At 44.7% G+C, this 63,602-nt stretch overlaps 3 protein-coding genes and 1 pseudogene across 11 annotated transcripts; 3 read left to right on the plus strand and 1 right to left on the minus strand.

The window, feature by feature from the left end:
- The first annotated feature begins 638 nt into the window (after positions 1-638).
- Positions 639-1,583, plus strand: LOC103682004 (olfactory receptor 2B11-like). The gene has a single exon (XM_008711575.2). It carries the CDS (start codon positions 639-641, stop codon positions 1,581-1,583), a length of 945 nt encoding a protein of 314 aa, XP_008709797.2.
- A 7,499-nt stretch (positions 1,584-9,082) lies between these two features.
- Positions 9,083-58,929, plus strand: ZSCAN23 (zinc finger and SCAN domain containing 23). 9 transcript variants are annotated; one of them, XR_573348.2, is made up of 8 exons: positions 9,083-9,572; positions 15,444-15,474; positions 22,013-22,111; positions 24,656-25,161; positions 25,378-25,525; positions 25,866-26,491; positions 35,481-35,988; positions 41,622-42,168. XR_573348.2 is itself a non-coding variant. In XM_008711519.2 (8 exons), the coding sequence occupies exons 4-7, from the start codon at positions 24,733-24,735 to the stop codon at positions 35,508-35,510; spliced, it is 1,233 nt and encodes a 410-aa protein (XP_008709741.1). In that variant the 5' UTR covers positions 9,083-9,572; positions 15,444-15,474; positions 22,013-22,111; positions 24,656-24,732; the 3' UTR covers positions 35,511-35,529; positions 58,913-58,929. The 9 variants fall into 9 exon arrangements, 8 of the variants coding, with proteins under 8 accessions (XP_008709741.1, XP_008709740.1, XP_008709738.1 ...); XM_008711519.2 differs by lacking the exon at positions 41,622-42,168 and adding an exon at positions 58,913-58,929 and having other exon boundaries at positions 35,481-35,529; XM_008711518.2 differs by having other exon boundaries at positions 35,481-35,529.
- On the minus strand, positions 35,769-38,505 carry LOC103681954 (annotated as a pseudogene).
- Positions 45,564-56,016, plus strand: ZSCAN12 (zinc finger and SCAN domain containing 12). The gene is given in 4 exon segments (XM_008711511.2): positions 45,564-46,570; positions 50,001-50,148; positions 51,557-52,739; positions 52,741-56,016. Coding segments are annotated over 4 exon segments (1,833 nt in total). The 5' UTR covers positions 45,564-46,150; the 3' UTR covers positions 52,823-56,016.
- Positions 58,930-63,602: the final 4,673 nt, after the last annotated feature.

Genomic DNA, 63,602 nt, shown 5'->3' on the forward strand with positions numbered 1-63,602 from the left:
CCCCCTCCTCATTCTTTTGTCTCCTTTTACCAAGTTTCAAATCCTGTATAGAAGCATGTGATTGACCAAATCTATACCACATGTACCCTTAGCTGCAAAGTTGCTGGAAGAATACACGGCCCACCGCCCAAGGGCTTCTTTAATCATACAAAAGCACCGTAACCACTAATGTCCACTAACCTATCACACAGTGCTTTGATTTAGGAAAAAAATGTATATATTTGAAACTTGTCTGCTGAAAGGACTTTTTCTTTTTCTAAGATTTTATTTATTTGACACAGAGAGAGCACAAACAAGGGGAGCAGCAGAGGCAGAGGGAGACGCAGACTCCCCACTGAGCAGGGAGCCCGCTGTGGGGCTTGATTCCGGGACTCCAGGACCATGACCTGAGCTGAAGGCAGGTGCTTAACCGACTGAGCCACCCAGGTGCCCTGAAAGGACTTTTCAAATGTTACTTTATCATGTTAATTGTAATTATTATATTCATTAATCTTATGATTTCTATTGAGGGTGTAACTCATCTCTCTCCCAAAAAAGTATATATATTTTTCCTCATGTCTTCAAAATTCTGCTAACTTGGGGTTTTTAAATCACTCATATCTTCCTTGATTTTAGCAAGTGTCTCCCATCAAAATTCAATGAAGCACATGAATGAAAGTTTCCCAGAGGATCTCATTCTTATGGGCTTTACCAAATACCCTTGGTTGGATCTCCCTCTCTTCTTTGCCCTCCTGATCTCCTACACATTCACACTGTTGGGAAATGTTGCTATTATTCTGGTTTCTCAACTAGATTCCCAACTCCAAAGTCCTATGTATTTCTTCCTCACAAACCTCTCCTTTTTGGATCTGTGTTTCACCACCACCACTGTACCCCAAATGCTATTCAACTTGGGGGGCCCCAACAAGAACATCACTTACATAGGCTGTATGGCCCAGGCCTATATATTCCACTGGCTAGGCTGTACTGAATGTGTCCTGCTTGGCATCATGGCCTTAGACCGCTACGTGGCTGTGTGTGAGCCTCTGAGGTACTCCGTCATCATGGACCCTAAGCACTGCCGGCGGCTCTCCGGCACCGCGTGGCTCGTTGGTCTGGTGAATTCACTGCTGCAGTCCACGCTCACAGTCCAACTGCCTCTGTGTGGGAACCAGGAGCTAGACCACTTCTTTTGTGAGCTGCCCGGGGTTATTAAGATGGCTTGCGTGGACACCACAGTCAACGAGGTCACTTTAGCTGTGGTGGCCACCTTTCTGATAATGGGTCCCCTCTCCATGATTCTTGTCTCTTACAGTTGTATTGCCCAAGCTGTATTTCGAATCCCCTCCGCTGATAAGAGACTTAAGGCCTTCAACACTTGCTCTTCACACTTACTGGTGGTGTCTTTATTTTATGGCCCTGGCATCTACATCTATATGCAGCCCTCGGGGGATAGCCCTCAAGACCTTACCAAAGCTCTGACGCTGTTTTACTGTGTTATTACTCCGATGGCCAACCCATTCATCTACACCCTGAGAAACAAGGATGTTAAAGGAGCTTTGAGGAGACTTCTCAGGAGGGCCATTTTGTCCAAAAGAATATGAGAAAAAGATGCTTTATTCTGAATGGAAAAGCCCCAAATAATCTGCAATAGATCCTCCCTTAAATATATGTTTCACCAAAATCATACTCGAAAGTCAAGAAAGCCTTCGTGTGCTGTGTTTACCTGGCAAGTATGCCAACGTGGGTTTTCCCCACGCCAGCCAATTCTCTGACCTCAACTGGGTGGCCTGCAATTCAATTCAATTCAATTCTGACACTAACTACCCAGAATTAGCATAGACTCCACAATTTAAGGGCCCAGTCCCACAAAAATGGCCTCCCTGGACAAAAATACATATATTCTTCCATCCAGCAATCTTACTTGTGAGAACCTGTCCCCTAGAAATAAAATCATCTGTGCGTGCAGAAGAGATCGTGTATAAGAATAAATGTTGCAGGGGTGCCTGGGTGGCTCAGTCGTTAAGCGTCTGCCTTTGGCTTAGGGCGTGATCCCGGAGTCCTGGGATCGAGCCCCACATCGGGCTCCTCCGCTGGGAGCCTGCTTCTTCCTCTCCCACTCCCCCTGCTTGTGTTCCCTCTCTCGCTGGCTGTCTCTCTCTCTGTCAAATAAATAAATAAAATCTTTAAAAAAAAAGAATAAATGTTGCAAAAAAAAAAGAATATTGCAGACTTGTTCATAACAAAAAATAGAAATATATTTTAGTAGCCTGGAAATACCGGCTCAGGGAGTGCCCAACCCCATCCCCCCTCGCAGGGGACGCGGAGACTCTACCCAAACAGGGCTGCCTGAGTATCGGCGCGGCAGGCCCCTCCCCCAGAAGGCAGGCTGAAAAATCAAGAAGCCCACAACCCGGTGCCTGGGTGGCGCAGTCATTGAGCGCCTGCCTTCGGCTTAGGGCGTGATCCCGGCGTTCCGGAAAGGAGTCCCTCATCGGGCTCCTCCGCTGGGAGCCTGCTTCTTCCTCTCCCACTCCCCTGCTTCTGTTCCCTCTCTCGCTGGTTGGCTGCCACATAAATAAAATAAAATTTTAGAAGAAGCCCACATCCCTAAGATCCTATAAAACAAGGGCACGGCCTGGGACCCAGTCAATTTTGGGCTCTGGAAACCCCGCAACCTCTCTTCATCAGAATGACAAGGAGAAGCCCCCAGCAAAGAAAAGACAGTGATTCTGTGGCCTCTGCCACAGAAATAATGGATATGGATGTAACCAAATTATCAGAAATGGAATTCAGAGTAACGATGGTCAAAATGATGAGTAGAATTGAAAAAACTATTAACGAAAAGGTTACTGAATATAGAATCCCCTAAGAACAGAAATGAGAGCGAATCTGACAGAAATTAAAAATTCTATGAGCCAAATGCAGGCAAAACTAGAGGCTCTGACGGCCAGGGTCGCAGAAGCAGAGGAACGGGTTAGTGAATTGGAGGATGGGTTAATAGAGGAAAAATGAAAATAGAAGATGTCTTAAAAAATCCACGCACGAATGTAGGTTACGGGAGATTACTGACTCAATGAAACGCATCAATGTTAGATCATCGGATCCCGAGGGGTGGAGAAAACAGAGGTCTAGAAGAGATATTTGAACAAATTGAGAAAACTTCCCTAATCTAGCAAGGAAACAAACATTCGTCCAAGAGGCAGAGAGGACCCCTCCCAAGCTCAACCATGACAAACCTACGCCACGTCACGCCATATAGTACTCGCAAATATTAGATGCAAGGATACAGTATTGAAAGCGGCCAGGGCAAAGAAATTTCTCACGTTCAAGGCAAAAGCATCAGAATGCCAGACCTGTCTACACAGACCTGAATAGAGAAAGGGCTTGGGGAGCATATTTAAAGCTCTTTTCAGAGAAAACATGCAGCCAAGTATCCTTTACCCAGCAAGGCTGTCAGTTTAAATGATGGAGAAATAAAGACATTTCAGAATCGCCAGTCACTAACCAATTTTTGTAACCACCGAAACCAGCCCTACAGGAATAGTTGGGGGTTCTATAAAAGTAAAAAGGCCCCAAGAGTGATACAGAACAGAAAGTCACAGCCAATACAAACAAAGACTTTTACTGGCAACATGGCAACATTAAAATCATATCTCTCAGTAATCAGTCTTAATGTAAATGGTTTGAACCATCCCATAAACGCCACAGGGTTGCAGATTGGATAAAAGAAATGACCCATCCATTTGTCTGTCTACAAGAGACTCATTTCAAACCCAAAGATGCATTCAGACTGAGAGTAAGGGGATGGAGTACCATCTTTCATGCAAATGGACTCAAAAGAAAGCTGGGGTAGCAATTCTCATATCAGATAAATTGGATTTTAAACTACAGACTATAGTTAGAGATGCAGAAGGGCACTATATTATTCTTAAGGGAAGTATTCAACAAGTGGATATGACAATTATAAATATATATGCCCCCAACAGGGGAGCAGCAAGATACACAACCAACTCTAACCAGAATAAAGAGACATATAAATAAAAATACATTAATAGTAGGGGACCTCAACACTCCACTATCAGAAATAGACAGAACACCCTGGCAAAAACTAAGCAAAGAATCAAAGGCTTTGAATGCCATACTCGATAGTTGGACCTCATAGATATATATAGAACACTACACCCCAGAACCAAAGAATACTCATTCTATTCTAATGCCCATGGAACATTCTCAGAATAGACCATGTTCTTGGGACACAAAACAGGTCTCAACCGATACCAAAAGATTGAAATCCCCTCATATTCTCAGACCACAACGCTCTGAAATTGGAACTCAACCACAAGGAAAAATTTGGAAGAAACTCAAACACTTGGAGACTAAGAACCATCCTGCTTAGGAATGACTCGATAAACCAGAAATCAAAAATCAAATTAAACAATTTATGGAGACCAATGAGAATGAAAATACAACAGTCCAAAACCTATAGGATACTGCAAAGGCAGTCCTAAGGGGAAATACATAGCCATTCAAGCCTCACTAAAAGAATAGAAAAATCTAAAATGCAGTTTTTATATTCTCAATCCTCAAGAAGCTGGAACAGCAACAGAGGGACAGGCCTAATCACACGAGGAAGCAGTTGACCAAAATTAGAGCTGAAATCAATGCTAAGAGAAACCAGAAGTACAGTAGAGCAGATCAACAGGACTAGAAGCTGGTTCTTTGAGAGAGTCAATAAAATTGACAGACCACTGGCAAGACTTATCCAAAAGAAAAGAGAAAGGACCCAGATTATTAAAATTATGAATGAAAAGGAGAGGTCACAACGAGCACCATTGAAATTGGAAGGATTATTAGAAATTTTTATCAACAGCTATATGCCAATAAACTAAGCAATCTGGAAGAGATGGAATCCTTCCTGGAAACCTATAAACTACCAAGATTGAAACAGGAAGAAATTGATTCCTTAAACAGGCCAATTAATTATGAAGAAATTGAGTCAGTGATAAACAACCTTCAAATAACAAAACTCCAGGCCCGGACGTTTTCCTGGGGAATTCTACCAAACATTCAAAGAAAATAATACCTATTCTCCTAAAGCTATTTCAAAAATAGAAACAGAAGGAAAGCTACCAAACTCATTCTATGAGGCCAATATTACCTTGATCCCCAAACCAGGCAAAGACCCCATCAAAAGGAGAATTACAGACCGATTTCCCTAATGAATATGGACGCCAAAATCCTCAACAAGATACTTGCTAATAGAATCCAACAGTACATTAAAAGGATTATCCATCACGATCAAGTGGGATTCAATCTGGGATGCAAGCGCGGGTTCAATATTCGCAAATCAATCAGCGTGATACATCATATCAACAAGAAAAGACTCAGGAACCATATGATCCTCCCTAATCGATGCCGAAAAGCATTTGACAAAATACAGCATCCTTTCCTGATTAAACCCTTCAGAGTGTAGGAATAGAAGGTACATTTCTCAATCTCATAAAAGCCATCTATGAAAAGCCTACTGCAAATATTATTCTCAATGGGGAAAAGCTGGAAGCCTTTCCTTAAGATCAGGAACTCACAAGGATGCCCACTCGCCACTATTATTCAACACTAGTAATAGTCCTTGCAACAGCAATCGGACGACAAAAAGGGATCAAAGGTATTCAAATTGGCAAAGAAGAAGTCAAAATGTCTCTCTTTGCAGATGACATGATATCATATGGAAAACCCAAAGAAGCCACTCCCAAACTATTAGAAGTTATAGAGCAATTCAGTAACGTGGCGGGATACAAATAAATGCTCAGAAATCAGTTGCATTTCTATACACGAATAACGAGACCAAGAAAGAGAAATTAGGGAATCCATCCTATTACAATAGCACCAAACCATACGTTACCTTGGAATTAACTTAACCAGAGACGAAAGGACCCATATTCTAGAAACTATAAATCACTCTTAAAAGAACATTGAGGAAGACATAAAAGATGGAAAGATATTCCATGCTCATGGATCGGAAGAATTAACATAGAAATGTCCATGCTACCCAGAGCAATCTACACTTTCAATGCTATCCCGATCAAAATACCAAGGACATTTTTCAAAGAACTGGAACAAACAGTCCTTAAATTTGTGGGGAAACAGAAAAGGCCCCGAATCTCCAAAGAACTGTTGAAAAGGAAAAACAGCTGGGGGCATCACAATGCCGGATTTCGAGCTGTACTACAAAGCTGTGATCACAAAGACAGCATGGTACTGGAACAAAAACAGACACATAGACCAATGGAACAGAATAGAGAGCCCAGAAATGGACCCTCGGCTCTTGGGCAACTAATATTTGATAAAGCAGGAAAAACATCCAGTGGGAAAAGACAGTCTCTTCAATAAATGGTGCTGGGAAATTGGACAGCTACATGCAAGAGAATGAAACTTGACCACTATCTCACACCATACACAAAAATAAACTCCAAATGGATGAAAGACCTCGATGTGAGACAGGAATCCATCAAAATTCTAAGGGGAACATAGGCAACAACCTCTACGACATTGGCCAAAGCAACCTTTTTTCATGACACATCCCCAAAGGCAAGAGAAACAAAAGATAAAATGAATTTATGGGACTTCATCAAGATTAAAAGTTTCTGCACAGCCAAGGAAACAGTCAGAAAAACTAAGAGGCAGCCCACGGAATGGGAGAATATATTTGCAAATGACACTACAGATAAAGGACTGGTATCCAAGATCTACAAAGAACTTCTCAAACTCAATACACGAGAAACAAATAAACAAATCAAAAAATGGGCAGAAGATATGAACAGACACTTTTCCAATGAAGACATACAAATGGCTAAACAGAACATGAAAAAATGTTCAAAATCATTAGCCATCAAGGAAATTCAAATCAAAACCACACTGAGATACTCACCTTACGCCAAGTTAGAATGGCAAAATAGACAAGGCAAGAAACAACAATTGTTGGAGAGGATGTGGAGAAAGGGGATCCCTCCTACATTGTTGGTGGGAATGCAAGCTGGTACAGCCACTCTGGAAAACAGTGTGGGAGGTCCCTTAAAAAGTTAAAAATTGAGCTACCCTATGACCCAGCCATTGCACACTGGGTATTTACCCCAAAGATACAGACGTAGTGAAGAGAAGGGCCATATGCACCCCAATGTTCATAGCAGCAATGTCCACAATAGCTAAATTGTGGAAGGAGCCGAGATGCCCTGCAACAGATGACTGGATTGAAGTTGTGTCCATATATACAATGGAATATTACTCAGCTATCAGAAAGAACGAGTTCTCAACATTTGCAACATGGACAGCACTGGAGGAGATAATGCTAAGTGAAATAAGTCAAGCAGAGAAAGACAACTATCATATGATTTCTCTCATCTATGGAACATAAGAACTAGGATGATCAGTAGGGGAAGAAAGGGATAAAGAAAGGGGGGCTAATCAGAAGGGGGAATGAAACATGAGAGACTATGGACTATGAGAAACAAACTGAGGACTTCAGAGGGGAGGGGGGTGGGGGAATGGGATAGACCGGTGATGGGTAGTAAGGAGGGCACGTATTGCATGGTGCACTGGGTGTTATACACAACTAATGAATCATCGAGCCTTACATCGGAAACCGGGGATGTACTGTATGGTGACTAACATAATATAATAAAAAATCATTAAAAAAAAAAAAAAGAAATATATTTTAGTATGCCTACTGATAGTAAATTAACTATTAAATTAAGTGCCTTAAGACCATTAAAAATAATGCTTAAGAATTATTCCACATGACTTGGAAGGATCTACCCGGCTGCAGGAGCTCTTCACATGTTAACCATTCAATAGTCACGATAACTGTCTGATGTTTGTACTATTATTCTTATTTTACAGAAAAGGAAAATGAGGCAGAGAGATATTAAGTAACTGGATCCTGTAGGCACTGCCCCAAGATGGGCCTCCTAGGCATGAAGATTATTTTGAGTTAAGGTTGCTGGAGGGGAGGTGGCCATGGGGGGGATGGGGTAATGAGTGATGGGCATTAAGGAGGGCAGTGGATGTAATGAGCACAGGGTGTTATATGCAACTGATGAATCACTAAATTCTACTCCTGGAACTAATACTACAGCATATGTTAACTATTTAATATAATTTAAATTAAAAAATTTTTTAAAAAGCAACTGAAACCCAGCAGATTCTTGAAAAGCTCTTTACCTCCCCTACGACTACCCCAAAAGAATTTAGATAAGAGGTCCTGCTCCAGGAAGAGAGCTGTCACCATGGATAACTACATTATGGTATGAACTAGGGGTGGTGGACAGAGAGGAACCCAGCAAGACCTGTTGGGTCAAGGTCCTCTATGTCTTTGAGTGGCCATGAAAACATTTGTTCACCATTTACTTTTTTCCATCGTCCTGAGGATTGCATTCCTTCCCTTTGAAGTCCAAGACCCCTACTAGGTTCTCCTTAATCGAGGATGACATTTATACCTCATTTTGCTTGACTGTCTTGGAATTTCATGTTTGTGTGCCTTTCCCGCTTGTATGCTATCAAATTTGATTTTCCCTGATTAATGTGCCCCCCCCCCCGCGCAGCTGCAAGCCCCTCACATCCGTCCAAGGCCCAGCCTGACTCTTCTCCAGCTCTCTGCCCCCACCCCCACCCCCGAGAGTGAACCAACTCCGTCCTGCGTGTCGCTCAGCTCTCGGTGCAAATCTCTGCCACTCTCGTCACCGGCGTAACACTCTGTCAGTTTGATTCTTAGTCGGCCTAAAGGACCTCGAAGGGGACAGGGTACTCTTGCCCCCCGACAACCGCGGCACAACACCAACAGGACGTCCGAGTCAAGCCCCGAGGCACCACACTTCTACACTTGCACAGAAACTCGCACGACCGCGTGAAGACTCGCGGGGAAGGGAATGCGGAAGAACGCACGCCGGGAGGGCTACACATGCCGCAGGAACGGGAGGGGCTGACGTGGGGATGGCGGCAGTGCAGACAGGAAGATAAAACGGGGCGTCGACTCCGGAAGGGGTTGGCTCGACACCGAATTCCCGGGCAACACGTGCGCGCCCTGCGACCTTACGCCGGCGCGAACCATAGAGACGGGGACTCCTAGAGGGGCACGGCGCACTTCCGGGAGCGGGGTTTCCGGGCTTCCGGGAGCGTGCGTCTGGCTTGTGGCCGCGGTCCCCGGGGCTCAGGGGGCCGCTCCCGCACGCGGGGTCGGCTCCTGGCCTCCGTGCCGCAAGAGTGAGGCCCCTCGGGCTGTCCGGGCGGCCGCGAACCATAGAGAAGGGGACTCCTAGAGGGGCGCGGCGCAGTTCCGGGAGCGCGGTTTCCGGGCTTCCGGGAGCGTGCACCTGTCCTGTGGCCGCGGTCCCCGGGGCTCAGGGGCCGCTCCCGCACGCGGGGTCGGCTCCTGGGCCTACGTGCCGCAGCCGTGAGACCTCGCGGGCAGTCCGGGCGGCCGGGCTGGTCTCTGGTGGACTCCCCACCCCCGGGCCCGCCTTGGCGGCTAGGGTCTGCGGCGCCGTCGCGAAGCGGAGGACTCCGGAGTGTAAGGAGGGTGGCTGTCCTGCAATCCGGTGGGTCCCTAACCTTACAGAAAACGGCTTTTCTCCAACCCCTGGGGTCGGAAGTGTTTCGGAACCCGAGTTTGGGGGGTTTTATTTAAAAGCATGGTGCTTGTGTGGTGTTTTGAATGCCTAGCTCCCCAGGAGTCCAGGGCGGCCCGTGTACACGCGTATTAGTAGTTGTGTCACGAAACATGACTGTTCACACTAAGACTATAAGCTTCATGTCATTTCAGCACAGGTTTTGTTACTGAACAAATCTGTTACCCTGAGTATGGCCTTCCAATGACTTAAGGGAAATACTGTTGGTTTTCAGAGCATGGAGGGAGTTCACGATTGTGGAAAAGGGGTTGTGGACCTGTTGTAGTTACTGTTTTCACTGCTGTGTTTGTGTAATCAGATTTGTTTATCACACAGCATAAAGTAAACAATTCCCGAACGAGGTTTGAGAAAGTGTTACAGTTAATGCATTTCATTCGTCTTCTTTCCAGCGTAGTTATTGACGACTTATACGTATCAAGCAAGATTGGCACCGCCTAGAGTGCGGTGTAGAGAACAAATAACGCACTGCTCACATTATCGTGGGGGTAACAAGTAGCAAGTAAGTGTATGACGTCAGGTGGTGGTGGGTGTCACAAAGAGCAATGTAGTAAGGGTCAGAGGGTGGTAGTGGTTGGAGAGCTACTTTATATAGGGCGCTCTAGAAATGTCTCTTTCAGGAAAAGATTTTTGAGCATGCTGTCATGAAAAGAAGGAATGTCCCATGCTAATATCTGGATAAGAGCATTCTGAGCAGGTGGAATGCATTGACAAGTCTAAAATTGAAGAGGATTTCACTGGAGTAGAGTGAGCACAGGAAGCGTTGGTAGGAAAAAGGTTGCTCTTAATTTCTAAAATAGTCTCATAAATTTTCATTAGCAAGAATGTCAGATCCTCAAATCATCTATATCACTGTTAGCAAAATTTCAAAAACCTCTTCTGTTGTGTTTTTCTTTAAGTGTCCTGGGCAGCCTTTAATAGTACGTAAAGATTTTCTTTTTTAACTGGTGGCAATTTTTCATTTTGATGCTGGTCTCTATTTTGTGATGGGGACTCTCCTTGGGGTGTAAAGCCATCTACAGGTACCCTTGCCCTGAGAGAAAATGGCTGCAGGTCTCATCATCCAGGCTGGAGAACAAGAAAGAACCTGGGATAGTAAAGGTGGAGGAAGATAACTTTTTTGTGCAAGAAATTGACTTGCAGAAGAACAGCCAGTCCCCTTAGGAGGCCTTCTGCCAGCGCCTCAGGCAGTTCTACCAGGAGACACCTGGGCCCTGAGAGGCTCTTCGAAGACTGCGAGAGCTTTGCCGACGCTGGCTGCGGCCCGAGACACACAGCAAGGAGCAGATCGTGGAGCTGCTGGTGCTGGAGCAGTTCCTGACCATCCTGCCCGAGGAGCTGCGGGCCTGGGTGCGGGAGCAGCATCCACTGAATGGAGATGAGGCTGTGTCTTCGTTGGATGATTTGGAGAGAGAGTTTGATGATCCGGGATTCCGGGTGGGAAGAGGTGTTCTGTGGTGGCAGTGTGCAGCATCTACTGGTAGGGTTCATAGGAAAGCAGTGAGGGCAGCCGTGAGCTTTTGTCCCCGTCATGCTTCATAGTTTCTGTTGGTTCCTTTTTCTGTCTCATCTCTCCTTCTTCTTCTTTTTTTTTTTTTTAAAGATTTTTTATTCATTTATTCGACAGAGATAGAGACAGCCAGCGAGAGAGAGAACACAAGCGGGGGAGTGGGAGAGGAAGAAGCAGGCTCATAGCGGAGGAGCCTGATGTGGGGCTCGATCCCATAACGCCGGGATCACGCCCTGAGCCGAAGGCAGACACTTAACCGCTGTGACACCCAGGTGCCCCTCATCTCTCCTTCTAAACCTGTTGAGTCCTTTTTCCCTGTCCTGTCTCTCCATGGGAAGTGTTTCCTAAGGTTTTACTTCTAGTTCTCACAATAGCGTCTTCCCAAGCCCTATGGTCCCTCCTTGTCTCCAGGGCACATCCCAAGCAGAGGGACAGGAAGTGCTCTGGGAGGAGGTGATGTCCCTGGGAGCTGCACCCTGGTCACCAAGTTATCAGCTCCAGCACATGGAGACCCTGCTCCAGCACGCCTCTCTGGAGTCTCATTCTGTACAAGAGAGAGGTGAAGAGAAAGAGTAGGAACCGATCTGGGAAGGTGGGTTAGGATAGCAGGCTCCTGCTTGGCCAATCAAAGCCATCCTTTACAGCTTAATCATGAGTGTGTCTACCCTGACCCTCACCTGAAATGCTCACTGTCTCATCTGCCTCTCTCTTTACAAAGTACAACCTTTATTCTTGGCCTCTTAAGCAAAAGGTTTTTATTTTATTTGTTTTTCACATACCCATCTTTGCTTTTTATTAAAGCACCGAATGATCACATCATCTTATTGCTTCTCCTTTACCATCTCCTTTACAGTTGTCTCCCCAGTGTCTTGCCCTACCGTCTGTCTCTTTAAGTTTTCTCGACCCATCAGGGATGAAGCCACCTTTAAAACCTTTCATGTTGACTGCATTTCTCCTATCTTTCCCCACATTAAATTCCCTCCTCTTTTCACACTGGTACCTTCCCCTACGTGTTGATCCAGTGTACATTTGGTACGTTTTCCTTTCCACATTCTCTACATGTCAAAGGTGCTTCCCATTTACAAAGCTACCCCCTCCTTACATCCCCATCTCCTTCACAGTCTGTCCAGAAAATAGCAGTAAAGTGACCAGAGCAGCCAAGAAATCAGTCCTTTTCCACTATTTCCTTTGAGTGCAGGTGGAATGCTCATTTTAATGAGTTTGATGGGACATTTATCTCCCTCAGGCCAAATTTCACTAAAACTGTGTTTTTCTATTGAATTCATAAAGGAATTCTGATCTTAGTTAATATAAGGTAATTACTGGTTTATACTGAATCTGCAAGCAATGTCCTATTTGGGGGAAGATTAAGACAAAGAATTTTCTTTCCAACCAATAGAATAAATACACTTTTGCCTTTCCCCTGTAACTGTATTTGAATGCAGTTTGAAGTACTCTTTATACACTTAGGTTTTTAACAAACGCTTTAATAATTTGTGCCCTTTTCATGGTAAAGATTGTTCCCATTATTCCCTTAATGAATACAACATAGGTTATTTATTCCAGAATATGTCTGTTTCACCTTTCCTCTCTAGCACTTTCCTTCCTTAATTGAGCTGAAGAAATATTTATCGATTGTTGGGGGGACATGACTAAAAAAGAGAAAAATGGTCCCTTGGGGTGTAATAGTCTATCAGTTCAAACAGGTGACATTTCCATTTTATTTACTTCTATATATGTCTAAAATTTTCCATAATAAAAAGCTTAAAAAGAAAGTGACATTTGAATGATCCATTTCCTATTTTAGATAGTGAGACCAAGCCTGAGACTGGGAAATTGGCTGGAAAGCAGGAAGTATCCAAGGGGTTGGAATCACAGAAGATGGTACTCTGTAGAATCTGCAGAGGCAGGAACATTTTCCGGAGGACCCATTTTGGAGACCTTCATGAACGCAAGGACAGGTTTGGCAGGCATCAAGGAAATTCAGAGGAAGGACAGCAACACAGGTGTGATCAGTGTGGGAAAAGCTTCAGGCACAGCGTCAGGCTAATTGGACATCAGAGAAGCCACACAAGGGAAAAGCCCTTCAGTGTCAAGAGTGTGGGAGAGCCTTTGCTCAAAACAGCTCTTTTTAAGCACCTCATAAATCACACCGGTGGAAAACTATCAGTGTCATCAGTGTGGTAAAAGTTTTAGTCGAGGCTCAGTCTTTATCAAACATCAGAGAAATCACACGGGGGAGGAACCATATGAGGGCAGTGACTGTGGTAAAACCTTCAGTAACAACACCGGCCTTGCTCGGCATCAGAGATATGACAGCTTAGTAAAACGTTACCAGTGCACTGACTGTGGGAAGCTTTCAGGGAAAGTTCAGACCTCACTCAACATCAGCAAATTCATGCAGGAGAGGAGCCCTATGAGTGTGATGAATGTGGACAAGCCTTCAGTGGAAGTTCTGACCTTAACAGATATCACAGAATTCACACTGGGGAGAAACCCTATGAGTGTGACGAGTGTGGGAAGGCCTTCCTTCTGAGCTCATATCTCACTGAGCTCCAGAGAATCCACAACAAAGAAAAACTGTACGTGTGTAGTAAGTGTGGAAAATCCTTTAAACAGAGGTCAGGTCTCTTTCAACAACAAAAAAACCCCCACAACTAATCAAAACTGCATTGCTTAAAATGTAAAAACGTTAGTAAAAATGTTGAGCAGCATTTGTTCCTGGCAGAATTTAGATGAGCTGGGTGAGACTCTTGGTATCTGTCACTTTCCCAATCTCCTGACATCACAGTATCCACAGATTACATTTCCCTCTTTCAGAATGAGCCAACCCCATTATCTGTTTCAGGGCCTGAAGGCTGGCTAATTAGAAGTGCAAAGCCTCAGAATGGCCACTTTCATCCTACTCACAATGAAAGTACACACAAGCGTACTATCCACTACACACTATGTGACCTTTTAGGCAAGTCACCCATGCTTTCTGGGCATCTGTGAATTATGGGATTAAAATACATAATATCTCAAAGGTCCCTTCCACCTCTAAAATTAAGTGGTTTTTTGTGAATACCAGCAACCCTCTATATTTAATTACTAAACATTCAAAGAGTGTCCTCCACAAATTTGTCCCAGGATTTCCAATGTTACTTTCCTTTACTGTCCTGCAGCAGCTCTGTCGTATTGGTCTCATTTTGCCTGGCCACCCCAAGTACACTCCAGCTTCCATGTCTTTGTCTTCCATTCTTCACCCCTCATGCCCTGAATGCCCTGTCTTCCTTTGTTGAAGAAGTTTTACATATGTCCGACTGTAACCCCATTTAGAATAAAGCTTTCTGAGTGTTGAGCCTCCCAGAGGTTGCATCACAGTGCTCATAATGTGCCACTAAAAATGGCGTGGCTTAAAGATTAATGACCCTGTTGAGTATCTACCCTTAAGATCATGACGTGAGCCAAAGGCGGACACTCAACTGACTGAGCCAATCAGGAGTCCCTAAAGGATATTTTTTAGAGAAAAAATTCCTCTAGATTCCTACCTTCCCAGTTTGAGAATTACTTTCACTTATTTACATTGTCTATTTGGAGAGATTTTTATACACACAGGGAGAGAGAGAACATAATTTTAGATGTGTTTCAAATTTTTCTGATCTGTGCTATTTTATCAATCACCCTTATTTAAATAAAACACTCTGTATTTCTATATTATCACCTTAGGGCTTGTATAATAATTTTAGGTTTCTTTTGACTTTAAAATGTATATATCTCCACCTCTGTCTATTTGAGAAACATTTCTGGAATAGCTGGGTAAGAAGATTATCATATATATGTATCTAAGTATTACTAGTAGCTCTATTTTTGTCTAATGGACACTGTGTTAAACTCGCAACAAAAGAAATGGCCCCTTTAAGACCCACATGCAAGGAGTCCTAGCTAAAGGATCCTTCAGGGCTAAGGAAGCTACCTAATCAGGAAATCTGGATTTAAGTGCCGGCTCTGCTGACCTCAGTCATGGAATATGCGTGTATTCAGCTTAGGAGATATACCAAAGAGTTTCCCCAAAATAATGTTACCAATTTACACTCTCATCAACAGCCTATGAAAGTTCTCATTGCTCCATAATCCTTGCTAACGTGTGGCTCTGTGAATCCTTTTTTTTTTTTTTTTAATCTACGAATGGACACTTGGGCTTCTTCCATAGCCTGGCTGTTGTAAATAATGCTGCAATAAACATAACGGTGCCTGTATCTTTTCAAATTAATATTTTTGTTTTCTTTTCACAGATACCCAAATGTGGAATTACTGCATCATAAGGTAATTCTGTTAATTTTTTGAGAAACTTCCATACTGTTTTCCACAGTGGTGGCACCAGTTTACGTCCCCACCAACAATTCACGGAGGGTTCCTCTTCCTCCACATCCTCACCAGCACTTGCTATATCTTGTCTTTTTGGTGTTGGCCCAGAGTGTGTGTGAAGTGATGTTGTGGTTTTGATCTGCATTTTCCTGATGATGAGTGATGTTGAGCGTCTTTTCACGTGTCGGCCATCTGTGTGTCTTCTGTGGAAAAATGTCTATTCATGTTTTCTGTCCATTTTTAATTGGATTATTTGGTGCTGAGTTGTATAAATTCTTTATCTATTTTGGATATTAACCCCTTATTGGTGCTGAGTTGTATAAATTCTTTATCTATTTTGGATATTAACCCCTTATTGGATATGTCACTTGCAAATATACTCTCCCATTCAGTATTTTGCTATTTTGTTGATGTTTTCCTTTGCTGTGCAAAAGCTGTTAATTTTGGTGTGGTCTTGATAGTTTAATTTTGCTTTTGTTTCCCTTGCCTAGGGAGATATATCTAGAAAAATGTTGCTGGCTCCAGTGTCAAGAAATTACTGCCTATGTTTTCACCTAGGAGTTCTATGGTATTGGCTCTCACATTTAGGTCTTTGATCCATTAGCTTATTTTTGTGTATGGTGTAAGAAAGTGGTCCGGTTTCATTCTTTTGCATGTAGCTGTTCAATTTTCCCAGCACCATTCATTGAAGAGATTGTCTTTTCCCCATTGGATATTCTTGTCTCCTTTGTCCACGGTTACCTGACTACGTACGTGTGGGTTTATTTCTGGGTTGTGTGTTCTGTTCCACTGATGTATGTGTCTCTTTTGTGCCGGCACCATAACATTCTGATTACTAGAAGTTTGTAGTATACTTTGAAATCTGGGATTGTGATACCTCCAGCTTTGTTCTTTTTCAAGATTGCTTTGGCTATTCAAGGTCTTTTGTGGTTCCATACAAATTTTAGTATTATTTGTTCCAGTTTTGAGAAAAATGTTGTTGGTATTTTGATAGAGATTGCATTAAATCAGTAGATTGCACTGAGTAGTATGGACATTTTAACGATATTGGTTCTTCCAATCCATGAGCATGGGATAGCTTTGCGTTTGCTTGTGTCATCTTCAATTTCTTCCATCACTGTTTCATATTTTTTGGAGTATACTATGAATCCATTTTAACAGGGATTTCAGCACTGGGGTTGTGGTTGCTTAAGAAATACATAATGACCTGTCATATTGACAAAATACAAAAGTCTGAGAACATAAGTTGGGGAGGCTGTTTGAAAACAGGCACTCTCACTTTGCTGTTGAGAGTACAAAATAATACAATGCTTGCAAAGATGCTTCCTTTTCTCTCTATTCCCTCCTTTTTCTTCATTGTTCATTGTAGCATTATTTGTTTAAACAAAATATTGAAAACAATCCGAATACCCATTCCTTACAGACTGGTTGGAAAAATTATAGTACGGCCACGTGTTGGAGTACTATGCCACTGCAAGCAAGCAAGCAAGCAAGCAATAAATAAATAAATAAATAAGGGATATTTCCATGAACAGATAATTTCCAGGTGTTTTTTTTTTTTTTTTAAAGATTTTATTTATTTATTTGACAGAGAAAGAGACAGCCAGCGAGAGAGGGAACACAAGCAGGGGGAGTGAGAGAAGAAGCAGCAGGTTCCCAGCAGAGCAGGGAGCCCAATGCGGGGCTCCATCCCAGGACCCTGGGATCAGGCCCTGAGCCAAAGGCAGAAGCTTAACGACTGAGCCACCCACGCACCCCATCCAGGTTATTTTAGTAGGTGATAAAGCAAGGTTCAAAAGAATGTATATAATATGGTAATTCATAGTGATAAAGAAGGTAAGTGCTTATTTTTGTAAGAGAAAAGAGAGTACAGAAGAGAGGAAGGAAGGGAAGGAGGAAGGAAAGACAGGATAAATTAAAACTAATGAAAATGGGGCATGATTATACAGTTGACACTTGAACAATGCAGGGGTTGGAGTACTGACCCCCATGCAGTCAAAAATCTATGTACAACTATTGACTCTCCCAAACTTAACCACTAACAGCCTACTCTTGACTGGAAGTCTTACCAATAACATAATTAGTAGATTTACACATACTTTGTATGTTGTATGTATAATATACTATATTCTTATAGTACAGTAAGCAAGAGAAAATAAAATGTTAAGGAAAATACATTTATAGAACTGTCCTGTATTTATTGAAAAGATCTGTGTATATGTGAACCTGCACAGTTCAGACCCATGTTGTTCAAGGGTCAACTGTAAAGGGTTAGGGATGGAAGCAGAGCTCTGGATATATCCTTTTATATCATTTACATTTTGAACTAAGTGTTTTTGCATGCTCAGAAAGGAAATGAAAAGGGATGAAAGGAAAACAAACCCTGAAGTAGAAAAACAAACAGAAATAGATGATCCTAACTGTTTATCAAGTTTATAACATAACTATAAAGAGAAAAGAATTCAAGTTAGTGTACGTATACAGTGCTCTGTATTCCCCCAATGGGATGTATTTCAAGAACCAATAATCCAAGCAAGCGGAGAAATTTTGAGCTCCACACAGCAGGTGTCTTGGTGCCGGTGATACCGGCGCAGTAAATTTGAAACCACTTTGTTTATACTGTAAGACAGCAAATTGAATGAACACACGGATGCTATTGCGAACCAGGTTTTCTGTGGGAAAAACAGAAAGGAAAAGGAAAAACAAACGTGCAATGGTGAAAATGAAAAAAAAAAAAAACCACAAAAACGAAACAAACAAAAAACTATGTGGATTTGTATTTGAACTGGAGACATTGTATAAAATCCTGCAGAAAATGTAATCATCGGTAGGGCCTAGAAGTATTGATATGTCCCAGTGCCAGTGAGCTTCTCTGTTGGTTTCTGTGTCCCATTCTCCAGGGAAAGGAATCAGAGCTTCATGGAACAATGGTAGATTCTAGGTCTAGAGCAGGACAAGTATAAAAGGAGCCTGGAATGTCTTGTGCAATTAGGTAAAATGCACAAAAACTGTTTGGTGGATGACAACTAACAAACGCGGGAGTAATGCAAGTCCGTTTTCTCATTTGTTTAATGGGGATAATTGCACCTAGCCTACAGGGTTGCTGTTTAGAATGAATGAGTTAATACGTGCACAGCTCTAAGCGGGCTGTTATTACATTTGCCCCCCTGGGGGACAGCCTGCCTCCCCGCGCATCACTCCACTGGAGAGGAGATTCCGCGAGGCGATCACAGAGGCGTGAGACCTCCGGGTTGCTAGAAGGAACGCGGCCGGAAGCGCTGTCCCCGGGAGGCGGTCCGCGTGACGCACTTCCGGCCTTTGTAGCCGGTCTTTCCTCACGCTACGGTTGTCAAGGACTCGGAGGTGGTGCGGTGTGGCCGGGTGGCCTCTCGTCCCACGGATGCCCGGTGAGCTTCGGAGTCGGGCTCCGCCGAAGGCCTTCGAAGGGGCCGGTGTGGGATGTGGGGCGGCGGCCCGGACCCGCCCCCGCCCCGGGGTCTCTTCCCAGCCCGTCCACCGCCTGTCCCGGGGCCCCGGCCGCTCGGCGCTCTCCCCGTCGGCCTCCTCGGATGTTTTCCCGCGTCCGGCGGGCTCTGCTGGGGACCCCTTGAAGCGATGAGCGGGGGGCGTTTCATAATCCGCCGCAGCATCTCGTAGTCTGGTCTACCGACGGCAGAGGCTCTTGCCTGGTGTCCATTTTCCTTTTTGTAGCGAGTGTTTAAATAGCAGTTGTTATGTTCCAGGCAGGCGTTGTTGAAAGCACTTCCCAAATATTAACTAAGTCACTTCTCATAACTCTAGGAAGTAGGCACTGGTGTTATGTAAGCTCCCCCGCTCTTCCCCCTTTTTTAACATCGAGGGGAAAAAATGAGGTCAAGTACCTTTCCCGGCGTCATGCAGCTGCTGTCATCAGGGTGCGAATCCAGGCTGTCTGGCTCGAGTCTGTTTGCTGCCCTGACTCTGCATTAGCGTTACAGCCACAACCCGGGAGGTTACTTCTCTCTCTCGAATCTGATATGCACCTTTTGGACCTCAGTAGTCTTGGGCTTCTAGTTAGGATTTAAGATTGGAGAAGAATAGATCTGAAGAGGTGTGTATTTTTGAGAGTATGTCTGCAAACTTGGTGAAACCGCTATTTTATTTGTGTGTTCACCTGTGTAGTGCACGTTTCCGCACCCTTTCACCCACGTTGGGCTTTGGGCAGCAGAGAACATGACCTTGTCCCCAGGGGTAGGTAGCAGCGATTGACTAAGCCATCTTAAACCAAAAATTGCACATTATCTCTTTAGAAGGTGGTTAATTTGCAAGCTTATTATGTGCCAGGCTTTGTGCAAAACGAGTTTATCTGCATTATCATTTACTACCTGTGACAACTTCGCAAAGTAGCTGTCCTCGTTTTGTACATGAGACAGGGTCAGAAAAATCAATCAGGTAACTTGCCCAGGATCACACTGTTAGTAAGTCAGGATTCACAACTAGACCTGCTACCTCATACTATTCTACTTATTGCAGATAAATAGGAAAGATAAGAGCTATGTTGTGTGTGTGTGTGTCTGCGAGCGCGCACACCCGTGCCTGAGATTGAAGATGGACAGAGAAGGTCTGAAAGAATCCATTCTAATTTTTAACAGTGCCTGCTTCTGTTGAAGGACTTCTTTATTCTGTACGTTTTGGATTTTTTTTTTTTTTAATGTGAGAAGTAACCACAGGATAGATTGTGACTGAGGGTAAAAGGTGGGGCTCATGATATAAGAGCTGGAAGGAGAAAAAGGGTGGACGGAACAGACAAGGAAGACCTCAGAGGATGTGAGAGTCAAATCAAGGTGCAAAGATTGGGTGGGGTCTGGTTAAGTGCAGAAGGCAAGATCGTAGGCATGGAACACGATGAGGAAAGCCTGATGAAACAATAGTGAGAAGAAAAGCCTAAGTGAAGCCGCAGTTTTAGCACGTGGAATAGAGGAAAACAAGAGTGGACCCCACAATTGAAGCTAGAGTTGTGACTGGTCTTGAGCCAGGCTTGGGAGTGTGGGGATGCGTCCAGTAAGTACTGGGGGGCCTTAGATGGTGACATCGGAGGGGAGAGCGTGGGGATACGTTATGATAAAGACACATTTGTATTGCGTGCTGCTTGGTCTTCACCTACATGCCTGTCCTTGGTAAAGAGCATTTTTCCTTGAGAGTCATAGTAGATTTGGGGATATTGAGCTTTCTGGGGCTCTAGGAGAAACCAGCTTTAAAATGCAGATTTTTTTTTTAAGCGTGAGAGATTATTATGCTAATTATATACCTGGCAGGTACAGATGATCCCCAACGACGAAGGATGATTTTTCAACTTAACAATGATGGGAAAGTGATTCACGTTTAGTACTACAAATTCTGAGTTTTGATCTTTTCTTGAGAAAAAATTATGAGAAACAACTGATAAACATACAGCCATTCTGTTTCTCACTTTCAGTACAATATTCAGTAAAGTACATGAGATTTTCAACACTTGATTACAAAATAGGATTTGTGTTAGACAATTTTGCCCGACTATGGGCTAATGTAAGCATTCTGAGCACATGTAAGGTAGGTGAGGCTGAGCTATGATGTTTGGTGGGTTCGGTGGGTTCAGTGCACTTTCAAAGTGTGATATTTTCAATTTTGATGGGTTTATGAGGACATAACCCCATTGTAAGTTGAAGAAGACCTGTGCAATGGGGTGGTGAACCTAAAAGAGATTAAATACTGTTTGTGACCAGGAGGGCAGGGTTATAAAACATTTGGGAAGCGTTTTAGAGGCACTGGGTTCAAAGAGGAGCTACAATGTGCTGCTGTGAGGCAGTGGGATTTTAGGCCACCAGACAGAAGCAAAATGAGGAGAGGAAAGCAAAAGGGAGCCTAGGCTGTACAGATAATAGAGAGGATTGATCGTAGTAAAACTGAGTTAAAGATTTGAAACACCATATAGCAGAAATGATTTTTTATGAGCAGAGCTCAAAGCTTTAGCTGCATTTTCTGTGAATAGAAAATCTTTGAGTTAAAACGAGAGTGGAGGGCAACAAATAAGAAAAAGACATTTTTCAGGGCCTAGAAAGTTGACAAAGCAGGAGGGCACAAGTAGCTGTTTAATCCTTTGAATGCATGCTCTGTTAATTGAGTGACTGAGAGCACACATTCTTCATTGCCCTATTTGATATTTGCACCCAGAACTGCCTCACCCTAGAGCAAACTCTGCAGACCGTACTTTATGCCCCCATCATTGCTGCCTGGATTATGAGATAGCTTCTCTTCCTGCTTCCACTTCTTAAAGTCTGTTGTCACAGTGGCCAGTTATACTTTTATAGTAAAACTTTAATTTTACTTTTTAAGTAAAATTTGGCCACCCCTCTGCTGAAAACCTCTGATGGCTCTCCACATGTCTTAGACTAGAGCAGAGTCCTTACAGTGGTATCTCAGTCTGTTCCCAACCTGGCTTTATCTCCCATCACTGTACCTTTCACTTTCTCTTTTGTAGCCACATCGTTTGTCCAACTGGCCGTTCCTGGAAGAATCCAGGCATGCTCCTACCTCCAAGGACTCAACCTTCCCTTTGCACGGAACAGTCCATCTCCAGGTAGTCACTGACTGCTGCTCACCTCCCTCAGGTTTCTGCTCAAACTTTACCTTCTCGACAAGGTAAAGATCCCTGAGTCCTCCATACAGAGACCTTTCTTTCCCCTGCTCCCTATCTCCTTTACCTTCATTTTTCTCTGTAGGATTTATCACTGTTTGACATCTGTTTCATTACTGTCTGTGCCTGTCGGCTCCTTCCTTCGTCCTGTTCCCTTCTTCTGCGGACGTACAGGAGAGAGAGGGGTGGTGGTTGCGACTGAATTCTGAAGTCGATTTGCTGGGTTGGAAATGCAGCGTCATCGCTTACTGTGTGTGAGACCTTGGGCAAACGACTGAAACTCTTTGGGCCTCGGTTTTCTCATCTGTTAATATGTGTGTGATAACAAAACCTTGCGGTTTTTTCAAGGAGTCTGTGAGTTAATATATGTAAAATATCTAGTACGGTGCCTGGTACCTTAAAAGCAATATAAATGTCAGCTGTTATTGATATTGTGATTAGAATGTAAATTCCATTAAAGTAGGGACTTTGTTTTGTTGGCCACTTATCTCTAGTGCCTAGAACAGTACCTGGAATATAGTAGGCTCTGAATAAGTATTTGCTAAATGAATGAGTGGTGTGTGAGAAGGTTTGAAAGAAAAAGATAATATGGAACTCAAAGTGATAGGGAGTCAGCACCAAGAAGAGTTGGGGGGGAAATAAGAGCTCAGAGATCCTGTCCTTGGAGGGAAAAACCCTCTTGACTCTTCCTGGGGGTGGCGACTGTAGAGGTCAACGAAGTCACGAGTGTTAGAGATTTGTGGGGGGATAATGTTCACAGGTTACCCAGAAGGATGCTTCCCCACCCCAGTGGTTTTCCCTGCTTGGTAAGTATAACTGATAGTGGCAATATGGATTGAACGTTCTTGTAGTGTGAGCCGTGTCCAGTCATAACTTAGATACACTGTCCTTAGTTTTTTTCTTATTTTGCAGTGCATGCCAATACCTAAGAATAGTGTTGGGTTACACTTACGGTGAATTATAATCATTTTACTTAGATTTGGAACATTTATAAGGCTATAGGTCATGGCTCATGTGGATCTTGAAGTCTGTGTGGTGGACTATGACCAGGGTTTTTTGCTTTGGGGTTTAAAAAAAAAAAGCAGGATTTTAAAAATAGTAGTATGTGTCACATAATTCAGGATTCATAGTGTTTTGTGAAATTATTATTATTTCTGTTACTTTGTGTGTGTATCTCATGCATACATACATTCATGTGCACGTGTATGTGCGTGTTCTGGGTCTCAGTATAAAATGTTTCTTTCTCTTTTTTTTCGTTATAAAATATTTCTTAGGGTCCTGGTCAAAATCACTAGGCTACATAATATTCTTTCAGAAAATTGCTTTCATGGGGACACCTGGGTGGCTCAGTCGGTTAAGCATCTGCCTTCACCTCAGGTCATGATCCCGGAGTCCTGGGATCAAGTCCTGAGTCAGGCTCCCTGCTCAGCAGGGAGTCTACTTCTCCCTCTCCCTCTCCTTCTGAGTGTTCTCTCTCTCTCTCAAATAACTAACTAACTAACTAAATAAATAAATAAATCTTAAAAAGAAAAGAAAATTGCTTTCATTACTTACTATCCTGGTTAAAATTTTATCGTAAGCTTTAAGTGGTCATAGACACTTGTCTCTTTATGAGCACTAATTTTATTTTACACACAGTTACCCACTCTCCATCCTCAAGGGGATTAAAAATTAAGCAATTTCCAAGAAATTAAAGGACAAGAAACAGCTCAAAGGGGGCGCCTGGGTGGCTCAGCCGTAAGCGTCTGCGTTCCGCTCAGGTTATGATCCCAGGGTCCTGGGATCAGGCTCCCTGCTCAGCGGGAAGCCTGCTTCTCCCTCTCATACTCCCCTTGCTTGTGTTCCCTTTCTCGCTGTCTCTCTGTCAAATAAATAAATAAATCTTAAAAAAAAAAGAAAAGAAACAGCTCAAAGTCTACCTCTGTTTTAAAATATCAGAATCAATATTTCTTTCATTTTAATACCTCTGACTCAAGACCAGTTCAGTTGGCTACTTTCTGATTCTTTTGCCATAGTGTTTTGATCACTAGGATCCATTTTGTTTCCCTTTTCTCCTATTCTTGGCGTCCTCTATGACCACTTGGCACCAAAATGCTCGTTTACCTCCATTCAGCTGAAAATTTACTCTGAGTCTCCTCTTTCAATTCAAATGGAAACCCTGTGTGTTTCAGCTGATTTATTTGAGCTTAATTCATTCAGGATGATCCAAATGGTCCCTTCTTTTGATAAAACTCTGTGTGTGTGTCTGTGTGTCTGTCTGTGTGTGTGTGTGTCTGTGTTGGGACCGGGGTTGGTGGGGAGAGGTGTTTTTTTCCTGCTTTCCTTCCAGTGTCACCTGCATCAGAATTTGCTTAGTCCTTAGCATTACTCGTGCATTCAGTGTTCTTCACTAGACAGTGACTGCTTTTGTTACACAGACTCCCCGTGCCTACCAGCAGAAAAGATTTTCTACATTTTAGTATTTTTTTCTCTGCAATTATTTTTTAGATTTTGGGATTTCCAGGAGAAAAGCTCAAAGAGGAATCATCAAGAATAGACTCTTTTTCTGAAGAGTTAAGCCTAAGATGGCCACAGCCTTGGCCCTTCAGACTTCAGAGATGCAGGAAGGACTTCAGACAGTAAAGGTAGAAGAGGAAGAGGGGGATTGTGCCTGTGGGCAGGAATCTGGCCTGTCGAGAGATAACCCTCATACCAGAGAGATCTTTCGTAGACGATTCCGGCAGTTCTGCTACCAGGAGACTCCCGGGCCCCGCGAGGCGCTGAGCCAGCTCCGGGAGCTCTGCCGTCAGTGGCTGCGGCCCGAGACCCACAGCAAGGAGCAGATCGTGGAGCTGCTGGTGCTGGAGCAGTTCCTGACCATCCTGCCCGAGGAGCTGCAGGCCTGGGTGCGGGAGCACCGCCCAGTGAGTGGGGAGGACGCGGTGACTGCGCTGGAGGATCTGGAGAGGGAGCTGGATGAGCCAGGAGAGCAGGTGGAAGATGGGAGAACGGAGGTTTGTACCTGCAGGAGCAAGGGTGAGGTTTCAGTGCAGCAAGAGGAAGAGGAGGAGGATTTCTTTGTGCCTCACATGGTCTATTGTGGGCTGTCCATCTCTCTGCCTCTTGTCGCCAGTTTCTTGGTGGTATTTTTCCTATACAGTGGACCTGGGAAGGCCGCCTTACAATGTGTCTCTGATATTTGATTTGTGACTGTCCTTAATTTCCACCAGGTCCCAACCTATGCTTGTGAACAGGGAGAGTTTGCGAAGGAGAAAGCAACTCGGGGAGCAGCCCAGGAGTTGTCAGGTGGCCCGCTCCAGCCGTTGGAAGAGCTGCCTCCGAGCAGTTCGCGAGAGCTGTGCCCGGTTCAGGAGATCGGTGAGGATCAGAATTGCCTCGGGAGGCCTCCCTCACTCCCTGAGTGTCCATCCGTTCAGCACATCTGTTCAGTGTGTGCTGTGCGTCAGGCCATGTGTTTGGTCCTGGGGATTCCGTGACAAGCAAGGTAGACATGCTCCCTGCCCTCAGGAAGCTCGCAGCTTGGCAGGAGAGGCAGACAGCACACGAGCAGTTACAGTTCAGCGTGTCTTCTCCCTGAGGGCAAAGTAAAAGTAAACAGAAACCGTGGTTATTCGTCCCCTGCCACCCACTCTCCCGGCTGGTTTTTCCCTTTTTCCTTTGGAAATGTAATATTCACGTGATCCACAAATTATTTCAGGTCATGAGGCTGGGACTTGGAACGTGGAGTTAGCCCCACAGAGGGAGCTTTGTAAAGAAATGAGATCTCTTGTGGAAGTACCCGAAAAACTGAATGGTGATATTACTCAGATGCCTGAACGTGGAGACGACTGTGACCACGAGGGCAGATTGGAAAGGCAGCGGGCAAGCTCTTCCGTGGAGAGACCCTATATCTGTGGTGAATGTGGGAAGAGCTTCACCCAGAATTCCATCCTTATCGAGCACCAGAGAACCCACACGGGGGAGAAGCCCTACGAGTGCGATGAGTGTGGGCGGGCCTTCGGGCAGCGGTCAGGCCTGTTCCAGCACCAGAGACTCCACACCGGGGAGAAGCGCTACCAGTGCAGCACCTGCGGCAAAGCCTTCAGTCAGAACGCCGGGCTCTTCCATCACCTCAGGATCCACACGGGGGAGAAGCCCTTCCAGTGCGGTCAGTGCAGTAAGAGCTTTAGTCGACGTTCTGTCCTCATTAAGCATCAGAGAATTCACACTGGGGAGAGGCCTTACGAATGTGAGGAATGCGGCAAGAACTTCATTTACCACTGCAACCTCATTCAGCATCGGAAGGTCCACCCCGTGCTGGGTCCAGCCGGCCCCTTGGAACAGGTAGGGCAACATTTCCCGACGTCAGGCTACTAGCGCGGTCGCAGGGTAGGCTCTTACTTTGTCCCTGAAGCAAGGTAATGGTAAAAAATAGTTTAATCCTCTTGAGGAGGAAGCTCCAAGGAGAGCCAGTGATATTGTCCGTACTTTTATGCTGAGAGAAGCATAATATCTTAAGTACATCTGTCAGGATCTGACAAGTCAACAACACCCACACTTTGCAATACTGAGTCTTGTTGTGTAGACTTTATCAACATAGTCTCCAGTCTCACACGCTCCTGTGCAAAAAGTTTTCTAGGTGTACTTCAGGAGAACTTCATCCTAGTTTTAAGAAACTTTTAAAAGAGGTTTTTAAAAATTATATGCTGTGTGAAATTATGTTAAATGAGTATTTAAAAACTAATTTAAAAATAATTGCAGTAAAACCTGTAATGTAAACGATTCGACTCTTTTCTGTTTTCATAAAATATCATTTGCTTTTTGACCTACAACAGGGGGCAGATGAATCCTCCCATAAATACACAAAAGGCTTTTCCCTATAGGAGAACTCTGTAGAGTTCCAGTAACTCGGCCTCCGGTTAGGATCTAAGGAATTGAAGCAACCGTGTGTTACTAGTAGCTCAGTGGCTAGACGTAGCTGATACTGCTCCAGATTTTAAATTTGTGCGGACCAAGAAACTTAGCTAAAAATCTGATATCTCACTTCCGATCTTTGTTATGAAAATATAGGCCTCTTTGCATTTTTCCTGTGACTTACAAGTGTTTGCAGTTTTTGCTTTCTTTCTTTAACCTTAGTTATGGAGAATTTCAAACACATACAAAAAGAGAAAAGTATGATCAGTCTTCCATGTTGATTGTTTTTTATAAGCTCCAGGCTTCTCAGCATTACCTGCTGATTACCACCAAGGTCATGCATAAAAAAACTTCTTTCCCTTAGCAGTTATTGAGTGTTTCCTTTATACTTAAGCCCAGGACACACACAAAGGAAAATCTCTGGAGATGACAATCTGTATCTGAGTACCAAATACACAGCAGATCACTCAACAATAATAGAAACACTGTAAGGGACCTTAGAGATCACTTCTCTGTCCCCTTACATGATTGATGCAGAAACGGAGGCTCTGGGAAGTAGCTGTAAGATCATACGGACAGCTGGTTAATGGAGCTGGAGCTGGAGCTAGAACCCTGTCTTCTAGCTCCTTGTGCTCTTTCTACTAAGCCACTGGAGGCATTTTATCTCCAAACAGAAATTACTAGCATATGGAACTTAGAAGATTTAGAAGGCACCGAGCTTTTGCTTTTTAGCTCAACAAAGCCTCCCATCTGTGTGTTTCAATAAATGCACAGCTCCTCTGTTCAGTTTACAGTGGAGTTCCAGGAAAGACTCACCACTTACCCCTCATTTGGGGCATTTTATTTTTAAGTGATCTCTACACCCAACGTGGGGCTCAAACTCACAACCCCAGGATCAAGAGCTGCGTTCTCCACTGACTGAGCCAGCCAGGCAACCCAATTATTTTTAACCTTTAAATTTTAACTTACTTAGAGGGACTTTTCAAGAAGGGTAACTCGTTCTTCATCCGACTCAAGTATCAGAACAACATTAAAAAGGGAGCCTATCTTTTCCCTTATAGGTAGCCATTTCTCTAGTATCTTACATATCTTCAGTGTTTCTTTATGTAAATACAAGAAAACGTGAATACATATCACCTTATTTCCTCTATTACCCAGAAAGATGGCCTCCCGTTTACACTGTGCTACCCCTTGCCGTGTTCGCCAAACAGTACAGTCCTTAGAGTAACAGAGCTTCCTTGTTCTGTTTACGAGTGGACAGTATTTCATCTGTTGGGGCTCCACAGTTTTTAACACATTCCCGTAGATGTACAATCTCTATTTTAAAAGGTCGCAAATTGTTTCATTCTTCTCCCAAATGTGGTTCAAGCCAAATTCTGTTTAAAAACAACAGCTTCCACATGAGCTAGGAAACAGGGTTTGGGCAACTAGAGTTGTACCTAATTCTTCTGCAGAGAAATGCAGAAGTGATGGCGGTGGTTTTCAGTCTTGTGTATTTGGCTCTATTATGTATCCTAGTCATAATATTTCAAACCATTTCTGTCGCCATTTGTGGCTAATTGTAGGTCTTATCAAAACTCTTACATTTTCTCAACAGTGTATTTTACTGTGTGTTGAGGTTAAATTATTTCCAAAAGAAATACATATGGATTTTAAAGTGAAGTTAAGGAAAATATAGTAGACAAGTTTGAAATAAAAATCAGCTTCTCCAGTAATTACATACTCCATGTAGTAATATAATACATATGCTATTATAACCTGAGTTCGTAAGTACCTCAGACGCCGCTGCATATGCCGGAGCAGCATGTTTGGGTAATTCGATTATATCAGCTCTTAAAAGATTTAAAATATGAACAGATCAGGATTTTAAAGGCTGTATTTCTAATGGACTGTTTTTACACCTACAGTTGAAGATTGGATGTTTGGTTTGTTTTGTGCTTGTCTTCTTGTTTTGTTTTGTTCACAGCTTCTCAAAAATTCTAAATTTTCTCAACAACTGGTGAAATACCAAGAAACAAAAGCTCTCATATATGCTGTAGAGACATACACCACTTAGAATGCAGTGATGGTTGACATCATTAAATGACTTACAGTTCACCAAACTAACTACTTGTTCTCTGATACTAATTGTTCTAATTCACTTATGCTAATTCTCTTATCTAGGGTGCACATTTGTCATTACTTGATCACTGATGTTTGCCGTAGCCTGTGGATAATGGCCTGTAGGGCCGCACACTGTTTCTGTCTCAGTTGTCTCCCTTTTACATTCCTACGTTACCCTCACTTCTCTCTTTTCTGTGTCTACCCTGGCTCTTCTTATTCAACCCATGAAGTCTCTGGCATTGATCTCCTTTCAGGTGATCCGTAAACCAGTAGCCATCCCTCCCTGTGCCTTTGAAAGTCCAATCTGAAAGAGTAGTCAATTTTATGGCTGAGCAAGGTGTAAGAAATACTGATTCATATCCAGTTATGGTTCTTGGGGGATGGTCCAGCACCGCTCTGAGGACTGTTAGGAGATTGGACACTGTATGTCAAGAAATGGCTGAGAATTTTGCAACCAGAATCTGTCTAGGGCTGTGGGTATAAGAGCCCTGAAGACACTATTTCACTGTAATTTTTATTTGAAGGTCAGGACTCAAGGAGAACCAAGTCTCTGTCCACATTTTATATTTGGAAATGACTCCTGTTTTCTATATCTGACAATACTTTTCCTTTAAAAAACATAATTTATAGTAGAACATTGTTTTAGATTTTTCCTATAAGACAAAAGTTATTTCTGAGGATATTTTAAAATACAAGTATATCTAAAGTCCAGGCCCCTGGGTGGCTCAGTCAGTTAAGCATCTGCCTTCAGCTCAGGCCATGATCCCAGGGTCCTGGGATGAGCCCCATGTTGGGCTCCCTCCTCAACTGGGATTTTGCTTCTCTCCCCCCCCAACTCATGCTTGCTCATTTCTCAAATAAATAAAATCTTAAATATGTTTTCTTTTCTTTTCTTTTTTTAAAAGATTTTATTTATTTATTTGACAGATCCAGCGAGAGAGGGAACATAAGCAGGGGGAGTGGGAGAGGAAGAAGCAGGCTCCCAGTGGAGCAGGGACACCAATGAGGGGCCCGATGCCAGGACTCTGGGATCACACCCTGAGCTGAAGGCAGATGCTTAACGACTGAACCACACAGGCGCCCCTTAAATATGTTTTCTTTTAATTTTTTTAAATTTTGTTTATTAGAGAGAGTACAAACAGAGCAGAGGCTGAGGGAGAAGCAGACTCCCCACTGAGCAGGGAGCCCCGATGTGGGGCTCGATCCCAGGACCCTGGAATCATGACCCTAGCCGAAGGCAGGCACCCAACTCACTGAGCCTCCCAGGTGTCCCTAAATAAATAAAATCTTAAAAAAATAGTATATCTAAAGTCAAAATTATAAAATATGAAGTACTTTCTCAGGAGCAGTTTTGAAATATAAAATCTATACTAGTATACGTGTGTGTCGGTTAAATGTTGAGTTAGAAGTTGGGAGAAAAGTAGATTATTTGTAGAAGGACATGGAGGATAGAGGAAGGTGTTTTAGGCAGAGGGAACAGGGTGAGGAAGGCCCAACTAAGGTATGCTCAAGAGCCAGGCGTTTTCCAGTTTGGCCAGGTCATGGAGCTCCTGCAAGGAAGCGCAGGAGTGGGGGCCAGGTTGAGAGGGCCTTGAACACTTTGCTGTGCGTTTGGTCTTTGTTTGGTAAGCATAATGGGGTCACTGAAAGTATTTTGTTGTGCTATAGGGGCTTTTTAACACAGAATCAGAGATGTTACCCTTAGGAAGAAATTTTGAGTGTACCCATTTCATACCTACCTGAGAAAAGTGAAGCCCTAAGTGATTAAATACTTGTAGTGATCTTTTTTTTTTTTTTTTTAAAGAATTTATTTATGTGTGAGAGAGAGATAGTGAGAAAGAGCACGAGGGGGTGGGGAGAGGGAGAAGCTCAATCCCAGGACCCTGGGATCATGACCTGATCTGAAGGCAGATGCTTCACCGACTAAGCCACTCAGGCGCCCCTGTAGTGATCTATTTTTTAATCGCATTAAAATTTTTAAAAACAAAACTATGAACAGAGATCATTGTGAATTATATGTAGTTTCATAGACACTTAGACTTGGAGCCTGGGACACATTTTAGGCATCTGCAAATAGCAACAGCAGCAACAAAATNGGAGGGAAAGAGAAAAGGGAAGAACAAAATGTGAGAACATAAAAAGGACTTTGGCAAAATTACACATTAAAACTGGATGAGACCAACAAATATTGACCAAAGAGAAAGTAAAATAAGAAGACGTGGAGACAGTGTTGCCAAGAAATGTGCTTTATCTTTATAATAGCTATTATTAGAGATCCCTCTGTCTCTCAGTTGGTCCACGTGTCTTAGCAGTGAAAACAGCCACTGCTCTTTGTTCCTCACCCATTTCAGTGCTTTACATAAAAAAGAGAAGGAGGAGAAGAGCACAGTGTATAAATTACTGATTTTTGTTTTTAGGTCCCTGTGGACCCACACCCAGTTTGCCATGCGAACGTCTCCGCTCTATGATGAAGCCACTGTTTTCTGAATGTACACCTGTGTTAGAATCACCTGCGCTGTTTGAACTCCAGTTTCCTGGGCACTACCCCAGACTGGCTGAATGTCTCTGAGGGCAGGACCTGGGAATCTGCATTTTAGCTAGCTTATCAGTGGTTCTCAGACATAAGGTAACCATATATAATTTATTGCCCAGTCTGGGACACTTGAGAATGAAAGGGTATTAATAATTACACCCAGACAAGAGGCGGAACAGGATGGGTGGTCTTTCCACTTCCGACTTTCCCAGCTGAGGAGATAGAAGATAAGAGAATCAGAAAGAATACAGTGTTCTCATGAAAGCTCAGGTAGAACATCTATGAAGGAGGCTGTGGGAGATGGCGGTGTAGCCACCACCTGCCTGGTTTGAAATAATTCCTATTAACACATCTGTTGGGTTAGGTAAGAAAGGGTGGGTATGCCTACAAAACCACACTCCCCCTAAAAAGATCCCCCCAAAACAACAACGATAAAAACAGTTAAGATAGCTAGTTACCGAACGTGAACCTGTTGAGGTCATGGTTTACCAGACAAGGTGGATGACCTCTCAGAAGTGTAAGGAGCATCTCGGTGAATAGGGACTGATGGACTAGTGTGGGATGCTCATTTGTAAACTGGAGGAGAAGTGGGAGTATAGGGCACCAGCGGAGAACCTTGCGGGAATGAGGCAGAGGGTGAGCCAGCTTAAGCAAGATGAATGGGGACCGGATCCTGTGCCAGGTAGCTTCGTAAGTTACCATAACTGACGCACGTACTTCACTGGCTGCGGAACCAGAGCCGTGTTCCGGCCGCAGCTGACCCTGCCGCCATGTCCCCAGCACTGCGTGCCCTTGGCTTTCTGCTGACGTGGTACAGTGGGGGATCTCTAAGTGGTTCCGGTACCCAAAGGACAAGCCCTGAGACGGTGGAGAGCAAGCCCGCGTGCCGCTTTGCTCGGGGTGGTGCTGATTATTGCTTCGGACCCTGGGGGCCCATGGACAGTGGGCTCTGCACAAAGCGGATCTGCAGGGACCCTGCGGGCTGGGACCGCGGACGACCAGAGTCTTGGGGGAACGGAAGGCAGCGCAGCATTCCGTGAGAGCGGACAGGTGTCCTCGGTCGGGCAGAGAGCTGGGGGCCCAGGCAGAGTGGCCGCTGGCCACCTGGGGGACCGCTTGCCGGAGGCATTCCCAGGCCGCGGCGCTGGCGAGGGCCCCACGCCGGAGGTGCGAGCCCAGCCACCACTGAGATGACGGGTCCTCTAGGCTTCCTAGAGAGGCGGCGAGGAGCCGGCGGAGGCGCGCCCCGGCGTCGTGATGTACTTCCGGGCTGCCGTCGCGTGCCGGGCTCGGCGCTTCTCCCTCGCGTGGGTCCCCGGGATCCGGGCGCCCCTGGGTCGGCGCTCGCGTGCACGAGCGGGGCGCGGGTTTGCGGACGCTGTGTGGCCGCGGCCTTGAGGCCGGCGGGTGGTTTTCTGTTCCGTGGGCGGGTCTCCTGGGGTGATGGCCCACGGTCTTGCATATTGTGCGGTGAAGGCTTGGTGCCCTCAGGTACGATGACGGGGTCCGCGCCGACTGTTGCGGGCCGGAGCGACGTGCCGGGGGCGCTTCTGTGGCAAAGGAAACGGAAGCCAGCCCGTCCCTCAAGCACACACTTGTACGTGCCGCTCGCCGTGGCTCTGGAACGGGGACGCGCCAGATGACAGGGGCGCTGTGCCTTCCAGTGTGGGGAGGACGGCGGGTGAACTATCGCAAAGCAGCGTGAGGGCCTCGAGGAAGTAAAACGTCGCACACTCGAGGGCCTTTGGAGGTGCGGGGTGGCGAGTTCGAGGCCAGCCCCCGAGCAGGAGACAGTAAGCGGAACGAATAGGAAGCCACTGGCACGGACGGCGTGTGACGGAGCAGAAAACTGCCGCGGGGGACGTGGGTGTGGTGTGGCCGGGGCGGAGGGGGAAGTACGCAATGACTGGACTGCTCCAAGAACGCAGACGTCAAAAGGCAGTGGCGTCTCCATTTCTAATGGAACAGCTCGTACCCAGAATGTGGGCACACTGCCCTGCGGAAGAGCCCGCGCCCCGGGCTTCCGCCCTCGCAGCTCTGCTCGGCCACCTCAGTAGAGTTCGTCGGCGTGCCGGCACCCCGTGAGCTGCGGCATGGCCCCGTGGGTGGGAAGGGCCGCTCCGCAGAGAGCGGACAGCTGTCTAAGCAGGGCAGTAACGTAATCCTGCTAGGCTTCTGGGACCATTCTGGGAGCAGCGTGGTGGAGGAATGGGAAGGGAGCAAGCCCGGAGGCAGGAGGGAAGAGACGTGCAGCTGTCGCAGAAAGAGCCAGTACTCTAAGTTGGCGAGAGTAAGGCGGTGGCTGTGGAGATGAAGAGGGGTGGAGTGGAATTACGTGGGAAAGGTAGATGTAACTGTGCTTGATGACCAAGGACTAAAAAGTGCTGAGCACACTGCCTGGCATATACTAAGCATTACAAAACTTTTAAAAGAATATATAGTCAGGGAGGGGCCCCTGGATGGCTCAGTAGTTTGAGCCTTTGAGCGTCCAACTTGATTTCGGCTCAGATCGTGATCTCAGGGTGGTGGGATCCAGCCCCGTGAAGGGCTCCACGCTCAGCGTGGCATCTGCTTGTCACTTACCCTCTGCTCCTCCCCTGCTCTCTCTCTCAAATAAATAAAATCTTTAAAAAATAAAATATATTCAGAGATAGGTTTTTGGATTAGATGATTAGGTGAATGAATGTCCCCCCCCCCTTTTTTTAAAGTAGACTCCATGCCCAGCATGGATCCCAGTACAGGGCTTGAGATCACAATCCTGAGATAAAGACCTGAGCTGAGATCGAGAGTCAGATGCTTAACTGACTGAGCCACCCAGGTGCTCCATACATGTGCCATAAAAAAAAAAAAAAAAAAAAAAAAAAAAAAAAAAAAAAAAAAAAACGGGTCCAAAAAAAGAAAGAAATGGATAATTTTGGAGGAGGCATTGATTATAACGGGGGAAATGAGTTAATTTTTAGTGGTGTTGAGATGCTTTTAAGACGTATAAGCAGAAGTGTCTACTACACCATTGGACTATAATGGTCTGGAGCTCCAAAGCAAGATTGGGATAAGAGAATCAGATTTAGGAGTTCTTAGGTGACAGCATCTCAGTTCTCAGATGCTACTGAATGGACAATGTTGCCCAGAATGAATGTGGAATGAGAAGGAGGCTGGGTCTCAACTTAGGATAACCAGACATTCTTGGCAAGCTGAAGAAGAGCCATAAAGTAGACTTAGGAATGAGCTATTTGACAAGCCCTTATTTAATACTTCCTGAGCGCTAGGCATTGGTCTAAGCACTTTACAAAAACCAACTCATGGAAAACAGCCAGAAGACTGTAGTTCTTACCAGACTGAGAGTGGCTAGCAGCGTGAGGTGCTGCAGAGGCATCTGGGAAGCAAAGGACTGAAAAATACTCACTGGGTTTGTGTACAAAGCGGGCCTTGGTTAATTGACTTGGGACCCCTGACTCAAATGTGGGACACATTGACTGACACGCACACTGTTTTTTTCTGAAACTAAAAATGCTTTTGAAAGTATCTGGCACAATTCTTGGCACAGAGAAGTTTATTTGTAACTATAACTGACTTAATCTGTGGCAGGCAATTTAAGCAGGCAAAGCTGTTTGCTTTGTTTTTATTCATTATCTGAGTATTTCACATTATCTGAATTTGTCACCGAATTTTCTAGATCTAAAAGCCACTAGTATTGTTCTTTAATCCTAAAGTAACTGAATTGTTTTTTCCTTAATTTTCTGACATTATTCTAATGACATTTTGTGCTTGTTTTATCTTTTACAGAGCATGTTTACCTTCAAATCATTGGCCTGACCACAGCGATTCACCCTAAGTATGTTCTTAGTTTGGCGTTAATCTCTTAACAGTGATGTGTTATGTGTTACCTCCCCCTACTGTTGTAGTGAGCCAGTCTTCCGAGCGGTTTGCTTAGGAATGGATTCAGTCAAGCCCTTTTGGGCTGCAAACAGAAGGAATGTCAACTAGTTACAGAATTTAGCTTGCACAGAATTGGTGCTTCTGACGGGAGTTCTTCAGACAAAACTTAAGGCAGTTCTGCTGGGAGGATTCCCTTCAGCTTCTGAAGTCCAGCTTTAGGCTCTCTGCGGTCAGTGGCTGCGGCCGGAGACCCACAGCAAGGAGCAGATCGTGGAGCTGCCGGTGCTGGAGCAGTTCCTGACCGTCCTGCCCGAGGAGCTGCAGGCCCGGGTGTGGGAGCAGCCCAGAGTATAGGGAGGAGGCTGTTCCTGGATTGGAGGGCTTGTCGAGGAAGCTGGATAATCTCTGAGGAAAGGTGAGATAAGAAAGAAATGATCTATCATCAGAAGGCGGGTATTCTCTCCAGAGAGAAGAGAGTTGAGATCTCTCAGGAGAAGTGAGGGAAATGGCCAAGATATACTGGCCAGAGTTGCATTCCTCTCCCTGTTCTTTTATTCCCTGCCATTGCAGGTCAAGGGAAACTCTGCTTTCTGTCCAGCGGTTCTATGTTCTCCATTAATGTTGGGATCGAAGCTCTAAAACTCTCAGCATGTGTCACCCTGGTCAAATTTATGTCATTGTCCCTGCGTCCTAGTCCTCCTACAGGGACAGGAAGGGCCCAGGGGCAGACAGCTTATCTGGTGGCAGGAGAGGACTCACTAGGGGTCCAGCTCCCACCAAAACAGGTGGGCTCAATTCTGAACCTTGGGAGCTGCCCCCTGTTTAGGAGAAAGGTGAAGAGATTCCATTCCCCCCCCGGGGGGGGGGGATAGGAAATGTCTTCTTGTATTTTTCCAAATGAACCTCATCACTAAAATTTTTGCCTACCTTTCCCTTGATCTTTTGTTCCACATTTAACCTGTTCCTCTAAGCACACCATTTTAACCTTATGCTTCTTCCTTCACTTCTTTGTACTAAAATTGTTGAAAATCCTTCTCCTATTAAATGGTTTAGTTTCTTCATTCTAACTCAATTCTACCAACTTCCCTGACCCTGACCTCTTATCCTAAAGGCAGGAGAACAACTTCTACATTGAAACCAATGGAAAATGATTCAAAAGCCACGTGCAGTAGAGAAAATTTTAAATGTACATTTAAAAAAAATTAGTATAGGAAACAAAACTTACTATTTTTATGTGCTTGTTGGAGAAGCACACGTATATGCCCAAATATAATCGTACTGAACATATCAACTGCCACTGCTTTTAAATTTAGTATTACGTTCTGGACATATTTCCGAGTTACATGTAACCCATATATATAGCGGACATAGGTTTCATTGTGTGGGTATCAAATAGTTTTTTATTTTTTTGCTTTTGATCAGGTCTTTATTCAGAATTTGCTGTCCAAAATGAGTCAATAGTTATGGAACAAACAAATTCAAGTTTATGCAGCCGGCTTCTTGTCTTCTGTGGTGGGTTTCTTTCCTACAGGCTTCTTCTCAGCTTGCTGGTTTCTTGGTAGCTGTGGCTTTTTTTTTCCCCACCAGAGGTTTCTTCTGCTTCTGAACACCAACAGCCTTCTTTCCTTTCTTCCCTACCACAGGCTTCTTTTCTTTTTCTTTCTTTCTTTTTTTTTTAAAGATTTCATTTATTTATTTGTCAGAGAGAGAAAGAGCCCAAGCAGGGGGAGTGGCAGGTAGAGGGAGAAGCAGGCTCCCAGCTGAGCAAGGAGCCAGAAGGCAGATGCTTAACTGACTGAGCCACCCAGGCGGCTCTCTACCACAGGCTTCTTGCCCAGAACCCCCTTCTCATCCGATTTGGCTTCTTAGGCTGCTGCTGCCTTATCCATCCGGTGCTTGTGATTCTTGGCCTGGTGAAGAATGGTGTTCAGCACGTGGTCTTCACGTTCAGGTTTAGCTTCAGTGTGATTCCAGGCTTTTAAGTTGGTTTCTGTCTTTTTCTTTTCTTTTCTTTCTTTCTTTCTTTCTTTCTTTCTTTCTTTCTTTCTTTCTCTCTTTCTCTCTCTCTCTCTCTTTCTCTTTCTTTCTCCCTTTCTCCCTTTCTTTTTTTTTTAAGATTTATTTATTTGAGAGGGAGAGGGAGGTGTGGATAGGCAGAGGGAGAGAATCTTCAAACAGACTCCCTGCTGAGTGCAGAGCCCAACACAGGGCTTGATCCCAGGACCCTGAGATCATGTCCTGAGCCCAGACCAAGAGTCAGCCGCTTAACTGAGCCACCCAGGCTTTAAGTTTCTTAAAATGCAAAACAGCCTCCTTGTCTTCTTGTAGCCTTCAACTTTGTCTTCAGCCAACAAAGGAAGTTCAGGAACTTCTTCAATACGTGACCTATAGACATGGCCAGCGCTGGAAAGGCTCATGCAGCCAGGGCAGAGCAGATGGCATATCGCTTCTGTGTTGTTTTGGTTGGTGCAAATGTGTGGCCCCCACGACACATATTTGCAAAAGTACCCTGGCCACAATAGCAAGTCCCATCACCTCGTACTCTAGGAATTCGAGCCACGGCTTGGCCAGTACCCCAAGACTGAGCACTGGTTTGACAGTCTGCTAATTCACTGACAGCATAGAGTCATCTGTTGTTTTTGCACAAGTTGGTGTGAACAGAGTTTACAATATCAGGTCAAATGGGAGCCTTGAACACAGCAAGCAAAGTACCATTTTTGCCAGATGACTACCCCTTTTCAGAGTACACATATATCAGTGGATGAGCACACACCATGGCGGGGAGAAGAAAGGGCCAGGCTCTTCTCAACCTGGCGGCTCCTACAGGAAAAGCCCAAATTGTCTTTTAACTAGGAGGGTTTGTAAGTTGCTTCCTTTTTCTTTTTCTTTCTTTTTTTTTTTTTTTTACACACTACCAACTAAAAGCCCCAAATTCTTATCTTTTTTATTTTTTTTAAAGATTTTATTTATTTATTTGACAGAGAGAGACAGCCAGCGAGAGAGGGAACACAAGCCGGGGGGGGGGGGGGGGGGGAGAGGAAGAAGCAGGCTCTCAGTGGAGGAGCCTGATGTGGGGCTCGAACCCAGAACGCTGGGATCACGCCCTGAGCCGAAGACAGACACTCAACCACTGTGCCACCCAGGTGCCCCTCTTTTTTTATGTTTTATTATTATGTTTTATGAAAGAGTACAAATCTATATAAAAGAATTGTATAATGAATCTCCATGAACCTGCCACCCAGTTTCAACATTATCAAATCATGACCATCTTGTCCATTTATAACTCTACTCACTTCCATATTATTTTTTCCATATAATTTTGAAATATATCTCAGATATATTCTTTCAAATGTAAATATCTATATAGCTCAAAAGATGAATTCTTAGAGGCATGACTTAAAGGAATTTCTTTAATGTAACCATAATAGTATTATCACACCTAAAAAAATTAGCAAAAATCCCTTAATACCACGTTTCTAGTTGTTTCAAAGATGTCATGGATTTTTAAATCTTTTGTTTTGGCTTGTATGTTTGAGTTGGGAATCCCAAGAAGAAAACACATTTTGATCGGTTGATATGTCTCTTAACTTTCTTTTAATATATAGGCCCCTCTTCCTTCTTATCTCCCCACTTGCAGTTAACTAAAAACATCAGGTTGGGGGGGGTGCCTGGGGGGGCTCAAGTGTTTGAGTGTCTTCCTCCGGGTCAGGTCATGATCTCCAGGTCCTGAGATCAAGCCTTGTGTCGGGCTCCCAGCTTGGTTTGGGGGTAAGTCTGCTTCTCCCTCTCTCTCTGCTGCTCCCCACTGTCTGTGCTCTGTCTCTCCCTCTCAAATGAATAAATTAAAAATCTTTTAAAAAAAAAATCAGTTTGGGGGCACCCGGCTGCCTCAGTCAGAGGAGCCTGTGACTCGGTCTCAGGGTCATGAGTTCAAGCCCCACCTTGTGGGTAGACATTACTTAAAATTAATTAATTAATTAATTAATTAAAAAAAACTAAGCACACAGGTTGTTTGTCAGATAGAGTCCCATAGTGAGGACTTTGCCATCTGCATCTGGTGCTGTAGTTTAATGTCTTCTGTCCTCTCCGTTTTCTATAAATTGCAGTAAACTGGGGGCTTGATCAAAATCGAGTTTAAGGTTTGGGAACAAGGGAAGTTTAACTTGGCAAGGTGGTGTGTTCTATCAGGAGCTTACAACATCTGGTTGTCTCTTTTTCTGTGATGTTACAGCTCGTGATCCTCAGTACCTACATCTGTGAATCCATTAGCGGTTCCAGAATGTCGATATTCTTACTGTGTTGTCCTTCATTTAACAAAGCTAGAATATTTATATAAAGAGATACTTCCCCTATATTCTTACTTGGTTACCCAGTGGTTCTTACAGAAGAAGCAAGATGATTGATTAACTCCCTCCCCACTACCTGTTTTTTGGTTTTTTTAAGATTTTATTTGATAGCACACAAGTGGTGTGGAGGGGCAGAGGGAGAGGGAGAAGCAGACTCCCTGCTGAGCAGGGAGCCGGATGCAGCACTGGATCCCAGGATCCTGGGATCATGACCTAAGCCGAGGGCAGATGCTTAACCAGCTGAGGCACCCAGGTGCCCCTCCCACTACCTATTTTTAAAAATCAGTTTCAAAACAATGAATTCATTTTGCTGTCATTGTCTAAAACAGTGGCCAATTGTTATTAATAATAGTATTTAGAACTCATGGATTTAAATATATTTCATATTTTTCAATCCATTGTACTTAGCTATCCATATTGAAGCTCATTGGTCTCATCTTTGGGTAGTAGGAGCCTGTTGAGTTTGACTCCTCTATTTATGATGAGTCTAGGCATTCCGATAGCTTTCTTGCCGTCTGGTATAACAAGAGGTACAGACTCAGCTTCTGATTCCTTCCCACTCCTGGAATCAGTCATTTTTCCAAGGCCCCTTGATTCTGTTTAGTGGGAAACAGTATGTCAAGACCAAAAATAAGGTACTAGGAGTGTTCGTTGCTTTATTGGACGTTGTTCCTAGGCCTTTTCAGTACTCAAAGCTAAGAAAAAATTTAAGATGAACTATGTATTGTGAATTCATATTGATAGTTCCAGTTCAAATTCAGTATTTCAGGGGCTTAATCTGTCTTTCATCTGTATCTCCTTTTGGAGAATTCTCAAAAGATATCAGGAATGGTAGAGTATCAAACACTCATTTGCTTTATCCCACATTATATACACAATAGCCTCAATTAAAATGCTGGCATTACCATCAGCTAGTATGATTATTATAAACAGCTTCATGCTTGTGCCTGTGTTTTCCCATTCTTTTTGTTATAGATCTTTGGGTACATACAAAAAAAATTACTGTTCTAAGGACACTGGAAATAATTCGTCTTTTGTGTACTTATGCCACCAACAGGTACACATTTAAAATCAGTTTGTTTCACTTCTTGTTCAGTGTTTAGGGATTGATTATTTTATTTTATATTTTAAATGTTTCATTTTTAAAAATTATATGAAATATAAAATTTTACATATGAAATCTATAAAATATTTTCAAGGAAGTTCTCTTCCTGTTCCTTCTCTTCCCTCTCTTCCCCATAGGTAAGCTTTTCTTCCTCTTTACTTTTATGGTTTATCCTTTTATTATTTATTTATCATAAGCACATGTATACATTCGTACCCCTCACCTTTAAAAATAACAGTATAATTTAAGTCATAAACTCAAAACACATCTCTCTTACATAAAACATTTTGTTTCCTTTAGCATGTACTTTTTTTTAAGATTTTATTTGAGAGAGAGCAAGAGTGAGAGAGCACAGGTGGGGGGAGGGGCAGAGGGAGAGGCAGAAGCAGGCTCCCTGCCAACCAGGGAGCCCGACGTGGGACTCGATCCCGGGACCCTGAGATCGTGACCCGAGCTGAAGGCAGACGCTGAACCAGCTGAACCACCCAGGCACCCCTAGCATGTACTTTTAATGAGTGCTTGTTCAATGAACAAGTAATTGAGTAAGGTATGTGTGAGTGGGTGAATGATGCTGAAATGTTCAGTCTCCTCTTTCAGATGATTTAGTTGAAATGGAGAATGAGAAGATGCTTCCAAAGTAGATGAAATCTGAAGAGATAACATGCCAACAGAGACACATTGTCAGATTAGATGGAGGTGTTCCTCAGCGCTTTGATACGTAGAACTGCAGAAATATCAGAGAAGACTAGAAAGATATCCATGATGGCCTAAGTGTGATGAATGTGGAATGAGTTCCATCCTCATTCAGCATCCGAGCTACACACTGAGGAGAAATGCTATGAATGTGATGAATGTGGAAAAGCTTTTGGTGAAGAGTGGAGGCTTCGCTGAAGAGAGTTCACACTGAATTAGACCACAGATGTGGTGGATATGGGACAATATGCAAACACTGGACTAGTTCATCACAGAGAAGGCACCCTGGAGAGAGACCTTATAATAGAAGTGACTTCACACCAGTGAGAAGTGTTACCATCTGAACAACTGTGGGAGAGCTAACAGTTGGAACACAGAGCTTTTCCACTGTGTCAGAATTGTGTTGGAGGAAAACTTTTAGTGTAATCAATGTAGTAAACATTTTCCTGGATGTTTCATTCCTTATTCAATATCAGAAAACTCACTCGAGAGAATGTGGGAAGTTGATAAATATGGATGGAAAGGATGTGAATAGTAAACACTAAACTTTTAGCTAACACTAAAACCTTTTAAGTGTCCAGCGTCTGAGACTGGCAAAGGCAGAATCTCGTCATACCAGACCTCTCGGTGGTCTTTGATGGGAACTGACCCTTCAGAATGTCCCTCAAAACCTGGTCAGATTCAACAAAGCAAGCCAGTTACTTTTTCCTTAACAGCCTCTTCAAAACAAGCTACATTATTTTAGTGATTCAAAGTGCTGCCTATGGACCACCACTTCAGATTTCCAGATGTTTAATAGTTGTTCCTAAATGCAGTTCTTACGAAGGCTTGGACTGTTGTTTAAGTTTTTTTAGTGACAATTCAAGCTGTGTACAAAATACAAATAGGAATATTACTAGTTAATGTATTTTAAATGTTGCTGCAGTGATTTCTCAAGTCAAAAAAAACTTGTTCAGCATTTTTTAGTGACAACACGGTGAATCCTTGGGCCTTCCATTCCTATCTAAGTTATGATGTATGACACATAGCCCCCAGCCAAGACCTCAAACGAGAAATATGCATCTTCTTTTTAAATAGAGGTATATTAATTTGCATTAGGAAAACAAACAGACCCAAGTTAATCTTCAGGGGAGAATAAGCAAACTCAAATGCCCAGGGGACAAGCAGGTAATATAAATAAATAAAGCAATCCTAGAGTCAAAAACAAGGAAAAAACTAAAACCATTATTTTATTTACATTGCATTAAGTTCAAGGAAATTGACAGGATTCTCTATTGATTTTGAGTTCTTAAGGAGAAAGGTGATCAGATTAATTGTTCATTGTGACCACCGTAAACATGATCTTTTCATACATTTGAGTATAGTACAGTTGACCCTTTAACATGGGGGTTGGGGCACTGACCCCCTTCATGGTCAAAAATCTGATTATAACTTGACTTAACTACTGATAGCCTACTGTTGGCCAGAAGACGACTGATAACAGTTAATTAACACATATTCTGTATGTTACATGCATCATATACTGTATGTAAAGAAAAAAAATTTTTAGGATTTTTTTTTTTTTTAAAGTAATGTCTACCCTCAATGTTGGGCTTAAACTCATGACCCTGAGATCAAGAGTCACACATTCTACTGAATGAGCCAGCCAGGTTCCCCAAGAAAATGTAAAGAAAATGATAAAAAATACATTTACGGGTGGCCCCTGGGTGGCTCAGTCAGTTAAGCGTTGACTCTTGATTTCAGCTCTGGTCATGATCTCAGGGTTGTGGAATCGAGCCCTGGGAAGGGCCTCGCTCAGCATGGAGTCTGTCTCTTTCTCTCTGCTCCTCCCCCACTCACTCCCTCACTCTCTCTCAAGTAAATAAAATCTTTAAAAAAAAGAACAGAACATTTATGGTACTGTACTGTATGGGGAAAAGTCCATGTATAAATGACTTGCATAATTCAAGCCCTTTGTTCAAGGATCCAATGTGTTCAGTAGTTCATCAGTTAGATGCAAATTGGTTGTTTTTTTAAAAAACAGCTTGTTGTGAACCTGGAACTCAGAAACATTAGGCATTTTACCTTTTAAGTAACATTTTGTAGAACTATTTGTAGAAGTATTTGAGTTGCTTAGAGCCAAACCCTGGGGACTCTTTGTTAAGCCCTCCCCTCCCCCTTTCCTTACAGCTCTCATTGCCTCCGCATTGGTCTATAAACAGGCTTTGTCTCCTCTCCACCTTTGGTGCGGGGGCTGAGAGGCAGTCCTGGCTGAGACATTCATGCCCTGGCAAGGTGGCAACCACGGAATTTCGTTGCTAACCCATCAGTTTCTTGTTCTTTTGGGGAGGTCAAGGCCAGGCCCCCACTTGGCTTGAAGGGACATTTTCAGAATTTTCTTCCTGTCACTGGGGTGTCTCTGCCTCTCATATTTCCCTAATAAACTCCTCAACTTAAAAAAAAAAATGTAGCATGTCCTCAACACCTTCTTCTGGTTCTAAGTCAAGAAATGAATTACAAATTTAAGATTCCTTGTAGACTATACCATCTAATCTAAGGAAATTTAATATCCTCAGGGAATACTCCAACCAAGCTGTTTTTGTAACATATTGCTGCAAAAAATTTACCCGAAAACAATGGCTTAGAATAACCATCCCATGATGTTTTGGGCCAGGAATTTGGGGACGACTCAGCTGGAAGTTTCTTCCATTACATGTGGCATCTTCTAGTGACACTTGGTGTTCATCTGGCAGCTGGATTTGCCTGGAAAGTCCAAGAGAGCTGCACTGCCATGCCCAGTGCCTTGTGGCAGGGGCCGCTAGAAGGGTGGGCTCAGGGCCTCCTTGTGTGATCTTTCCAGCAGGGCAGTCAGACTGTTTCTGTGATGGCTAAGGGCTCCAAGAGCAATTGTTTCAAAAGACAAAAAGTGAAAACTGCTGCTCTCTAAAGGCTCAAGCTGGGAAATTCAAGCAGCATCACTTTTGCTGTATTTTATCAGAGCAGTGATGAAACCCACTCGACTCAAGGGGAAGTGACATAGACCCCCACCTCCTGATGGGAAAAGTGCTGAAGAATTTGTAGCCATTTTTAATTTTCCAAAACAAAGCCTGGGAGATAATAATAAAGTTCTTTTTGGATTCCCTTTTCCTAAATAATTGACTTTTTTCTCCTTTCTTGCCTCCTTTTCAACTTCCCTCAATACACCCAACATGATTATGAGCTAATCAAGTGTATTTATAGGTTTATTTCTTATACACAAAGTAACAGTAATCTTCTGACATTACAGTTTCACCATGTCTTTCTTGAGTCCTGGATCTCAAAGTCCGCTGTATCCCTACATCCGAGTTTCCCCCGTGTTCTTGGGCCCGCCCCGTGTCTGTGCTTGGATGCTCTTTCCTGTGGCTGCATCGCCCCTGTGGCCCAGGCGGACTGCTTTGCCCATATTCTGGTGCTGGCTGACTCCTTCACTGTCAGCCTCTTGTAGAGAGCCACGCACTGTGGGGCCGACACTACCAAGGACATTACAGAATGGAAAACTACGGGCCCGTATTTCCCACGAGCAGAGATGCAAAACCCCCAATAAAACACTGGCAAGTTGATCCTAAGTGGCACCTACTCCAGGTGTGCCAGGCCTCGCCCACCATGGGGCGGGGGCAGCGGGGCGGGGGGCGGGGGGAAAAGCCTCGGACAGAGAGCTGCGACACCTGCCAACTCGCCCGTCTAACTTCCGCGGCCTCGCCCCCTCCCTACGGCTGCGGCGGAAGTGCGCGAACGCCGACCCAGCTCGCTTCCGGCCTTTGTGGGGCGCTGTCGGCGGTGTAAGCTCCGGACCGCTTGGACGCTGCGGCCTTTCGTACCCCAGGCGGGACCCGCGTGCTGGCCTCCCCGGGCCGCGGGGGAGCGAGCGTGCCGCCCTGTCCCGCTCTCGGAGGGCCGTGGGACGCGGCGTGAAGGAGCGGGGGAAGGAGCGGAGGCAGCGCCCGAGGGGCTGGAGTCCTGCGGCGGCTGCGTTGCTGACCGCAGGGTTTCCGCCGGACGTGCGGCCGTTCCAGGAGAAAGGAGACCGATCGAGGATGTCTCCACGTTTTATGATTATTTATTAGCTCTAAATGTTGGATGTACTCCCTTTGAATGCCCTTTATTCTAGGACTCAATGCAGGTGCTTCCTGCCAGGCCGTGCTGTTCGTTTGTAAAATCCTCAGGCCGCTTCACACCTTTTAATCTTTCTCTTTAGATTAGTCTGTTCTTAAGTCTTTTGTAATCGGAGTATTTCCTTGAGTATCGTAAATTAACCTGGAGGTGGCTTGCAAAGCACAGAAGTAAATGTTTAGAATTCTCAGTTTTTGCTTATGGATGTAGCTTGTGTTGAAAGTGACGGCTTCTCCCTCAGGTCCACCCAGGGAGAACTTAACAGGGAATCTTCCTTGCAGCACTGATAAAGCTTTTGCACAGCTATGATGGCATCTGCTTGGGCTCTCCAGGCCCACGAGGACCAGGATGAGCTTTTGGAAGTAAAGATCGAGGAAGAGGAGAAGGAGGAGTATAAGGACACCACCAGGCAGGATCAGAGCCTGCGGAAGAACAACACCCGCAGCAGGGAGGTCTTCCGACAGTACTTCCGGCAGTTCTGCTACCAGGAGACATCTGGACCCCGCGAGGCGCTGAGCCGGCTCCGGGAGCTGTGCCGACGCTGGCTGCAGCCCGAGACCCACAGCAAGGAGCAGATCGTGGAGCTGCTGGTGCTGGAGCAGTTCCTGACCATCCTGCCCGAGGAGCTGCAGGCCTGGGTGCGGGAGCAGCAGCCGGAGAGCGGGGAGGAGGTGGTGACTGTGCTGGAGGATTTAGAGAAAGAGCTGGATGAGCCTGGAGAACAGGTGAGAAAAAAAGATCGCTTTATGATTGAGAAAAGGTGAATTATGGATTTCTAGGCCAGAGTGTGTACAGCTTTGTTTCACAAAGTGTGTTCTTGACACTTCGGTGCATCAGGCCTAGCCTCATGGAAAGTTGGTTAATGTAGTCCTAACTTATTTATAGCTTTTTTGTGGAAGGATCACTTATTTCTGAACCACGCCTCCAGAGTTCTGTTTGATGAAATGCTGCTCAAAAACATGAGTAAGATTTCTAAGAGCAAATGTTAGATCATGGTAACTGGGGTGGGCAGCAGTCTCTTGAAAGGGACATGCTTCTGTTGCACAACAATGTATCCACTTCCCTGCCTCCGTTAAAGGACTAAACAATGTAGAAATCAAAGTCACCACCTTGGAGGAGTGGGAGGTAGGAGCAGAGTGGAAGGTTAGGAGGGAGGGGCCAGGCAGGGATGGGACTACTGGGAGTAGGAGAAAGCTGGTAAGTTGGACAGGTGAGCTGTGTGAGTAGAGGGGTTGAGAACAGAGTCCAGGACTTTGAATATCACCTCTGGAGTTGAGATTTTATTCTGTAGATACAAGCTTCTCAGGTTTTCTGTTTGAGTCATAATGAGCTTCTCTAACCCCAGGATGTAACCGAAGTATGTAGGACCTTGTTCTGTTCTCTTTTGTTTCAACACTGTTAAAAGACAATGGTTCTCACCCAGTGGCAATTTTGTGCCCTACAGGCATCTGGCAATGACTTGGGACATTTTTGGTTGTCATATGGGGGGGGGGGTGCTACTGGCATCTAGTGGCTAATGGGCTAGTGAGACTGCTGCCCACCCACTGCTGCCCACCCAATATCCTACAGTGTGTAGGATAGCTGCATACAACAAAGGATTATCTGACCCAACTTGTCAGTAGAGTCAAGGCTGGGAAGTCTTGCTAAGAAGAATATAAAACAGGGAAATGATAAAACAAGAAGTGCAGCCCAGGGGCGCCTGGGTAGCGCAGTCGTTAAGTGTCTGCCTTTGGCTCAGGGCATGATCCCGGGGTCCTGGGATCGAGCCCCACATCGGGCTCCTCTGCTGGGAGCCTGCTTCTTCCTCTCCCACTCCCCCTGCTTGTGTTCCCTCTCTCGCTGCCTGTCTCTATCTCTGTCAAATAAATAAATAAAAAATCTTAAAAAAAAAAAAAAAGAAGTGCAGCCCAACACTGGGGCATGAAGGAGGAGAGGAGCCTGTGGCAGAAAGATATGACTCTGAGAGAGTTGTGACGGTGAGACTACAAAGGATGAACCATGTCGTAGATAAGTATTAATTGGAAACGATGACAGAAGAGTGAATAGAAAAGGAAGGATGAAGGGAAAACTCTATACTGAGCAATCTCTTCTAGGCTGAGCACTGGGGACTTCTGGCTTGAGAGACTAGCGTGATCCAGGTGCTTCTAACAGAGTTCAAAGGTGTAGGGGAAGGTGGATTGGGGAAAAGTTCATTGGTTCAGGAGACATTTACTGAATGTGGATTTTTGTACCAGGCACCATTCTAAGCACTGGAAACGTAGCCGTGAACAAAGCGCAGAAGTTGCTTCTGTCTCATCGATAGATTCTAGTCAAATGAGAGGAGGAAGACAGTAAACGGGGGTGCTGAGTCACTGGAGAGTTTGGAACAGAAGAGAGGTTTAACCTGACCTAAATTTTAAAAATAATCACTCCAGCCACTCTGTTGGCAGAGTTGTTCATTGGGGCTGGTGGTCGGGGTGCGGGAGGCTGAGGGGTCAAAGACAGAAGCAGGGAGACAGGTTCAGCACCAATCCAGGCAGCAGGTGCTCGCGGCTGGGACCAGAGCAGTAGCGTGGAAGTGGTGACACGCGATTGGATCCTGCCTCTTCTGGAGGTAGCACTTGGTTTGTTTTTCTGTAGGATGTGGGATATGAGAGAAAGTGAGTTTAGGATTCGGCTAAGGTTTTTGTTCTGAGCGTCACGACTTGTGGATCCATCAGTCATGGAGATGGTAAAGGCTGGGAGAGAGGAAGGTTTGGAGTCAGGACTGGGATCAAGGGTTACTAGGTTTTTGGACATGTTGATTTTGAGATTCCTATTAGAATCCACCTGGAAAAGTTGAGCAGGCAACTGGGTATAACAAGCTGGATTTGGTGGAGGGATCTGTGCTAGAAATGCAAAATTGGCACTTGTCAGAATATGGATGATATTTAAGGCTATGAGACAAAGGGAGGTCATCAGGGCAGTGGAAACGGAGAAGGAGTGGCCAGGGAGACAGGAAGAGAACCAGAAGAAAGAAGGGGATTCTCAAGTGCGGGCAGAAGTAGTGTGGTTTTAAACATGTTGAGTTTGTTTTGCCAACCAGCCCCTTCCCTCAAAGCACACTAGGGGCAGCTAAGGGAATTTACACTTGATTTCTGAGGCCTTGCCAGAGATGTGCGGATAGAAGGCACAGCCCACTGTACTGGCCTTCTCCTCCCTCCACATTCAAAGTTGAAACATCTTTTTCTGTCCATCTCAGCATCCTGCTGATTTTGGCTCTTATGGCCAAATTTTGGCTCTTAACCTCTTCTGGGCAGAGGTTACCCAATGCACCTGTGTTGGAATAGAGGCAGTGTGCAGTGATTTGTTATTTACAGAATGTAGGCACTGGAGGGGATTGGGGAGCAGTTTGAGGGCCTGGTGTAGCTGTGCCCCCCGCCAGGGGCTTTGTGCGCACAGTGCCATGTAGTCCAAGTAACCAGCCCCAGCTCACAGAGCTCCTGGACTAAGACACAGACTAAGGAACGAGAGTGGTCCCAGATCCCTGCGTTTCACACCCCACTGGGGAGCCCTGTTATTTTTAAATACAAGGGGAATGATTCCGTGCAGGCATGGAAGCTACAGAGTGGCTTAAACTGCTAAATAAATGAGTTCGTTGCAGGAGCAGGGGTCAGGGGTGCAGGAAGGGATGGGGCTGAAGGCAAGAGTGGAGAGAAAAAGGCCTCTTCCTCTAAGTGGAAGTAAGTAAGTGTGTGGGGGGGGGGGTGGAGGGAGAGATGAAATGAAGGGTGGGTGATCTCTCATGTGACCATGACCTTGGACAAGGAGAAAACAAGGTCATCTCCTGGAAGGAGGTGGGGTGGGAGCCTGGAAGGGCACAGTCTGTAGGGAACAGCTTCTGGAGCCTATGTGGAAGAGATTTCCCCTCCTTCCGCCTCCCCCTGTCGTTCCTTTGTTTTCTTCTGCCTTTCTCCGAGCATAAATGAGGTGAAGGTGGTACAACCACCATTGTTTAGCTGTGAAGACCAGGAGAAAGGAAGGTTTCTCAGAGGAGGTGCCGTGAGGAGGGATACAGCAGGCTGGTGTCTGGAAGGAAGTTGATGCATCAGAGAGCTGGGTGTCACTGCCATGGATCGTGTACTCTTATGTGCTGTTCACAGACTGTGTGTGTGAGCTGTGTCTCGTTTGCCACAGGTCTCAGTCCACACTGAGGAACAGGACCAGCCCTTGCAGGAGGTGGCCCCTATGGGAACAGAACAGGAGCCCAGCATGTCCCTCCCCCCTCTGATGGCGCAGCTCAAGTGTGAGTCTCCGGAACCTGAAGTCCAGCTGGGGGAGCAAGGTACGGAAGACAGAGCCGTCTTGGGAGGAAGGGGAGGACGGGCTGGCCCTGGACAACGGGCTGGCCCAGGACACCAGGCCTCTGGGGCATGCTGTGCTGTTTGTGATCATTAGAGTCAGGAAGTCTCTCCTGCACAGACTCTCAGCCGCTTTGGTTTGTCATTCTTCAGTTCTTGTTTTATCTTTATATTTAAATATTTTTCCTGAATTCTTGCACTGTTTTATTTGATTTAGTCCTTCTGATAGTTATTTTAGTCCTTGTACTGATTTCACTGCTTTTTAGTCCCATTTAATTTAGTCCTTCTGATAGTTATTTTCCCTTGTACTGATTTCACTGCTTTTTCTACTAGTGTCTTCACTTTGGCTGTATCCTTCCTCCTTCAGTTAAGAAGCCTCTGCCCCACGATGTCTGTAGTTATCAGACAGTTCAGGAAAAAATGTATATGTGTGTGTACGCTTACAAAGAGAAGGCACAACAAAGCAAATGTGGCAGAATGTTATAAGTTGGTGAATGGGTGAAAGACCCCATATCTTTTTTATCTCTACTTTGTCTATATTTATTCTTTTCCATTTAATTTTTTAAAATAGGTAAAAATTCATATAATTCAAAAACAAAAATTTAAAGTTATCCAGTGAAAAGTTTTCATTCCCCTCCGTTCCCTCAGCTGTCTGGTCTCCTCCAGCCCTGAAGTAGGTTGTCACTGTTTTCAGTTCTTGTGTGTCCTTCTCTTTAGAGATATATATGTTTTTCATATTCAAACAAATACCTTTTCTTCTCGTTATCACTAGGATGGTAAAAGCTTGCATTTTTTATTTCTTAACAGCAGGTTAATAGTAAAATGTGTGGATGAACCACACAGTTAACTTATCGATCCCCCAAGTTGTCCCCAGTGTTTTACTGTCACAGGTGGGGCTGTGGTGAATGGGTGTGAGTACGTTTGCAGTATAAATTCCTGCATGTGGAATTACTAGGCCAAAGGTTAAATCCATTTGTAATTTCGATGGATATTGTCACGTTGCCCTCTGTAAAGCCAGGGTTAGTTTACGCTCCCACTGAGAACGTGTGACACCCTTTCATGAACACGGTGTCACATCATACTGATGGGCAGGATGATGGGTGAAAATTGTGTCTCGATATTGTTTAAATTTGCTTTTCCCTTACTTTGAGGTGGAACATCTTACGTTTAAGAGCTATTGTATTTCCTTTCCTGGAGGCAGTCAGCTTTTCTTTTGCCCAGTTTCTATTGGGTTATTGGTCTTTTCCATGACAATTTTTGGAGGACTTTATGTATTATGTCTGTCCTGTGTTCTAATGCCATTTCATAGTCCTGCAGAAACTCTAGGTTCTTATGTATTTTTCACCGAATAACCTTATGTTGTAAACTAGTTGATTTGGCGATCCATTGTAGTTTCAGGTGTTGAGACTGGAAATGAATACAGGAATTTAAAGCAGGAAGTTTCTGAAGAAGTGGAACCATATGGGAACGTGTCTAGATTTGAAAGCCAAGTGTCCTGGCCTGCTCGGTGCAGAACAGCTGATGAATCTGAAGCAAAAACAGAACAGTCTTCTGGGCACTCCAGGGAAGGTGAACAATCTATGGGTGATGAAAACAGAGTCAATCTGACTGAACAGCAGAGGGTCTGTCTGGGAGAAAAACCTCACGAGTGCGAGGAGTGTGGGAAAGCCTTTAGTCAGCACTCGCGCCTCGTGGAACATCAGAGAGTCCACACTGCAGACAGGCCCTACAAATGTGAGGAATGTGGAAAAACTTTCCGTGGGAGAACTGTGCTTATTCGGCACAAAATAATACACACTGGAGAGAAGCCATATAAATGTAACGAGTGTGGCAAAGCCTTTGGCCGGTGGTCAGCTCTGAACCAACATCAGAGACTTCACACAGGAGAGAAGCACTACCACTGTAATGAGTGTGGCAAAGCCTTTAGCCAGAAAGCAGGCCTCTTCCACCATCTCAAGATCCACACACGAGACAAACCGTACCACTGTACTCAGTGTAATAAAAGTTTTAGTCGGCGCTCGACACTTACTCAGCACCAAGGCGTTCACACTGGGGCGAAGCCCTACGAGTGCAGCGAGTGTGGAAAAGCCTTTGTTTATAACTCATCCCTTGTTTCCCACCAGGAGATCCACCACAAAGAAAAGTGCCATCAGTGTAAAGAATGTGGGAAATCCTTCAGTCAGAGTGGCCTTGTTCAGCATCAGAGGATCCATACTGGGAAGAAATCTTACAAGTGTGATGTATGTGGAAAAGCCTTTATTCAGAGGACGAGTCTTACAGAACATCAGCGAATTCACACTGGGGAAAGACCGTATAAATGTGATAAGTGCGGGAAGGCTTTCACTCAAAGATCAGTCCTCACGGAACATCAGAGAATCCACACTGGAGAGAGGCCCTACAAGTGCGATGAGTGTGGGAATGCCTTCCGAGGAATCACCAGCCTCATTCAGCATCAGAGAATCCACACTGGGGAGAAACCCTACCAATGTGATGAATGTGGCAAAGCCTTCAGACAGAGGTCAGATCTTAGTAAACACCAGAGAATCCATACTAGAGGTGGTCCCTGTGAATGTAAAGTGTGGGGAATTGTTCAGGCAGACCTCAGCTCTTACTCAACATCAGACCGACCACAGAGGAGAAAAACCTGTTTCTCTGTGATGACTACAGGGAAGCTGTGTCACAGAGTGCAGGCTGCAGAGAAATCCTAGCTTTGAAGTCATTTAGGGCAAAACGCCAGTCACTGTTGCTATGAGGAAACCTCAGATATTTTATAAAGAATTCCCTGTGTGCTGCCCGTTCTCTCAGGTGCTGTGGAGATCAAGAAACAGAACACCAAAGTCCTCTTCTCTGAAGTTTACAGTCTAGTTTGGGATAGCTAAGATCCACGTGTGAGGTTAGGTAAGACTGCAGCAGGACGGGAGGACTGATGATGCGAGTCCTGTGTCTTGGAAGTGGCACGTTGCGCACAGTAAGTGCTGTCCATCCGGGAGGACGGACCACCGATGCCTCGGGGTCAGGAAAGCTCTTAGTGACCATAAGGGTTGGATGGGCAGAATTGGAAGGCAAAATGGAAACCATTTAGGGTAAAGGAAATGCAGGCAGAGGTAAGAATGCTCGTGGTTTGGAAGCATCCAGGCCAGCCTGAGGTGGAGAGGCAGTTCGGAGTCCATTTGGATGGGAGTACGCTGGCAGCAGAGCTTAGGGACAGACTGTGGGAGGGCGAGAGTGCCTCTTAGAAAACGCTTTTCTGACTTCATTCCTGAAATAGCGCTGTAACTTGAAATTACCATCCGTTGTAAAGGTGAGGATGCTGTTGCACACGGAGATGGTGACGTAGCTGCAGTGTCACAAGGGAAGGACCAGGCACCGAAGTGTAGGTCTCCACCTTCAAGTCCTGTCTGTTGTGGGGATTCCTCCACTTCGCTGAACATCAGAGTCGCGTGTGGAGCTTGTTTAAAATGCCCACGTCCTACTCACAGACATTCTGCTTCATTAAGTCTGGGGTAGGGGCCGAGAATCTTCATTTTTGTCGCCGGTCGCCTGATTCTGCAACTCGAGAAACACTGCCTTGACTCCCAGCTGCCTTCATGGTTGCCTGTGGCGTGCGGACGCATGAACCCAGTCCTGTAACCAGGGACCGCTGCTGGTTTATGGCATAAGGGAAGCCCGACAGGACAGGTGCCACCAGTACTTTAGAATGAACAGGGAACCTGACCACTGTCCACCTGCAAGGGCTTGAGGATGGCCTTTCCACCTCTTCAAATTTAAGGGTGTCAAAATAGGAGACCTACATTTGAAGGCTCCCTGGGTCATCTGAGCACGAGGCTGTGTGTCCAGTTAGGGGAGGGTGCTAGTGTTCTCTGTTTGGCTCATAACCTCTTTTTCCCCAATTACATAGTTCGCATGTTCTGAATTCCCTAATAACTCCTCTTCAGAACTGGTTTACAATTTTTTGGTTTGTATACCTTCTTGAGCACATAAAAGAGCCAAAGATTAGTGACTCTGTCCCTTGGGACTTGTGGAAACACAGGTGAACCAGTAACTGGTTGACTTTACTCCTGTTTTACTGAGTAGCCAGTTTGGTCCTGGATGAGGGCCTGTGATGACTGCGGATAAGTTGGCAGCCACAGAGAGGCACACATGGCTCCTGGTCTGTTTATCTTTTTATTCTCGGAGACTATTTTTAACCTTCACTGAGCTGTCCTCTGATTTCCTTCCCTTGCTACCTTGCCAGGGCAGACTATAATTTCTGGGACTACCTCCCCACCCCGCCTCATCCCATACAACTCCAGGATCCTCTCCATCCCTCGCTTCTAGCCGGTTAGTGGGTTTGAAGTGGTGAGACAGAAAGGGGAGGGGAGAAACAGGCGTAATTACCGTTCTTTACTCCTGACTGCCATTGTATCCAGCCCTGTGTCTGTATCCCATCTCTTTCCTGCTCCTATAATGTACTCTGCCCCCTGTCCCTACGGCCCCTCTCTCTTGCCCCTCTACTGTAGCCCTATTCAGAACATAAGAGTATCATCACTGGTTTGGAACCAGAAGAGTCCCTGGAGAAAGAGCTATGTAGCTTCTAAGCTGTAAGTGTGAGCACATTTTCCCATAAAAATACTAATGGTATTAGTACTATAATTTAGGCATATTATGACATAATGTGTCAGATTTGCTTTTGGGATTGGAATTCACATGATCATGGGAAAACATCCTGAGTTCACAACAGAGGAAAGCAAACGAACATTTGAAAACTCAATCACACATTGAGGACTCTATTAGTTGTTTATCCTCAGACCAACATGGGAGCTACATACATGAGACACTGAGGCAGCGAGGGTTGGGTAAATAATTTTTTACATCCAAAGGACAGTTTATTGCCCCGAGTGAGCCTGAGAGCTCTGAGCTGTGTGTGTTCCTGTTCCCTTCCCCAGCTCACCCTGCCTTGCCTTTCTCACTCTTGCAAGCTCCTCGCAGCTTAGTGATGAGAACCCGTATGAGCATGTCCTCTTCACCAGCTCATGCTATTTGTGCTCGTCACCTGATCTGCTTTCAGACATGGTATCCAAACAAGTACTCTTCAGAGTCCCTTAGCCTCTCTTGAATCCTCCTGCTCACTGGAACACGATTTTTATTTTAAACGTGCTTTCTGTTCACAGTGCTCTTACAGGTTATGCAGTTCATCTTCCGCTTAACGTGTTCTCAACACAGACGCGTTCCTCCACTTGCCTCTAACGCCTTTAATTGCCTAATATAAAGTAGCCATAGACAGAGACCCAGAACAGCAGGATGTGCTGTATCCTATATAATACACAGTTCATAACTTGTTTAAAAATAAAGATGGGAGTTTTGTTCTGGTTGTTTCTTGTGCTTAAATATAGTTGCAGTACCAAGAAAGGGTGGGGTGTTGTGGAATTTCCAGGTAGGCATCAAAGTTGTCAAACTATCCAGGATAAGGAGAAAATAGAGTATGATAACTGGAGCTAAATTGGCAACACAGAAGTAGAAGGCGCTGAGGGGAAAGTGGAGGACATGGTTAGATATGAAATTGGGGAGTGCGGCAAACAGAGTGATGAAGTGATGAAGTCCAGAGTGCATCTTTATGGATAAAAGGTAGATGTGGCCTAACAGGGACAGGATCCAGGAAATCAGGATCCTTTGAAGCAGCTTACCCTTGTGGATTTTGAAACCATCAACAATAACAGGCAGTAGGATGGAAAGGAAAAATGTGAAATTGAAGCAAGTCCAAGGTAGAAATAACGTCAGTCAAGAGTTGTAACATAACAGCCAGGTTGAGAAACTGGTGTTAACACTCAAATCACGAAGCAGTGGCTTAGAAATAAAGTTAAGGATGATAGTGAGATTGACTGGCTTCTCTTTTCTAATCGATTCAAGATAAACAAGATACTGAGTGTTTTACGACAAAAAGCTCCTGGAGAGGTTGGGGGAGAATCAAATTCCTAACGCAATAAAAAGTGAAGGGGGCTTTGAATAAAGAGTAACCTGACAAACAGAGGTTGCAGGGGATGTAATAGAAGGGGACTGCAAAGGGAAGGAAGCTGCCCCCCCTTCCAAAAAAACCCCAGTTGTTTGAAGGGGTTGCTGGAATTTTAAGTGTGAGGTAGAAGCTGAGGAAACAATGGGATTGAGCAGGGCTCTGAATTGAGAAATGTCAGTTGTGGGGTAAGGCCAGCAGTGGAGAGCAGGTCCACACTCCTGTACTCTGAACAGAAGTAGCCTCTTGTTATGTCCCATAGATTATTCATTATAGAGTTCTTACAGTCAAAACAGAGCCCTTATTGGCTGTCTTTGGGAGTCGAGAACAGGATATGTCTTACTAAAACATCTTATTAAGGGCCTGGCATTACTAAGCGCTTTATTTTATTTTTAGCTGGAGAAACAAATCAGTTTTGAATTGAAGCTGCCTGAGGTCACAAAGTTAGTATGTGGTGGAGCCAAGCTTTGAACCCAGGCAACCCAAATCTAGAGCCCACGCTTACTGTTTATTTCAGTTGAAGGAACCCTGTGTTGCAGTGGTAATCAATGTCTTGAGTAATTATCTGTGGAAGCTTTTCTACTCCTGTCATTCTCAGAGATACTGCAGAAATCCCGGAGTCCTAGGTCCAGGCACCCAAGGTAATGATATCACCACCCTCTCTGCACACCAAATCCTGGATCAGATTTGGCCAGTGTAACATGAACTTAATGCTTGTTGCCTACACTAAGGAGGGTGTCCACAGGAGACATTCCACTAAAAATGGGCTCTTTATAGGAAAGTATCACCCTCTGTTAGGACAGAATATGGGATTTTTGTCAGTCTTCATTAATACAAATCGTAAAGATGTAGATGTTCCATTATGGATCTATCCAATACGCATATGGATCTATTCTTGATCAGGGTTTTATATTGGTAGCTAACACCACTTCTAGGATTAAAAGAAATGGGTAATTATATAAAAATAGTTCTTTCAGGTACCTCTCCTGATTCCATAAGCCCAAAATTTGAGCAACAAGCTGCCCTATTCAACTTAGGGATAATCATTTGATAACCTTGAATTAGATATTCTCAACTTTCATCCTTTCACATGAAATGAAAAGTTCTCAGATCACAGTCCCTCTAGCAGTTCATTTGATTGGAATTTCTTTGGATCCTCTCTCACGCCAAATGGCCTTGCACATTTTTATACATGTATAGTATTTTTTATATCTATAAAGTACGTATGAATATATTTTATAAAACTATGTGTTGTACATAGGCTTCATTTGATACATGTAATTTGGTTCTGACCCAGCCGGCCGTGATGAGTGAACTCAGTTGAGGGGCCCTTGGCTCACACTGTAAGACCATCATTACGAGCCAGAGGTCTTCCCGATTTCGTGGAAACCACTGACTTCACCCACAGTTGCAGGTCTGAAAGCCCGTCGGGCAGGGCCCCCAGAGCTGCCCCCCAGCACGGCTGAAGGTGACTTCGGGGGCGGCATGTTGTGCGCGTCACCGCAGCGCACGCGGCTGCTCCTGGGTGTCCCGAGGACGACCTCTACGGGGACGTCATTTGTCACCTGTGACTTACGGTTAGATCCTGACCGGCTCTTCGGGCTTGAGAGCATGTTTTACCTCATGAGCGGGCGCCTCCGTCGTGCCTGCTTCAGTGGTGGTGGTCTCGTCATTTCACACGCGCTAAAAAGGTGGCAGTTTCTGTAGTCAGGCCGAGTTCTGGCAAGTGACGTGCCTCCCCCAGGGAAAGCGGCGACAGAAGCGGCCAGACTGGGCGTCGGGGCGGGGGGGTAGCTGGGTTATGCGTACAGGGCTTCGCGCCGGTGAGGTGCTCGTAGCCCCGCGGGCGCCGCCGCCGCAGCTGCGCCGCGGCTCCTCAGCGCGGAGGGCGCAGCCGTCGTTCGCGCGCCTTGTCCCGGCAGCGTGGGCCCCACGCACGTCGGCCGCCGCCGGGAGGCTCTGCGGGGCGGGGACGCCGCCAGGCAACCACCGAGAGGACAGAGCCTCCCGATTCCTAGAGGAGACCGGCCGGCTCCGCGGCGGGGGCTGCAGCCGGCCCGGAAGCACGAGCGCCGGAGCCCGGGCGCGCACCTGTGCGGGGGCGGGGCGCAGCCTCTCCCGCACCCTGGGACTCCGGGGGGTCAGGGGTAGGGTCCGACGACGGAGAGTCGCGAGGGAGTCAAGGGTGGCTTCCAAGTTTTGAGTTGTATTAGGATTCCTGGGCTGTTGAGAGAAGGAAGGTCTGGGGTCCCGGTTTTGTAAAAGGAAAGTGGGGTTGGTGGGGGAGGTGGTCTGACTCCCGACCCTCCCTGCAGTAGATGAGGCGACGCTGGAGTGCAAGAAAAGGCTTAGAAGCCACTTACTGCTGTGAGTTAGCAAATGATAGCTCTGTACCACAGTATCATTCAACTGTCAGTGGGATTATAATAGTACCTATTTGTAGTCACTTTTAAGTAAATATTAGCTGTTATTTTCTCATTTCTGATATTACTTTCCTGTTTATTCGGGATTCTCTGAAGGGGAGAACCCAAGGGAAGAGGGTCATGGTCTTCCAAGTTTTATTAACAAACGTTTAGGAAGTAAAACATTTTAGCACGGGGTGCTGGCTAATAATTTGCAGAGGCCCTCCCACTCCCCTAAGTCATTTAGCTTCCTGTCAAAGTTCCTTTTTCTTTCAGTGCCTTGTCCGGGTAGTGAGTTCTTGGGTAAAAGAGCTAAACAAAAGTTAGAGTTTCTGTTAACAGTGTTATTTTATGCCCCAGGAAGAAGACTAGCTACAAGGAAATACTTCTGAAAAACTCGTGTGAACCCCAGGCTGGAGTGAATCTCCTCCTGAGTGCTCTCATTCCAGAATGGCGGTCCTCCTGTGGGAAGGTCCCTAATAGTGACTGATGGCAGAGGGAGAGGGCTGTGCCTGGGACCACGCTGGCAAAGAAGTCATGGATAGTCCTTCAGACTTCAAGTTGCTACTACAGGAGATAGCTACCTGGGCCTCCCAGGACTGTCAGAAGACTCAGAGAGCTTTGCCTACAGTTGCTGAGACCACAAACACACCGAGGAGCAGGTGCTGAAGCAGGTCCTGACACCTCGCTGGGTTGCTGCAGACTCAGGCAGGGATGATACCCAGAATGTGAAGAAGAGGCATCACTTATGCTAGAGAAGTTGGAGACAGCTTGGAGGAGAAGCCACCAGGTGGGAAGGGTTGGGATATCACTTATGTTATGGCTTGAGTGGTGGAAGCCCTTTGGAATAGCAGAGAAGGCAGCAAAACTGAACTTTAGGATCCATGTCTCCGCAGCCAAAACCCAGCACCACCCTCATGGGCTTTAATTCCCCTTGGGATTCATGTGCACCTCCAGAAAGTTCTTCCATATTGCGCTGTTGTTTGGGCGTTTTTACGGAGAGTTTAACTTCCAATTCAGTTTTCCAAGACCAGCTTCATCCCATTGCCTTTAGGGTCCAGCCTAAAGGATAGAACAGGAAATGCTTATGGCAGAGAGAGTACTTTGGAATCCAGGGTTTCAAGTGCAGCCTGTTAAGACCCTGTCATAGTTTGACTTTTGAGCATTATTGCCGTTTGAAATGGAAAGCCAATGAGAAAGGGTGTCTGCAGAGAAAGGAGATCCTTGAAAGGAAGCTTTTTAGAATTCTCAGTAATGTCCTTTCCCTCGAAAACTTACCCCTACCCATCATCTCCTTCTCATTATCTGCCCAATTCTTGAGGTAGAAACTCTCAGTCATATTTGCGAGGGGTTTTGTTTGGTTTGTTTGGACCTATTCAACTAATTTAACTTCACCGTGCTGCTTTTTTCCTATGTTTTAGTCCTGAACATTACTGAAAAAGTTATTTTCCCCACTTTAGTTTTTCCATATCAAAACTGTATTTTGAAACTGTTCTAGTTGTTGCTTCAAGTTAACTTTTATCATATACCACTGTTCACTGACTCAGTAAATGTTTGTGGAGCATTCTGCTTGTCTATAGTAGTGGCCTAGGTACATTTCAGTTGGTATAAATGGTCCTTTTAACTCACACTAATAAATTAAAATTTCTCTTGATTTCTTGATACTCCATTTTTCATCTCTGGATTCAAACTGATCTCCCCTTTTTTGATTATACCTTCCTAATTCTTTGTCACATTTTGTGAGAAAATCTTCCATGTTCTTCCAGACTTTCTGCCCAGCTGTCTTCTCCTCACCCAAACTGGAACCTTGCGTGCCTTTTTGGGCACTTCGCCAAATTGAGATGACAGTTCAGATACATTTAGAAAAGGCATGCACTTTAGATAAAACTGGGTTTTATTTTTATCACTGTTCTTCATCTTAAGTCTCAGCAGAAGAGACAACTGACATTTGAATTGTCTGTGCATTTTTTTTTAGATGGTGTTACTGAGAATGAAAATAAGGACTTGTCTCCAACATAAAACAATTCTGAAGATGCTACATCTTCTGGTGGGATCTCTGTAGAACTTTAACACCTGTGCAGTAAGTGTAGGAAAAGCTTTAGTCGCTGTTGAGTGTTCACTCAGCATTAGGGATTCCAGATGCCAAAGAGAATCTCTTTGAGAACAAGTTTGGAAAGGCTTTTGTTTAGAGTGGGTCCCTCCTTTCCCACCAGGAGATCCACCACCTGGAAAAATGCTCAGTGTAAGGAATGTGGGGAAGCTTTTGGTTATACATCAGGGAATCACATAAAGGAGAGACTGCAGAGATGTGATGACTCTGAGGAGGCCTTCCTCAGCACAGAAACCTCACAGAACCTTACAAGAAGTAAAGAGGAACGCCTTCACCCACGAGTCAGGATTGACAGTGCACTGGAGCGTCTACACAGGAGAGAAATCTAATAAATGTGATGATGTGGAAATGCTTTGCGTGGAATCACCAGCTTTATTCAGCATTGGAGAATTCACACTACGGGGAAACGCAGATAGCGTGATGAGTATGGAAGTCTTCAGACAGTGGTTAGACCTTGGTAAATATCAGTGAATCCACATCAGACAAGTTCTTATAAATGAGAGGATCGCGGGAAGTTGACTGGACAGAGACCAAGTCTCCACAACAGAATCTCCACAATATTGGAAAATTAATTTAATTAATGTAAATGGGTGAGTTGTATGGGGAATGGGTATTCTTAATTGCCCAATTTAGCCAGTAAAAACATTCAGTGAATGCCTCAGGTCAAGAAAAGGAAAGGTCAGCAGTTCTTTGCTTTCTAGAGGAGTCTATAGCTGTAAGCAACAAGGACGTTTGAAGTAAGTTGCATCCCTGCATCCCAGGACTTGTGATACTGTCTCCTGGATGACTGTGCACACATGTTACTCCCAGGCCTGCTCTAATCTCGTAGCTTTAATTCATTCAACAAGAGTAGATTATTGTCTACTATTACATTTTATTTTCTTTATGACCTAAATAGGTTTGTGTCTGTATCCCAGGACACAAAAATCCCATTTATAAAGTTTCAGTACATGTAGTGAACCACATCATTAATTTGTTGGACACTTTCCTAAATTTGAGACTGCTTTTTTTTTTAAGATTTTACTTATTCATTTGACAGAGCAGGGGGAGTGGCAGGCAGAGGGAGAGGGAGAAGCAGGCTCCCCACAGAGCGAGGGGAGCCCAATGTGGGACTCGATCCCAGGACCCCAGGATCATGACCTGAGCTGAAGGCAGTCGCTTAACCAAGTGAGCCACCGAAGCACCCCTTGAGACTGCTTCTGTGTTCTCCAGCATAAGGTCATGTAAGTGTCCTTCAGAGAATATGTGTTTTCCAGCTTTGGTTTGATTGTTTTTTCTTAGTGAAAGATAATTAACATACAGTCTATTGACAGATAATGATGGAGATATTTTCCCTTATGGATAACACATAATATAATGTTGTGAAGGCTAATACTTTAAGTAACGTGCTTATTATCTTTTTTAGTTCTATAACAGGCAAAAGAGGAAAGAATCTTTAGAAGCTCTTCAGCAAGTTGTTAATATAGCCCAATCTCTATGAGAGAGAATGAGGCTTATGTGATTTATAGTAGGTCACTAAATACAAGAAACATAGATTTTAAGACTTTGCAATGATGATTTCAGAACTCGGAGTGCATTTGTTGTATATTCCTAAACTTTTTTGAATAGGTGTTACGGGAGGCGCCTGGGTGGCTCAGCCAGTTAAGCATCCTACTCTTGATTTTGGCTCAGGTCGTAATCTCAAGGGTGATAAGATCAAGCCCCACGTCCAGCTCAGTGCTGGGCGTGTAACCTGCTTAAGATTCTCTCTCTGTTGGGGCGCCTGGGTGGCTCAGTCGTTAAGCGTCTGCCTTCAGCTCAGGGCGTGATCCCGGCATTCTGGGATTGAGCTCCACATCAGGCTCCTATGCTGGGAGGCTGCTTCTTCCTCTCCCACTCCCCCTGCCTGTGTTCCCTCTCTCACTGGCTCTCTCTCTCTGTCAAATAAATAAATAAAATCTTTAAAAAAAAAAAAAAGATTCTCTCTTTCTCTCTCTGCCCCTCCCCCCACGTGTGCTCTCTCTCCCTTTCTCTTTTTCAAAGAAAAAAAAACGATAGGTATTACAGTAATTTTAGAAAATGAACTGCATTCAGGGCACCTGGGTAAGCTCAATCAGTTCAGTGTCTGCCTTCTGCTTAAGTCATGATACCAGGGTCCTGGGATCGAGCCCTGCATGGGGCTCCCTGGCTCATCAGGGAGTCGGCTTCCTCTCCCTCTGCTCCCCACCTCCACTCATGCTCTCGCTCGCTCCTTCAAATAAAAAAAAGAATGCCTGCATTCTGTGAAAGGCCTTTATAGCATCTATAGAAATCACGTTTTTTCCCCTTAACTTTATTATTACCTTGTATTATGTGAAAGGATTTTCTTTTCTTTTTTTTTTTTTTTTTAAAGATGTTATTTATTTATTCAACAGAGATAGAGACAGCCAGCGAGAGAGGTAACACAAGCAGGGGGAGTGGGAGAGGAAGAAGCAGGCTCATAGCAGAGGAGCCTGATGTGGGGCTCGATCCCATAACGCCAGGATCACACCCTGAGCCGAAGGCAGACGCTTAACCGCTGTGCCACCCAGGCGCCCCATATGTGAAAGGATTTTCTAATAATGAACCAATCTTTCATTCCTGCAATAAGTCCTACTTAATCATGGTGTATTCTTTCCTCGATATGTTAATGAGTTTGACTATTCATATTTTATTTAGTACATTTTTCTTCAATGTTTATATGAAATTGGTCTGTAATACTTTTTTTTTTTTAGTACTATATTTTCCAGGTTTAGGTTTCAGCATTTTAATTGCATCATAAAAGTAATTACATTTTTGTTCATTTTTAACACTCTAGAACAATTTATAGAGCACTGGAATTAGCTGGTCTTTGAATGTTGAATTTTTTTTTTTTAAGACTTTACTTACTTATTTAAGAGAGAGCATGAGAGGGGGGAGAGTCAGAGGAGAGGCAGACTCCCT

This window comes from Ursus maritimus, unplaced genomic scaffold, assembly GCF_017311325.1.
Source record: "Ursus maritimus isolate PB19 unplaced genomic scaffold, ASM1731132v1 scaffold_30, whole genome shotgun sequence".
Classification (NCBI taxonomy): Eukaryota; Metazoa; Chordata; class Mammalia; order Carnivora; family Ursidae; genus Ursus; species Ursus maritimus.

What these genes read in the sequence shown, in the direction of transcription:
- LOC103682004 (XM_008711575.2), top strand. Translation starts at nt 639, where the DNA reads ATGAAGCACATGAATGAAAGTTTCCCAGAGGATCTCATTCTTATGGGC.
- ZSCAN23 (XM_008711516.2), top strand. Translation starts at nt 24,733, where the DNA reads ATGGCCACAGCCTTGGCCCTTCAGACTTCAGAGATGCAGGAAGGACTT. An exon ending in TGGAAGATGGGAGAACGGAG is followed by an intron (nt 25,162 to 25,377) that starts GTTTGTACCTGC and finishes AATTTCCACCAG; the next exon opens with GTCCCAACCTATGCTTGTGA. An exon ending in GTGCCCGGTTCAGGAGATCG is followed by an intron (nt 25,526 to 25,865) that starts GTGAGGATCAGA and finishes AAATTATTTCAG; the next exon opens with GTCATGAGGCTGGGACTTGG.